The sequence below is a fragment of the Anguilla rostrata genome, chromosome 5 (genome assembly GCF_018555375.3).
Source record: "Anguilla rostrata isolate EN2019 chromosome 5, ASM1855537v3, whole genome shotgun sequence".
Classification (NCBI taxonomy): Eukaryota; Metazoa; Chordata; class Actinopteri; order Anguilliformes; family Anguillidae; genus Anguilla; species Anguilla rostrata.
Window position 1 is genome coordinate 27,192,519 of NC_057937.1, and position 72,089 is coordinate 27,264,607.

General features: G+C 39.0%; 1 protein-coding gene across 1 annotated transcript; it reads left to right on the forward strand.

Annotated features, from left to right (window-relative positions):
* The first annotated feature begins 424 nt into the window (after window positions 1–424).
* Window positions 425–38,568, forward strand: slc17a6a (solute carrier family 17 member 6a). Its single transcript, XM_064335697.1, has 12 exons — window positions 425–1,097; window positions 3,187–3,442; window positions 4,383–4,501; window positions 7,183–7,297; window positions 11,170–11,257; window positions 11,917–12,003; window positions 13,290–13,432; window positions 15,328–15,477; window positions 18,485–18,617; window positions 26,759–26,869; window positions 34,846–34,973; window positions 36,520–38,568. The coding sequence occupies exons 1-12, from the start codon at window positions 1,012–1,014 to the stop codon at window positions 36,859–36,861; spliced, it is 1,758 nt and encodes a 585-aa protein (XP_064191767.1). The 5' UTR covers window positions 425–1,011; the 3' UTR covers window positions 36,862–38,568.
* The last annotated feature ends 33,521 nt before the right edge of the window (window positions 38,569–72,089 follow it).

Here is a 72,089-nt window from a genome sequence, read left to right on the forward strand (position 1 = left end):
CCTCAGTGAGTGTGGAGCGTGGATGCCTGAAAGAGACGGCGAAATAAATGACTGAAAATAAATTCCTGCTCCAGGCTTGGCTGTTTCCACTTTGAAAGCCTGGAGAGACATGATCCCATCCTGCATCTGGTTTCCATAGTACCGCCCCGAGAGGTTTGGAAGGCCCTTTGATATACGGTGATACCCAGCAAAGAAATAAATAATTGCATGGCAAAAAAGTTGAGAACCTGCATTAATCTCGAGATCCGGATTCATTGACAATAGTGCTGGTTCAATGATTAATGGGCGGGTTATGAAACCAAATATGCTCAGTGAGTAGCAGAAAAAATTAATAACACTGAATACCATCCTCATCTTGCACGTGCCCCCTCACCCCTCCCTAAAAAAGGAGTCAGGTGGTGGCAGAGAGGAGATGCGCTGCCTGCATATTGAATGTGCGCCGTGGAAAAGAGCTGACGGCGAACATCACGCACAGCTGGGCAGGACTTGGAGTTTCGCTGTCCTTGGTGCTGAATGGTCTGCCGTTATCGTCGTTGAACCAAAGGTGTTCCTGACGTCAGATAAACCGTGGCGCTTCTCGGAGTCGAATTTCGTCTTTGCTTTAGTGAACAAACTTACAAATCCCTTCTTCTTTTTGGGTGTCAAGTTGTTTCCTTTTTTGCTCCAATAAGGGGCAACTGATTTAATTGTTTTTTTTTTAAATTGCACATTTTCTTTTTTTCTGCTCAGATAATCAGTTCAATCTCAATAGGATGGCACTGTACTCGTTTACTGCGCGCGAGGTGAAGGGAGACTTTATAATTCTGAATGTGCAGTCAGACCACATCTGATTTCTCGCATATGTAGGCGTTTTTACAGCTCGCTCCGTACATTCTAGCAGTAACTCGTTGATCATTATCTTTCGACTAAAATATTTACCGAGTCTCTATTTCAGCAGTATGTTCTGTAATCTTAAACCATAATATGATACTTTAACATTAGTAAAAATCGACTGGAGCATCGTCTTTGGAAATGGATACCGTGAAGGACCGAGTTTTTGCCCCCAGCAAGGAAGGGCTGAAGAATTTTGCTGGGAAGGCGTTGGGGCAAGTGTACAGGTACAAGTTGATGCATTATTTCATTAACTGAAACCCAAATCGAAGTGACTGTTTTTTTTTTTGTTTGTTTTTTTAACCATTTGTCAATACATTTAGATAATATAAATAAGGATAGAAAATAAATAATTTATTTAGAAAGATATCAGAAATATCCTTTTTATTAAACATTTATTGTACATCTATCAAGTGGGAAATGCTTTCTGAATGATTTTCTACATACATAAGTAGGTACCTTGTAGCCTATGTGTTCGTCACGCCTGTCTTAGGCACGACTTGAAAAGGACATTTTCCAACTCATAATGCAACCTGAGAAGTATTTGTTCGGTTTATTAGAACGCAATTTTTAATTGCATAACTGAGGTTCTGCCAAACTACAGCGGAATAGTAAGCGTTCGATTGAGCATTCCCAAGAGTATAATCCCTATTGGAACTGTCGTGGATGACATTAATAATTAATGTAGAAATAAGGCTGATCCTGGCATCAGGTCTGAGAATATCTCTTACATTATTTATTCCCCTGTATGAATACATATCGATCTATTTTGCTATTAAATTTCGCAATTTTTTTGTATTCAGTGGGAAAGACTTAATTTGAATATGTACAAAATAATGGCTGCTGTGGTTTTGTCTCCTTTGACGAATTCCTGAACATTCGCAGGTTTCCCCATTTTTGAAATATTAAATCTGTGTAATGATTGATTTTCCAACAAATTGATATTATTATATTATATTATTTTAGAGTCAAATCCTTCACTATTTTGTTCTACATCGTTTATTTATGGTAAATGTAATTTCTGCCTATTATATGCGGATATTAGTTGGCCTCTCTTTTGAAGTAGTGTCAGTAGAGTAGAAAAAATATTTTTGTATATTAAATATATATTTCGATAAATAACTAAGAAGGGTGATGGATATATTTTTCAAATAAAAATGCCAAAAACTGCAGTCCTTGACTCATTGTCTTGTATTTCGATTGAAAGAATAATATTACATAATGTAGCCCTCCCCTTCCAGACTAAATACTCATACTTTATATGCGTATCGAATAATGGCTTTTCATATAGGTCAGCATTTAGCATCATTTTGAGATTTCCTTTAATTTGGACTTCAATCTGTTTAATGTTTACTTACAATATATCCTAAATACCAGTTTAGTCAAATGTAGAGATTGTGTGTGTGCGCGTGTGTGTGTGTTTGTGTGTGCATATATGGTTTTATGTCTGAAAAATGCGACTAAGGTAAGAATACCTAAAAAATAAAAATGTATTTCCATTACGATTCTCTTTTCCTACACATGTGAAATACAACGTTCAAATTGATGCTTTGACTAGTGTATGGCGGTAAATCGTGAGCCTAAGACCATGTAAATGTAAATTAAGATGAAGGCGACTTGGCTATCTTGCTGCAATGCGGTATGGAGTTCATTTTTATTGGCTTGTTGCACCGACGTAAATTGTCCCATAGATTGACATTTTGCTCGTTTTTCAAAGATATATTTATGACAGATAATACGGGATTACAGGATATTTTTCAGGTATAACTGTCTCCATAAAATCTGACTACTGTATAAGGGTCCTTATTTTTATTCCATATATTGGCCTGAATTTGTTCCGGTGCATGTCCATTTTATAGCGCCCCCTATAATTAAATTTGTACTTGAGGATAAGTATTTTCTTACGCAAGATATGCATTTTGAATACAAAATTATAAATTCTAAACACAACGCAAAAAAACAAAAAAAAAAATCATCATATGTCATATGTCCAACATTGCATTTATCGGCCAAAATCATACATTTAGAGAACCCTGCATTGAACGAAAACGAATGTTTTTCGACCCGCATAATTTACAAGGTTGATACGTAAAACAATGCTGTTAATAGAGTTATTCATCCTTTATGTTAAATCATGTTGTACCATTTCGTATAGAAATGTTAAAATTGAAACATTTTGCCATTTAAAAAAATAAAATCTCCTCAGCACTAAAATGAGGTTTTAATTGGGCGTCTCCAATTTGCATCAGCACGAAGCTGACTATTCCAAATAAATATGTGAGAAATGAACTTGGGCGTTGAACTTGGCTGGTGCAGGGTTATGGAGAAGAAACAGAAAACTGGAGAGGTGATCGAGTTGACCGAAGATGGGCGACCTTCGGAGACCAAAGAGAAGAAAGCCCCGCTGTGCGATTGCACGTGCTTTGGGCTGCCCCGCCGCTACATCATCGCCATCATGAGTGGCCTCGGGTTCTGCATCTCCTTCGGAATTCGCTGCAACCTGGGCGTGGCCATAGTGGGCATGGTCAACAACAGCACTTACCACCAAGGCGGCAAAATAATCATCAAAGAGGTGTGGGACGCGCGTACCTTTGTGCTCAAGCGGCACGCCCCTCCCCCTTACACAACTACCGACTCTTCAGGCCTAAATTAACTGCACTAGAAAATGCGTCATTCAATTATAGATCGACGTAGGCTACTACATACACCATATTGGAAATGATGGAATTTAACACGGTTTCAGTTACCATTACAAAATCAGCTTTGTTTATTATGAAGTCATTCCTCTTGTTTTCGTATTAAAAGCGATGCGTATTATGAATTTGGAGTAGGCCTACAATTACTGACATGCAACTGTGCCCTTCATGACATTGAATACAGTTAGATAATTGACTGTAGCCTATTTCGTGGTAGAAAAAGAAAACACCATAAACGAATAGTAACAATGTAAAGCTAAAATTAGCCTACATAGTTACATAATATTATGTAGCTTTAAAGACATTTTCAATTTAAAAAAAATTGTTGCGCTGTATATCTGGAGTAGCATAGTTGTCGGAAATATTGTAGCCTACATAAACTGAAAATATTATGGCAGTTTATTTGGTATTAATTTGCATGATTTGATTCGTTGAGCCAACTATTTAGTTTTATTTTGAATGTTTAAAATTCCTGACAGAATAGAATTAGATGAGAAAACTGGTACCTTTCGATGTATAGACTATTAAAATTGACGTATTTCAATGTTCGTTTTGTGTGAAGTATGACCCTTTAAATTAAATAATTGTTTCCCCATCCATACAAAAATACAACACCCAATACCACCGTCTCACAAATTAGTAAATAATAATAATGTTTTGTTGTGCCAGATTCCTCTGTAGATTAAGGAATTATGTGTGTCTGAAATCAAACATGTGTATCAGAAATCGTTGCATTTAGTTAAATATAGCATAAATATGTGAGTGACAGATTAAAACGAAATAAGCTATTGATTATGCATTTATTTTTTCTCTAAGAAAGCAAAGTTTAACTGGGACCCGGAAACAGTGGGAATGATCCATGGCTCGTTTTTCTGGGGATACATCGTCACACAGATCCCGGGAGGTTATATATCCTCGAGGCTGGCTGCCAACAGGTAAAAACGTATAATGAAATTTATTTGTAAGCGTTCACAGTTGGTTGAAAGGCTGAAGTGTAAATGCATGTTGAATCTTACTACCAGATGAAGCGGGGTGTTTCCTCTTAGTTTTGTTGAGGAAATAAACCGTAAACATTTTATCGTTATAGGGGAATCTCTGGGATAATTATAATGTTTAATTAACTAGGCCTAGTCTTACTTTCCTGGATTACCGCTATGAAGATAATGTTCTATGTCATTTATGTGGAACTGAAGATGGCGTAACGTTGAAAGTATCTTCATATATTAATTGCGTTATTTAAATAAAATGTGTGTGTAATCACCGAATTGTAGGCCAAGACCTAACAGACACCACTCACAATAACACGCTGACATGACAGACCGGTTGGTGCTAATGGGGAAGAAAATGCAGATTGAGCGACTGACCCTTGCAGGGATAGGGAAATCTGGCAGCAGCTCTTGTCCACAGGGCTTTCCTCCACCTGTTAATGAGGTCCCATAGGACAGCCGTGTCTAATCGCTTACGTTTAGAGGCGTGGCGACCAGACTGAATCTTAACGTCATAAGTGTCCACATGCACGCAGTCAGCATATATTTATTATATAATTACATGATGCAGGCCTAAATAGGCTACAGCGCAACACACTATTTATGTCTACAATGTTTATATGCTTATATAATATAAAAGACCGAAAAAATCCAATAGAAATCAATCTATGATCGGAAATTGATATTGTACAGACTTGGCTTCATATGATTTTGTGATGCTGAAACATTTTCACATGTGGCATGTGTCCGTGTTATTAAGTTTTAATGTCAATATCGATGTCGGCGGAAGTAGGCCATCTTTCATTGTCTTTAACAATTTCATATTTGGAAATAGTTATAATATGGTAGGCCTAATTTAACATTAAAATATTATTTAACATTCATTCATATAGCCTATTTACGACAATATTCAGAATGAAAATGATTCGAATCATTAACGATTTTGTGAGCCTTTCACAAAATGTATGATTTTACAAGGAATTGTATTGTCTGTTCATTCGCTGGTTCTAATCGACATAAGAGACTAAGAGTTAATCGAATCAACCAGTCTCATATATGAGACCTCTCTCAATCGGATTACAGTTGTTCCCCTGCACGTCCCGAGGGGAGGGGTTGGCAGGGCGTTCCGGGTGTACTGTGACAGGACTTGTATGGAAAAATAAATTGCTGCGAGTATGGCAGGCCCACGTAATTCATTAGGGATCGCTTCTATTCCCACTCAGCTGAATAAACAAAGCATTGCGGCCTGCCGTCAACACCCACTGTCCTATTTTTTTATTCATCCTTTAATAATTACCATTTACAAATTTAAATTCACTGGGCTTTGCTTTTTGCATCAATATTATATGTAGTTGTAATACATATCTTACCACCATGAGCCATCTTATGTATTATTATTATTATTATTATTATTATTATTATTATTATTATTATTATTGACAACAACAAAAACAATAATCACATAATGTGATTTGGATAACGTACAATTGTAACTCATACAACTGTACAGAGGATATAAAATATTAGAGCCTGTATCATGTGACTCCTACCAATGCTCACGATTAAAATGAGCTTTTCTGAATTATTCATATAATTCTATGAATTCTACTTGTGTTTCAGGGGTAATTTGTTCCCCAGAAAGTTTAAATAATTAATATTTTCCCCATATAATTCTGGCTGCATATATGGCTTCATGTTAAAATTTAATTTTTTTGCAGTCATAGGCCTAGATAATATTATATTATTATATTATATATGAATATTATTATTATTATTATTATTATTATTATTATTATTATTATTATTATTATTATTATATTGTTGTTGATGTTGTTGTATTGTCGAATAAGCAAACTGGTTAATTTAGAAGATGCTTGCAAATGCCATGAAAGGTAATGATATGTACATTATAAAATCCATATCCTTCGCTTTGTAGTTATATATCAAGGACAATCGCAGGTAGAAATTATAACTGTTAGCAAATTGTTATAGCAAATTTCCATAGGGTTAAAAAAAACAGCATTTAATGACTTTTATAGCACGTACGTGCTTCTTTGATTATTATAATTTACGGTCGCCATATTTTACTGCACGTTTTTCTCAATTTCTAAAGATTCTCCATCCAACCTGGTTTTGCAAACTTCATGTAAGCCTAAAAATAAACTAGGTTCCATACATCTGTTTAATTCCACGACCTCCTTCGACATGGACCCTAGGTGTGGTAAAGTCAATTTAATAGGCTACGTGAAGACCCGTGCTTTTTTGTTTTTCAAAACGATTATTTAATTTAATTCCATAAAAGGCGAGGCTGATCATACGATTGATGAAAACTAAATCAGTAGCCAGGCAACACCCTTCACGACTTTTTATATTGAAAGCGAAGCTACAAATGGTACATTTTTGGTGCATTTCACCCATATCAATGTAAGAAACAAATGACAAAAAGTGTGGAAGTTGTGTAGGCTATACGCTTGTGGGTGAATAGGTTGGTTAAACGAATTTTTAAGCACAAACAGCGATGAATTCCATAGGTTACTGCGTATTTTATGAGACAAAGCCGTGCTAACACTAAAATCCTGATTCCTATCTTTGAGTTCCCGTTAAAATGAGCATATTTCTTATGATTCCAGGGTTTTCGGCGCAGCTATTCTTCTCACCTCAACGCTCAATATGCTCATCCCCTCGGCTGCACGTGTGCACTACGGTTGTGTGATGTTTGTAAGAATATTGCAAGGTCTTGTGGAGGTAAGAGCATGCGCGAAAGATGCAGCTAGCCTTTAAATAGTAACAATCGATGTTTTAAAAGTGAGGTCGACAAAAGCAGATAATGCGTGCGCTGATTTAATAAAATTTTCATTAGCGTTTTGTTTGATATGTTGGTGGATGCAGATGCTCCTTGCTGGAATGTATGATAAAAATAAACTTCCAATGGAGGAGTTAAACTGGGTACTATCGATACATTCATTTTAATAATAAACGAAATTGAACACATCATTAAAATGACACAACAGAGGGATTTAGTACTGCTAAACAAATTGTCTTTCGTGTTGCATGGAATTATTATATGAACCTCCATTAAATAATAGTCTATCATGCAGTGAGGCTCATACGACTGGTGAGGATCATACACCATGCCATAGGACGGCTAGTTAGAACTCATATTGCAGTAACTGAGGCAAGTCTTCATACGTGAATTGTTTCACACTATGGAAAATGTATGAAAATGGCTGATATTGGGAGCATTGTCCCACAAAAGCTGTCTAGACTCTATTATAGCGTTAGTATGATGCATTGAAGGAGCTGCAATTCCCCCAGTAGGCTGAAAGAAGCTGCAAGGTTCTTGAGGCTCTTGATCACTGCATATCTAGAGGGAATGTGAAACGGCCCTTGCCCTAACTTGGTCGTTTACACCAGTGACCAGGAAAATGGACCATGGGCCAGGTACAGCCCATTTCATGAACCATATTTTAATGTGCATACCATGTGATATACTGTAGCCTACATATCGAAAAACACAAAGGCACAACTGAGAATTATTTTAGACAGTAGAACAGCTTGCTGGATTTTATACTTGTTAGCATGTTAATGGTTTTTAATTGTTCACATATGTGACTTAATGTAAAGGTAATACTTCACAATTAAAAGATGAGAATATTTCCATCACATACTGTATTCTTTTACATGTAACCATTTTTTAAAAGCTGTATAACACAAAATGTTGGTAAGCTATTGTTAGATTCTGTTGCTTTAGCCCACACAGCCTTCTGTGGGCCAGTGGTGGCCCTGGGGTCATGTTTGGGTTCCTTACTCCTGTTCAGCATTACCTTGCTGATCACTTTTGAGATTGACTATGGGATGTAAGATTATTTTTCCAAGATAATCATCAAAGGTTTCTCCTCTATAGTATGTCTACTTCTACAGAATATAATCATGCAGAATTCAGGTCTCCAGACAAAAGACTTCACCCAAACTGAAACAAATGAACAATTTGTTTGCAAATTGTAAAACAGAAAAATATCACTGAAATGATATTCAGCAGCTACAGAATAGTCTGTAATTTTACGTTCACAACCATGTAACCATGTAAATTCAGCAGTGGTGTGATGCTTTAGTTAGATACCTGCCTGGGAGCGTGAAGCCAGTCCTTGTTAGGAATACAGTGTGCACACCTGAAGCGATGCAGCTGCTAGCACATTTGATCAGCTTGACTATTTTGAACCGCCATTCACCAAAATCACCTGTTCAAACAAATCTTCCAGGGGTCTTTTTTCTAACAAGGAAATTAAGGTAGCTGTTCCCAACTGGCAAAATATTATCAAGGTGTAAAATTCAATCCAAACACTTTGCTGTAGCTTGTTGGTTCTGTAGTTGGTTCTAAGTCACTCTGAAAAGAGATTGTGTATCTTGTGTGTGCTTTTAAACATGTTTTGCTATGATGTTAATGCATTAATGGAGCAAACTTGAAATTATGTGGCAGATTGGAAAGAATTGATATTGCCAAAGATCTTATTAGTTGCTATTTTATACATTGTATTCTTTCCATTTACTTGTTAAAAAAGAACACTGTAGTAAACTGCAGGCATGTCCTAACACAATTAAATATAAAGACTTGCACTTCATAGCCTCATTGGACTAACAAAGGATAGATTACTGTGTACCTTGCAATCATCATATTAAGATCTATTGTAAATAAAGTGGTCGATTGTCTGAACATGGAACCTATGGGCTACCTTGATAGATCCAAACTGAATCCCTGAGAGATGGAAGAATACACTTTTGCTTTCACTATTCTTTTTTGCCATATGATGATTTATAGTAGGTGAGATTTTAAGGGAAAGGCTTGCTTAGGTTTTTTCTGGGAGATGCGCTGGCAGGTTTCTCATTCGGAGTCCCTGGCTCTGTGGGCGTTTGGTCTAGAACAGGTGGCGGTGGCTTCACTGTTGCCAAGACTACATCCTGGGGTAGATTCAGTTGGAGAGGCAGGCTTCTCGGTTGGAAAAGGTGACACCGCACTGTCCTCAAGGTGGTGTTCATAATTTTAATTAGAGCATAAGACATTACTTCATCATATGCTCAAAAGAAAAATTGTGGTTTCACGCTTTTCAGAGAACCCCCCTCAACCCACCACACCCAACATATAAATTTTTTCCATCCCCCTCATCCTACCCCCTTCCCCCACCTGACTCACTCCCAGAACACTTACACACCTGGGATCCAGCAAAGTGCCCTGGCTAATACTGAAGCATTGGCGCGATTGCCTTAATGCGGCTCTTTTAAGTTCTCTGTAAACACCATTAAAAGCCTGTTTTGTGTGACAGCTGTCAGAATCCGGTTCCTCTGAGCAGACAATGCAGGAGAGAGAGGTGGTGTGGATGGAGCAAACATGCAGGGGAGCTGCTGAATTGAATGTCTGTCTACTCTCACCCAAACAAATAGAGGTGAACTATCGTGGCCAAATGGAAAACTGGAAGCATCTGTTTTAGTTTGTGGTGGTAGGTTTAGTCTCATATTCAGAAGCAACTGAATTGCTCATAAAATGGTGCACTCCATGTCTGTGTTTTGTACTCAGGTATAGAGAGATGGATGAGTGTAATGACCCTGTGATAGGGTTGTGTCCAGTCTGGAGGGTATACTTGTACGTCCAACCACTTCATTCTCCAGAAATCAGGATTTGCTCTGACTAAATGGGCTGTACAGGTTTGGACAAGGCTTCCATCATCCTCTTATGCTTTTTATTCCAATATGAGGAATTCTATAGGTGAAATTGCACTGTACGTATCAGTAGAGGCTCATGTGTTCCATCTGCATTGGCTGATTACCACAAATCAAACATTATATTTCAGATCTCTCCCCTCAGCAAGCCCCAGCAATTTGTGTCTACCAGTGGCTGATTGTGTGCCAATTAGTGAGTAATGAAGATTTAATAGAAAAAGAATCAGTTGGTGTAATAAGTAGCTCACCAGGTTGGATTTTCCCTTAGTCGTGCATTAGTCATTAATTTATATTAAAAAGTTGATTAGAGAAGAATGTTGGTTTTTGTTAGTGGTTAGATTCAATTTGTCACTGTGGCCAGGCAGTGGTGTTTGGGGAATTATTACTCTGTCATGGTACTCTGTCACACTGAATTAATTTCCCTTTACTGTCTCAGTGGGCATCTCATATGCCCTACTTGCTTGGTGTACACTGCAGTAACGGTGTGATTTACAGAATGGACACTTTTTGATCCTCAAATGAAACAATGTAAGCAATGATACCATTGCAAAGTGCGGAGCATGCAGTGCTTAGTGTCGCTCAGTGCTTTCTGTTGCATCATCCATTTGAAACAGTGGGGCAACAGTTCCGCAGCAGAAGACAGCCTTGCATAAACACACTACGCTCACATTACATCAATGGGTTTGAATGCCTTGTCTGTAAAAGAGGACGATGAGAATACTTATAAGCTTTGATTGTATTAGCTGCCTGTAAAATCTGTAAACTGCTGCAGAGAAATTCTGACCCTCATCTGACGCACAAATAATAATTCATTAAGTATTTTATGGGCAAGGAGTATTTGCTAAACATCAATTCCTTTACCAACCTTGTATTATTTATGAGCTAATGCCTGCTTTTGTGCCCAGGGAGTGACCTACCCAGCATGCCATGGGATCTGGAGCAAATGGGCCCCTCCTCTGGAGAGGAGTCGCCTAGCCACCACCTCCTTCTGTGGTAATTATTACACTGGGTAGCAGCATTACTGGCTGGACAGTACTGATGGTGTTTAAATTTAGGTGTGGTGGTAATTATCTAGTACCTTTCTTTTTGGGTCAAGCTAATGTCTCTTGTCTATTCCCCTTGATTCAAGTATATTCACCAGAGAAATGCCCAGTCAGTAAAAATCAAAGACCATTTTTGTATTTAAAAAATCACCCTTAAATTGAAGCCACTGGCAAAATGCTTGACATCACACAAATAAACTAAATTCTCAACAAAACAAACCTTTTTTGAAAGTTTATTTATTTGAACGTGTATTAAAAAAACCTTAAAATGCCTCCTTTAAGTTTTTCTCTCTCATTTTCTTGTCATCTTTCATCAATAATGTATGTATAATTCTCCACTAGAAAGTACACAAAAAGCCAATTAATTTGAACACTATTATCAATTGGTTAATTTGTCCCTGAAAGATGCCCAAGAAGCATTGAAACAAGAAGCAATTTGACTTAAATTTAAGTATAATACAATACTAATTATAAAGTGTAAGGGATTATTATTGAATAGAATAATCTGTTGCAGGCCTTCTAGGACATAACTACATCTTAATGGCCACCAAAACAAATTGACATCATGGTGCCTGACTGGTCCATTCTCTTCCTCTCTTTCTCTGGAAGGTTCCTATGCTGGTGCGGTAATTGCCATGCCTCTGGCTGGGATTTTGGTGCAATATTCTGGATGGTCCTCTGTCTTCTATTTGTATGGTATGTTGGCTGTCGGCAAGGCCTTTATTTTACTTTTGGTCATTTGCTTTTGCTCATTAACTTTTGCTCATTTGCTCATTTCTCCTGATAGTGACTTAATTAGGTGGAATGTCTTCCACCTTTATCATGCTTTAGGGCTAGTGTTATATTTTGAGGGGTTTTGGGGGATATTGCTTGAAGGCAGTATTTAATGCTGTTTGGCTGTCTTTGACCTAAATAGGAGCCTTTTAAATAATGTATGGTGTATACTGTTATGATGCTTGCATGCAAAAAAATTGTGGATCTTCTTGTTACTGTTTCTTTAGGTGGCAGGATGCTCTGGCGCTATTCTTCTTTCAGGGGGTAACATAGGTAACCCTTTGAATTAGTGTAACAGCATAGCTCAATTAAAAGGAGTAAATTAAAAGGAGTCATTTTGATTTCCAACTGTGGTGCTGCCCCATTTTATGAGCAAGTTACATAACCTCAATATGTGGAATAACTAGCTGTATACATAAGAGTACATGCAAAAATGTAATGTGTATAAGTTGGTCTGGATAAGAAAATGCAATGTAATGATTTTTTGTAAAATAATTTCAGATAAAAATGCTTGCTCTACGGTACATTGCTAAGGCCCTGCTGGGATTTGAACACACAGCCGCCCAATAATGAGAGCAAATCTCAAACCCATTTTGCACATTACCGTTCACTGTATCAAAGCTGCCTCCCCACATTCCCCTATCTGGGCTGAAACATGCAGTGCAGCCTGTTTGTCATGGCTTTCAGTATGACTCACTCTGGAGAAAGACTTTCTCTCACTTTACTTTTTGTCTGGTTCTTTTTGACAGATACCACTCTGTAAATCTCATGCTGTCTCCTTATCTTTATTTCTTTATCTTTATTTGCGATTGACTGGTTCACTTTATCAAGTGGTGGTGTGTGACCAGGCCATCATGTTTTAAAATTAATTTTAAATACCTTTGCAAGCAATGACATCTTCCTTGACACAATTTAACTAGTATTTTCTACAATATCTGTACATTTTTATGACCTTGTCAAATTTATTTAATATTTTGCATGAAAATAAACAAATCGTATTGTAATGCAGTCATCCAATTATTTCACTGAAAACGTTCACTTGTGTATGCCTTTTAATATTATCAAGAAAGGGAGAAAAACAGCTATTTAGACTTTGAAATCACTATGTGCTATCTCCTGCTTGGAACATTACAGCTCAGCTTTCAGCATTGACACACCCATGGTGTGCGTGTTTGAATTTGAGCTTCATGCCTGATTTCTCTTTGCAGGGTCTTTTGGAATGATCTGGTATATGTTTTGGATCCTGGTTTCATATGAGAGTCCCGCTGTGCACCCCACTATCACTGATGAGGAGCGTACCTACATCGAGGAGAGTATTGGGGAGAGTGCCAAGCTACTGGGCCCTGCAGAAGTGAGTGTTCTCCCCTTTACCCACATGTCATAAACATAATCCCCCCTTAACACTTCTCATTCCAAATTCCATGTAATCAGTTTAGGTAGTAAGTAAAAAAGATAATGTGCTAATATTATTGATTTGACCCAGAATGATAAGATGTCCAGAGGGCATTAAAAGAAGATGTTAATAGGTGGATCAATGGGCATATGTGTTCACAATTCCATAGCATTCCATAACAATTTAATCTGATAGACATCAGTGCCATGCTGGTCCTAACTGTTTAGCAATGTAAGAATGCCATTATTTTTCACACTTTCAAAAACACACATCAGAATTCATCATACATTTACTCAAACACACATACTCAGCCCTTGGTGATGTTTATGGGTCACAGATTTCAAGCAGTCATTGCATGCAAAGGATATGATGGAGCACTAAACATGACTACATTCATATATATAACATTAATAGATCCCAAACATTATGGTGCTCTGGGGGGACTATGTTTAAAAAGTGCTGTAATTTCTACATGGTGAAAATGTGTACACACCCTTTACTATATGCTGAGAGTCTGTACTCTAACCACTTGTGCAGTGTTTGATTACAGATTTAAAATTGTAACCAAACTGTAATGTGCACAGAGCCAAATCAAGAAAAAATATGTACCTGTATTGCAGAGGGAGGGAAAGAGAAGAAGAGTTGTGTATCATAGGCATCAGTTTGTGTATAACAGTGATAAGAGAAGCCATGTAAATTAATGACTGAACCAAGAGATTTGGTGTAAATGGAGAACAGCAGAGGCCCCTGTACAGATTCCTGTGGGACTCCTTTAACAAGGGGATAAGGTGCTGGAATAGGAAGATAGGAAGCAAACCAAGGTCCCAGAAATACCCATATCAGCCAAAGTGGAGATGAGTAGTTGGTGGTTGACCGTGTTGAATGCTGCAGACAGGTCTAAGGTTAGGGTTAGGGTCTGGACAGAGGAGAGGGATGTGGGAGTAAGGGGCATCATTGGATCATTGGAAGCCACCTTCCCCTCAAAGTAGGCCAGAAAGAGAAAAAGAAGAGGAAGAGGGGGGTTGAGGGGGAATGAGGAGGGAAGAGAAGGTGGAGAAGAGTTCACGTGAATTAGGGACACATGCACTGAACTTAGATTGAAAAAGTGAAGTCTCAGCCAATGTGACAGCAAATGTAAAAGGCTGCCAGCAAAGTGTAGTATGAGGTCAGGTTGTCAGAGGATCTGGATTTTCTCCACATCCTTCCTCTCAGCAGCCTACAGCGAGGTTCTGCTAGAGCGTAGAGATTCTGTTAGCCACGGGCAGGGGGTTGATAATCTTGCTGGTTTGGAGACAAGAGGACAAATTGAGTCAAGAGATAGGGAGAGGCATGAGTTGAAGGTGGAGGTAGCAAGGTCAACAGGCAGGTCATGTATGGCAATATTCATTGTTTCATTTAAAATACAATGTGCTGGAATGCAGAATCAAAACAACAAAATTTCTGTCATTGTCCATGTAGTTATATATTTATTTATTTATTTTTAATGTGTATATATATATATTTTTTTTTTGTTGATTAAGACCTCTTGTGGAACTAAACACGATTACAGTAATTATTACTCTTTTATGTCATTGTAATTTTTATCTTCAATGTATTGCATATGAGTGTTATACTGTAGGGTGCAACCTGATATAACAAGGGAATATATGATATTTAGGGGAATGACAAGCATAGCTGTGCAAGCATAAGAAATAGCATAAAACATTATTGTCTTTATGCCATTAACCTTGACTATTCTTAAAGTATTCCTTATTTTTATTTGACCCATGTAGACATACAAGAGGGTCATGTTAGAACTCACTGGTTCATGGCTTCCCTACCTACTGAAATAAACTGCACTGTTTGCTCTGCAGAAATATAAGACCCCATGGAAGAAGTTCTTCACTTCTATGCCTGTCTATGCAATCATCGTGGCCAACTTCTGCAGGAGCTGGACCTTCTATCTTCTGCTCATCAGCCAGCCCGCCTACTTTGAGGAGGTCTTTGGGTTTGAGATTAGCAAGGTAAGAGCCTTTGTGAGAAAGAGCGAGTGTTCCTGTGAGGTCAAGTGACTCGTCACTACTTCACTCCACCCTTCACATGTTCCTGTGACCTGTGTTCTCAGTCATGCTCGGATCTGTGGTTTTTATTCTTCATTATTATTTAGATAGTTATTTCAATTTATTTGCCGTACTTTTTACCTTTACCGTATGAATGTGATTATGATGCTTCTGAACTGTAATATGTTCATCCTCTATGAAACTCATGCTTCAGAAATGGCCTTATAACACACTGGAGGGTGTTATGCATATTGGACATTGAGATCACGCAAATGGCTCTCCCCGATATTAATCTCCTGACTGCATTGACACTCCATGCAGGAAACTGCAGTGTCCCTCTAGGCAAGGTGACCCCCAGATGGATAATCGCACATCAGCCTACGAAATGCCAATAGTTTTCATTGGGGTCTTCTGTTATCTGATCATTACTGACATAATTACTGACAGCATTGCAGAAGCATGGTAGAAGTGTGGTATAAAAATTCAAAGAACTGCACTTCTTAAACTGAACGTTTTCACATGAAAGCTAAGTATGCATCTCAGACTCAATTATGTCTTAATTGTTTTTTATTTCTTCTTTGTTGATGATATAATCTCCTTTTAACAGTATCCTGGACTTATGCAGTTCTTTTGTAAACATGTGGCTGTTTTCAGTTAACCACTGTACTGCTGGTACTGTGGTACAAAGCTGCATGTGCAGCCATTTTGTGATTTCTAGGCTTTGGTTGTATGCATTGGAGACGTGGTAAATTCTTGTGCAGAAGAATTGGTCCTCAACATTACATATTAGTGTCAGTGGGGTCATGAGTAAATGTGTGCTGTGCATTGGTCTCCTGCCACACTATGATTAAAACTACCAATACCAGGGAGGAAAAGAAAAACATATCCCAACAGTACAGTTGATTTATGTCTCACAGGGAAAGTAAGCAATATGAATCGTTCTTGGCTGACTGCTGCTGTTCGGTAGCAGGATTGATTGTCACCGTGGGTGATTACTGCAAGCAACTTACTGCAAGCAAATCAGGTTGGATATGAAACTGGAGGTTCAGCTTGCAGAGTGCACAACAAAGGTCAATGAAAATCAGGGTGTTTCATATCAGACTCTGTGTGCATTGGGTCGTCATTCTCCATTTGTCATGGAGAGAAGATCCAATGACGTGTGTTTCCTAACTATGGAATTTCCAGCTATAGCTAGTGCTGTGAAAAAGTATTTGGCCCTTCCTGATTCCCTCTATTATTGTATATTTGTCACACTGAGTGGTTTCAGATCTTTAGACAAAATGTAATATTCGAGGGAAACTGAGTAAACACAAAGAATATTCTTTAAATTATTTTAAAATTTATTTTATGAAAAATAATTATCAAACACTCACATCACGTTTGTGAAAATCCAATTGCCCCCTCAGTTACTCAATCAACAAATTAACCAAATTTTATTGATAATTAAATTTAGCTGATTAAACACAGCCAGGCTTGATTGCAGCCAGCCCTGTTCAATATAAATCTCACTAATATTGAACCTTACCTTCAGAGGGAAATAGTCACCACAAAGTTTCTAGAAGCACACTATGCCACGATCAAAGGGCATTCCTTTGATGAGAAAAAATTTGTTGAAATATATCAGTCTAGAAAGGGTTACAACGCAATTTCTCTAAGGCTCTGTGACTTTACTGAACCATAGTGAAAGCCATTATCTCCAAATGGAGAACACTTGGAACAGTGGTGAATCTTCCCAGAAGTGGCCAGCCAGTCAAAATTTCTCCAAGGGTGCAGCGACAGCTCATGCACAAAGTCCCAAATCAGGAAGGGTGCAAATATTCATGGCACTGTACATGTTTTCCTTTTGGCAAAAACTTCTCGATTGCATTGGATTTTTAAAATATATATTGTTTTACAGTTTAGGATATAATAATAATGAATAGGAGCATTTGCTTCCATGGGACATTGTAAATAAAAAATCTTTCATAACTTTTAGTAATATAACTAATGTCATATTTGTTTTCTTGATGCAAGAGCAAATTCCTTCAGAAAAGATTCCAGTTTGACAGTTATAAACATACTATAGTGATTGATCTCATTAACATTGAATAAAAAACCCTTTTTTCCTGCCAGTTAGGTCTGAACAAACATATTTCATAGAACATTTTTCTCAGTCTTGCCCCTTGCCTTCCAGGCACCAACAAATATTACCGGTTAGAACATGAAACAAGAAGTAATATTCAACATGTGTATTTTTGTTGAATATGTTTGTATCGCTAGTTGGCTGACAAGTTTAGAATATTCAGAAGGGCATCAGGATTAGCAATGGCTAGTCCACATACTTTTGGACATAAAGTATTTTATGTTTGTAATTCATATATAAATTACTTAAAATAGCTATTAGAGATATTATCATAATACGAGATACATTTTGGATGCTTTTTCTAGTTCATAATCAAGGATAACATTGAGGTTGTTAACATTTTACTGGGATAGCTGATAGAATTGATTGATTCGAAATACTTCACACTGGCAAAGGTTCTCTCTGTCTGTCAAGATTAATAAGGATTTCCCATTGATCTTGACCACATGCCAGTGCAAGGCTATTTCTTTGTGCACTCCATTAAGATCCAGGAATAGTAACCTAAACAAATTAAACTAAACTATTTAAGTTTTAAATAACTAATACTAATTTTAGACAGTATTTTTTCCAGAACATTGAAAATACAGATGTGCAGTCTGGCAAATGGTCAGAGTGAACTACTCCGCCTACAATCCACACTCTATAAAGGCCTTCACAAACTGGCACATTTCAGAGCCTGTAATTGTGGTTGTGAGGCATCCAATACATGTTGTTGTCTTTGCTAACAGACATTTATGAAACAGAACAATTGGTGAAGAATTGTTTGTGAATGGACATATGTTTAAGTACACCTTTAATTGATCAAGTGTCCAGTAAACTGACATGATGTTCACTCAACTTTGCGTCCAGGTCGGCATGCTGTCTGCCCTACCCCATCTGGTCATGACCATCATTGTCCCCATCGGAGGCCAGATTGCTGACTTCCTGCGGACCAAGAACATCATGTCAACCACCATGGTCAGGAAGATCATGAATTGTGGAGGTGATTTGGCCTTTATCTGAATTACTCTTAAAAATGTCTGTACTGAGTCGATCATTCTTCAGTTCTTTTTGATACTTTATTGAAGTGCAAGTAAGGAGATGATGTAATGGAGTCATAAGAGTAAAGAGAAACTTGTTTTTAAAATGGACAAAGGGAAAAGAATGGTCAGCACATTGAAACATATTAATGCTATTTAACTAATTTAAACGAACTACTTAAATCATTTGGTAAGTCAGTAAAGCAGTTTTCTTGATAAAATGAGCTTTCCATATTTGACAGAACCGGAAACAAGCACGGCCATTCACAAATTTATAATAATTTAACCATGAATTTGTGTGGGAGCACAAATTGATATCTAAAGTCAGGCACTCTTATGGGGAGGTGTCCATTTTAAAAACAGACTTTCTGAATCCTGGTTAGGGGAAATTAAATTGATGAACAGCAGTTAAAAAATGGCTACAGGAGGCAGTGGATCAAAGAATCGATTCTGCTTTTATTCTACAAATGTATTTGCATTTCTTTGAAATAGAATACATCGGTATCACTGCAAGATATCAAACTTTAATAAGACTTTATCTACCTGGAGACTTCCAGAACATACTGTTCAAACTCTATACTGCTATAATGGCAACTTGTTTGCTACTGGTTTGACAAATAAGATGAATAAGGACAAACTTATTGCAAACGTGGGAGTGGGGAGATTGCAAACTGGAGGAAATACCTAATAGCTACATTTAGTTAGCATGTACCATTAAGCCATAGAAACCACTATTGTGATAAAAAAAGGATCACTTTGTACACTTCAAAATAAGGAGTCAAATTTTAAAAAGTAAGCCCAAAAACAGAAGCTTATAAAAAGTAATCACATCATTTTCTGGAATCTGGAATTTTCCAGACTGTTTAAAGAAACGGTCAACTAGGTGTATGTAAAATTTTCACCTACTGGAATTCTGATATAGTGAATTAAAGCTGAAATACATCTGTCTTTAATCGATTGTTAAAATGACCTCTGATGGGAACAAAGTAGATGCTCTAATTGACTTGCCAAAATAAATGTATGGTAACATGAAATGTGCGGAGATGTGAAAAACTGAGATTGAATATCTTTAACCTAGGTGTATGTAAACTTTTGGCATTAACTGTACGTGTGAGTAACTTTCCATTTTTGCATGTTGAAGTCATGTATTTCATCAGATGCAATTAGCATCTTTGCAAGTCAGGAGACTGAGTGTTGGCCATCTCAGTTTAAAAAACCCTGAATGACAACAGCTGAGCAAGGAAGGTTATTGATATACCCATGGTAAGAAAGACTTTTTGTAAATTGGTAGAGAATAGGGCTAGCTAACATCAATTTAAAAATTTGGTGTTTGCAGGTACCGTTAGCTACAGTAGCCTAGTAAAAATGTAGTTTAACAGTAGAAACGCCACAGCAGTCAGCTGTTGTCACTTTTTAAGAAAATCAATAGATCTGCCATCATGAAATGTATATGGCTCCCTGCTTGTGACCTTTTCTAAACATATGGATTGAACATTCTGATATAATTTGAATTTCAATATTGCATAAGGGAATAAAGTCATAAACACCTACTTAGTTAAATGGCCATGAACGGCTTTGCAATAAAAAGTGGTTCTTTAATGCCACCATTTTCTTGCGAAGAAGGTAGCCCAGGAAGCCCAAGCATGGATATAGCTGGAATCTAGATGTCTTAAGGGGTGGAGATTTTGGCTGACATGTTTTGACATAAGTAGGTTGGCTCAATTCACCCCTAATTCAGCAGAGATTTTGCTTCCATATGGCCTGGCTATATCCTAGCCAGCAAGAACACTGACACTACAACCAAATATAGCTGGTTAACTGAACATTTAGATGGTCTAACATAATACAGTCTATACTTTCGGTTAATGACCAACTAGATTTGGTTGAAGTGTGATAGTTTTCTAGCTGGCTAGGACATAGGCAGCCTATATCAGGGTAAAAACTGAGCAAATTAGTGGTAAATATAGTTAACCTAGTGCATTTATGTCAAAACATGTCAACCTAGATTTCCATCCCTTCAGATATTTAGATACTGTCTGTATTCGGTGCTCACTAGGAATTAACTCATTTGTAGGCATGAAACGATACTATGTTGATTTTGCATGTGAAATGATAGAGAATGAATTTCAGGAAAATAAATGAGTTCCCACAATGATTATACAGTTGTAAAAGCAATAATTTTAAAGTAATACGCAATTGTTATTTGCCTGAGCCTTAAGTGGGATTTGATCCCTTGCCTCTCTGTTGTTTGAAGGTCCCATAAGCAAGCACATTACCAGCGAGCCACCAGCAAATTAGCCGCAGTGGCCATATTTTTAGTAAAAATATATACAGTGAGCACCATAATTCATTGGACAGTTACACATTTTTTGTTATTTTGGTTCTGTACTCTAGCACTTTGAGTTTGAAAGGATACAATGACAATGAGGTTGAAGTGCAGACTGTCAGCTTTAATTTGAGGGTATTTTCATCCATATCGGATGGACCGTTTAGAAATGGCAGCACCTTTTGTACATGGTCCCCCATTTTAAGGTACTACAAATTTGTTGAATGGGCTTCACAGATGTGTTTCGTTATGCAGGTGTATTCATTTGTGTCGTTAGTGAATGCACAAGAGAGCTGTTGATGTCTAGTCTTGATTCTAGACTTTGCAATTGCCTTTGAAGATTGTTGTTGGGGTGTGACAACATGAGGAAGACCGCAGTGTCGATGCAAATTAAGCTGGCTGTCATAAGGCTCAGAAATGAGAATCAATCAATCGGGAACATTGCAAAAACCCTGGGCATGCCCAAGTCAACAGTTAGGTTCATCATTAACAAGAAAAAAACAACTGGTGAACTCAATTATGTCAAAAGACCCGGTAGACAGAGGAAGACCACTGTAGTGGATGACCGGAGAATACTTTCTTTGGTGAAGAAAACCCTTCTGACAACAGCAGGACTACAGAGGGTACACTACAAGATGCAAATCACTGATAAGCCTGAAGAACAGAAAGGCGAGATTACAGTTTGCTAAAATGCCCCAAGAGTTCTGGAACAAAGTCTTGTGGACAGATGAGACAAAGATTAACATGTACCAGAGTGATGGAAAGAGGAAAGTGTGGAGAAAAAAAGGAAATGCCCATGATCCAAAGCATACCACCTCATCCGTGAAACATGGTGGAGGGGGTGTTATGGCTTGGGCCTGTATGGCTGCCAGTGGAACGGGCTCACTTGTCTTCTTCGATCATGTGACTGCAGACAGAAGTAGAACAATGAATTCTGAAGTCTACAGAAATATTTTATCTGCTCAGATAAAACAAAATGCCTCCAAACTCATTGGACGTTACTTCATCATGCAACAAGACAATGACCCAAAACATACTGCTAGAGCAACGAATTAGTTTTTGACGGCCAAAAAGTGGAAAATCCTTGACTGGCCGAGTCAATCACCGGATCTGAATCCAATTGAATGTGCATTTTACATGCTGAAGAGGAGACTGAAGGCAAAAATCCCCGAAACAAGCAGGAACTGAAGATGGCTGCAGTACAGGCCTGGCAGAGCATCACCAGGGAAGATACCCAGCGTCTGGTGATGTCTATGCATAGCAGACTTCAAGCAGTCATTGCATGCAAACGATACGTGACCAAATATTAGAAATGATTACTTTATTCTACATTATGTTAAACTGTACAATATTTTTCGATGCCCGAAAATGTGGGGGGGGGGGGGGGCTATGTACAAAAGGTTCTATAATTTCTAAACGGTTCATCCGATATGTATGAAAATACCCTCAAATTAAAGCTGACAGTCTGCACTTCAACCTCATTGCATCCTTTCAAACTCAAAGTGCTAGAGTACAGAACCAAAATAACAAAAAATGTGTAACTGTCCAATGATTTATGGTGCTCACTGTATGTGCATTGGGTGTGTATACGCTTTGATTGGCTGGTGTACCTAAAATGTCAAATGGGGAGACGTATTGGGCCTGGAACATTTGTGATTATGTAATAGACAGGAAAAAGAAGAAGTAGAAGAAGAAGTAGCAAAGGAAAAGTTTGGGGCTTTAATGTGCGGATGTGTGAAGTTGTTTGTTCCTTCTGTCTGTTGACATGATATCAGAAGGTACAGAGTGAATGTTTTTAAGGGCTGAGAGTCTGTGCTCATTGGTTATTTCTGTAGGAAACCCCGAAAAGTTGCAAACTCTCTGTGCTGTATAGGTATGGGGCATGCCGCCCTGCCAAGGCGTAACTTCACGGGATGGCATACCTGACATTCCAGTTAAAAATGAAAGAATTCTGAAGAAAGTCCCGATAGCCTAGTCCATTTTCTGTGGAATGACTTATGTGCAAAGATGTGCAATATATCATTTTGACTGGAATCGTACATCCAGTTGTCTCTTTGCTGGAGGCATTCATATGCTTTGGACAATGCATTTGTTTGCTCCATAATACATTTGTCTGCAAATTCCAGTCCGGTGACTATGGATTCTCATTGGAAGTCTTTCATGGCAGAGGAATTCAATAGATCTAAAAAGCAGCTCTAAAACTTTCCTGGCAATTTACTGACCTTTCTCCATCTGATCAGAGAATAAGGCGGTAATCAGTTTGTTGTTGAGAGATGACAGCAGTCCAACTGATTCGCGATGCATGTCAGATAGACTGTGCAGGCCAAATTTTATGGTGGCTTTACGCCAACTGGAAAATCCTCCTATTGTGAACAAACTGATCTTTTCATCAATGTGCCAGAACCCCTTCTCTTGCACACTGCAGCAAAAAACACAGTCTTTATCAGAGATATACTTTGAAAACTAGCTTGCCTTAAATGAAATTTGTTCCAAATCTCTTTCTGGGAAATATTATGTTTTGTTGACATGGCTCTTCAGTTCCACCCGCCAAAGTTGCTGTCTCCGGCACTGCTGGCTGAGACTCCTCAACTGCTCTTGCTGTGAGGGTGGCTGGTTTTGGGGAGAAAGATGCCACAGAGATGTTACATTCTCTTTAGACCCATGTCCTATGGTTTGGGTTGTAAAAGATGCCATGTGCCTTTGTATTTGTTACTTCTAAACTGCTTGAAGATAAGAAATTCTTTTTTGTGCAATTTTGAATGCGCTACGTTGTTCTCATTGACCTGATGTTATGCAGGACTGCAACATGATTGTGAACCAAGGCACACGTTTCTTTTCATACTTGCACCAAATAGTATAAAGACATCCCCACACGCACCCTTAGCTACACTAATTCCAATAGTTTATCAGTGAATATTTCATTTACTTGTTAAAACATCTGTAAAAATATTATTTTCACTTTGTTCCACTCTTGGCCTGCAGGGGATGAGTGTACCCTCAGCACCCCCCCTTCTCACGCCCCTGTATGGTAGGATTCAGGGTCCAAGTTCACCACTATCTAGTAACCCATGCTGGTCGATTGAGTGTATGTTGACTGCATGCTAAAGCCGTATATGAAAGCTCTTCCTCATCTATGCAAGCAAGCTTAACTGTAGTCTGCAGTGTGAAAAGAAACATCTGGCACACAATGGGTTTCAGAAGAGAACCATGGATGCCTACACACTTGCAATTTGGTAGAGGAGTTTGAACGTAGCTATGGTTGCAGATGATTAATCATTTCAATTTGGACATGATCAGCCCCACAATGGTACCCATATATATATATATATATATATAGGGGTTAAATTGGGATTTGGGAGGTGGGTGGAAGCTGAGATCCGGTAGGAGGTGGGCGAAAAAAGGTACAATGAATGTCTCAGCTCAAAATAGTTGTACCTTTAATGTATTGTGCACAAAATTGTAATTAAGGAAAACAATGTTTTAAAAAGAATGTATACTATTGATGCAAGCTTTTACATAAAATATTTCAAGTTTGTTGAGTGTCATTAATGCTAAGAATTGTTTTACCCCCGAAAATAATCTGTCGTCATTCTCTTTTGTCCTCCCTTTCTTCCTCCTTTATCCATCTTTCTTAAACTGTCGAATTGAAACAAAATAAAACCAGCGGCGACTGGTGAGCTGAAAATTGGTGGGGCGCAAAACTTTCCTTTAAACTAATCATTGATCTCAAACTGTTTTAATTAATTTTCAGTGATAAACAAGCGTGCAAACATCTGACTAATCAATTGGAAAGGGACACACAGCTTCTTCACATTGTGTTAGGGAGATTAAATGATAAATGTGATTTAGAAAAATCAGTTTTAATCACTAAGCAGTAAGTATCAATACAATTAATCCACAAAATAGGCTACTCAATACTATCATGTATATAACCAGCTCTCCCCAAATAGGCAGTTTTATCGAGTGGCCTAGGCCTTATATCAAATGTATTTTCATTTGCAGTACAAAATTGTGCACATTTTTAATTATTATTATATCATTATTTGCGGATACATTCCACACTTCTTTCTCCGCACTCGTATTCATGGCAAATATCTGCAATGCGTAGATTGTAAACAAAATTGAATTGCAGGTTTTGTTTTTGCTGGTTATTCGGAAAGCTAACACGGTAGATAACGGACGGGTGTATCTTGTTTGTTAAGTGTAGACTACTTGGTGATGAAAACTGATTTTTAACGGATAAATTGAATTTATGATTTAATCCCCCTAACACGGTATGAAGACGCTGTGTGTTAGACTACTCGCCATTTGATTAATCTGATCATTGGCACGCTTGATTATAAAGGAAAATTACTAATGAAAACAGGTTGAGATCAATGATTAGCTTAAAAGAAAGTTTTGCGCCCCACCAATTTTCAGCTCACCAGCCACCAGTCGCTGCTGAATAAAACGTTATCTGGGAAATAGCTATTCAATCCTAGTTTAGCTGCTGACCAGCAACCTGATGATTTTTCTCAAGCAATCAAAGTTGCTGTTAATAATAGCCGACGTTCGTGGGTGCTGTTTATTCATCTCTCTTTAAAATGTTGCATAGATTAAATTACATGTTAATGAAATTACCTACCGCGTCCGCTTCCAAACAATCAAGACAATCAACGATATTTTTCTTTCTGTGCCTGTCTATATAAACGACTGTTCCTCCTGAGTTTTTTTTCTTCGGATTTTTGATTGGTTGAGCGAGTAACTGGCTAGAGGTTACACATGGAGCATACGAAAAATGGATTGTCATAGTTATTTGTAAAACTGCCAGTCAAAATTATTTTTTTATTTACCAAAGGTGGGTGGACGCCGTCCACCCCCAATTTAACCCCTGTATATATATATATATGTATATATATATATATATATATATATATATATATATAATATCATGATTCATCAAAAAATGTCTCTAACCATTGGCTTCAAGCAGCAAAGCACATCCCTGAAGTTAATTGGACTTACTTCACATTTAACCTGGGTCAAATGTTTTTAGCTGCGACCGCAGCTCTATAGCTCTGTCTGTTGGTCTGTCGGTCTGTTGGTCGGTCGGTTGGTCCACAAAAGTGTCCCACCCCGTAGTGGCCACAGTTTTCGCCCTAGGAGGCTGAAATTTGGCATGGATGTTGGTCATGACCGAAGGTAGAGTAACTTTCAGCCCGACTGACCAAGAGGGGGCGTGGTGATGGGCGTGGTCTATCACAAAAAGGCGCATAACTCCCGAATGGATTCACAGATTTGCACAAGATTTTGTGGAAAGGTTGGTCATGAGCCAAAGAAGAGGTCACGTGTTTGTGTGAGGGTGTGTGCGTGGATGCATGCACACATGGATGCATGCGCGTGTATGGTCGCAGCTATTGTGGATTTGCTTGTTAAATTCCTTTAACTTTTTAGATTCTGGTCAAATTTGAAAATACTTTTGAAAATCCAGGAGAATTTCTGAAAGGCACATTACTATCCAAAAATTGCAATATATTGAAAGATTTATTTATTTATTTATTATTATTTTTTAAAATAGAAATTTCTTTTTAAATTGTCAGTGATAAGCAGGAATTGACTGATGTCTAAAAGATGAAATTATTTTAAATAAAGTATTTGACACATGTCCGGTGTTTATTGTAAGGCTATGAGCCTGACAGGTGAGGTCCGTGTGGTGATGGAAGAGTGACAACAGATATGTATTTATGATATGTACATTATGCAGTGAGCCTCTGTGATGCTGTGTGCCTGTTCCTGCAGGGTTTGGGATGGAGGCCACGCTGCTCCTGGTGGTAGGGTACTCCCACAGTAAAGGCATGGCCATCTCGTTTCTCGTCCTCGCTGTGGGCTTCAGTGGTTTTGCCATATCAGGTAAGCTTCCATCTTCACACTGCTGGTGTGAGTTCACACTCTGCGTCACTTCCTGGTGATGTTCAGGGAAAATAAAAGAGGAATAAGACAGATGTGTCTTCACATTTCCCAAAAACCAGAGAGGTGCTCTACCAATTAATTCAGTAAATAATACATGGGTCATACTATATTTTCTACTAGTAGAGAATGTTTTGATGACACCTTTTCATCTTGTGAAACCTAGGTGAAAAAAAACTAATAGATACAGTAGTCACTTTATATGCCTACACTATAGTTTGGGTGGCATGGTGTTGCGTTGGATAACCTCACAGAAAGCAGGTCCTGGGTTTGAATCCTGGCTGGGTCTGCATGTTCTCCACATGTGCGTGTAGGGGTTTCCTCATGGCATTTCAAATTCCTCCCACAGTCTAAAGACAAGAAGGTTAGACTAACTGGAAAGTCTGAATTGCCCACAGGTATGAGTATGTGAGTGAATGGTGTGTGTGCCCTGCAATGATTGGTGACATGTCCAAGGAGTATTCCTGCCTCTTGCCCAACGCATGCTGGGATAGACTCCAACACCCCCACGGCCCTGACCTGGAATGAGCAGGATAGATAATGGATGTATGGATGGATGGATACTATATTTATAAACTGAATTTTCAAATGCATTAGTTTTACAGTCTAATGATATTTGACTTAAGGGAATATTAATGTTAAAAAAACGTTAAAACAGGGGCCGTCTGGGTAGTGTAAGCACTCGCCTACCACCGCAGAGACCCGGGTTCAATCCCCGGCAGCGGTGCTTCTGGCTTGGTCAGACGTTCCTACGAACACAATTGGCAGTGTTCGCGGGTGGGAAGCTGGTGAGGGTATGAATCCTGATCGTTGCATTAGCAACTCCTACTAGTTGGTCGGGGCGCCTGTTCAGCAGGGAGGGGATCTGGGGGAGATAGCGTGAACCTCTGCACGTGTTATGCTCTCCCAGTGAAACTCCTCACTGTCAGGTGAAAAGAAGCGGCTGACGACTCCACATGTATCGGAGGAGGCATGTGGTAGTCTACACCCTCCCCAGACAGACAGAGGATAGCGCATTGACCAGGAATGTGATACACAAGGGGAATTGGTATAATGACTAAATTAGGGAGAAAATGGCCAAAAAAAAAAAGTAAAAATCACAATCATGTCTCCTGTCATATGTTTATCATACCTGTAATATAGTGGCAGCAGAGCATACACTGTGTTTAGTTTGCCTGTGCCGCATCCATTCAATGCATAGCTATGATTGTGGTGGACACAGAAAGCACCCCACCAAGAAAATGTGGAATATAGGGAAGGCTTCCTTTCCAGGCAAATGTGATGAATCCTCTTCAGGATTCAGAATAAAAATGCTGTTTTAGGCCCAGGATCTGGGTGAGCACTGGCATCTGCTTCCTCTGTTACCAATTAAAGACCCGCTGTGGGGCAGAGCAGCCTGGGACAGCTCCAGATCGAATGGTGATATTCTATAACAGCAAGTCTTGTCCTTCATTGCTTTTCAACCAGAGCACCCCGTTCGATCTTTCACACCCCTGAGAGAGGATTCCATTCCGGTCAATGCATTCAGCTACAGGCGCAAGAGGCTTTTCTTTTTTCGTGTTTTTTTTTTTGCTCACTGCTCTCTTGGAGCCTTTAATAATTCAGTAGCACTCCCAGGAGGCCGAGCATACAAGCAGGAGCTGAGGAGAGGTGTAACGGGGTGAGGGGAAACGCCATTTCCCTCACAATATGGCTGGACAAAATAGAACAGTTGGGCTGAATTTCCTTTTATGTCTGAAATATAGAACTTACATGATTCTAAATGTCTTTCTGTGAGAACCATTAACCCCTTAGATTAAAAAAAAACAACAACAAAAAAACGCTAACCCCTCAGATAAAAAAATAAAAACATTTTTTTCCAATATTATGCAAGTATATTAAACAAGTTAAACATTGCAAAATGAAGATAAAGGCTGTGTACTGTCGTACATACTTATATTGTAGTTAGAGTGCAACACAAGTTTCCATGTTGTTTGTCCTAAGTACATTCCAAACTGCAGGTATTCAAACAGCAAGTACATACTGTAATCCCTAGCTTTGTTCTTTTGATATTCACAGTATATTTATCATAAATACCATGAAAAATGTTAAAGGTTTAATAGCACTTTAAGCAACAGTAGCTGTAACAACTGTAAGAAAATAGCCACAGTCTAATTATAACTTACTAGCCATCATAGCTAGCTAAGGTTTGCTAATGGCATTGATGTAGACATAAATACAGTGGCTTATCTCCTGTAATTAGATAGCTAGTTCTAACTAATTAGCTAATTCACTTGGTAGTTGGAAGGACATGGTTAATAAGCAGTTTTTCCCCCATGTCTGGAATCAAATCTGCACCATGCATGTGACAGCTGTGGCCGCCAGCCTCACAGGGCAAGCATAATGTGCACTAGCATCATCTAGGGAGGGAGAGCTTCAGACAGCTGATATAATGACATAGATAGAGGTGATCTCATAACAGGCTAGCAGCCCCCAGTGGTTGGGTTGCCTGTCAAGCTGCACATTAAGTGTCTTCCTTCATCTCATGTCTGTGTGACCCTGACTTATTGACTGCAGTCATGCTTGTTTTTCGCACTCCCAAACCAAAGGTTGTGATGGGCATTTCGTTTCTACTGTTAGGTCAAAGGTCAAAGATATTTTGATAGAACAACAGGTGGAAAATCCCTACCAAAATGAAAAATGTGTGGGGTGGAAGGAATAAACACAGATGAACTTGTGATGGGAGAAAGCCACATAATGTCTGAAGGTATAACTATAGTTTATTAAATTCATTATGAACCTTGATGAATACATACGCAGATCAATTGTTTAAATTTTAAAAAATCAGATCTGCATTTTTAAACTAACTGCTAGCCGATGACTTAAACAGAAGTCCTGTGTCCTTTCAGTAAGACAAATAAAATGTCATTTTATCTGAAAATAAATTAGAAGTGAAATGAAGTAGAAATGTGTAAAACATATTTTAAATCCCACCTCCTTTCCAGAGTGTTATGCATCAGAGGATGCATTCATTCATTTCCACTCCATGTAGCCCACAAGGGAAACTAATTCTACTGTGGAGGGTGTGTGTACCGCCTGACAGCCTATGAACTATAGGCTATAGGCTATATCTACGCAAATTACCACCTGCATTCAGAAGTTCTAAAACTTTTCTCTCAAAGAGGGGAGTTGCAATTAATGCATGCTTTAAGTAATTGGACCATTAGCATCTCCACCCTCTTTTAGCATGTTCACTCCAGGTGATATATGCATGAAACCATTTAACTATGCGTCAAAATGAAAGTCACAGAGTGACGTCATTCTTGTAAAATACATCCTAATAGCAATTTTGACCATTGAAACCATTTAGTAAATACAACATAGATATTGCAACCTTGTAGCATCTGCTTTTGTATCAGAAAAGTAGTCACAATCCTTAAGTAAATCTGAGCCTTTATGTAGTGTGCAAATGTACACTCACCGGCCACTACCTTAGGTGACAAGAGTGGCACCCGGTGTGGTCTTCTGCTGCTGTAGCCCAGGTTTCACGTGGTGTGCATTCAGAGATGCCCTTCTGCATACCTAGTTGTAACGAGTGGTTATTTGAGTTACTGCTGCCTCTCTATCAGCTCGAACAAGTCTGGCCATTCTCCTCTGACCTCTGCCATCAACAAGGCATTTTCGCCCAGAGAACTGCCGCTCACTGGATATTTTCTCTTTTTCGGACCATTCTCTGTAAACCCTAGAGATGGTTGTGCGTGAAAATCCCAGTAGATCAGCAGTTTCTGAGATACTCAAACCAGCCCGTCTGGCACCAACAACCATGCCACGTTCAAAGTCACTTAAATCACCTTTCTTTCCCATTCTGATGCTTGGTTTGAACTTCGGCACATCGTCTTGACCATGTCTACCTGCCTAAATGCATTGAGTTGCTGCCACGTGATTGTCTGATTAGATATTTGCGTTAACGGGTGCAGTTTGCAGTTGAACAGGTGTACCTAATGAAGTGGCCGGTGAGTGTATGTTGTAACCTTGAATTCCCATATTCCCACAATAAGCCTTCAATTAAATAAAAAGGTTGTTTTGCTGGTTTGACTTGAATAAAGCCATATAACCTTGTGGCAACACACAGGATGATGTGAATGACATGGATGACGGCAGTATTTGAAGGGCACAAGTGTACCATCACAACCTTTTGAAGTATAAAAACCTATGTGAGGAATTAATCATGGTACACAATATAAATGTAAAAAAAAAACATGAAGCACCTTATAAATTACCTGCTCTACTGTTTATTTCTCAAAATGGATATCAGCCAGTGGCAAAATTATGGTACACAGTTTATCTCTAGCGGTTTCCCACCGCTGGAGAAAGAAATTGTGCATATATCGTAAAAACTGTGAAATTCAACAAGGGTTTCTGAAAATTCACTTTGGTCCAGTTCTTCAATAACCTGGCCATTGTGAAAAACAAATTTATTTGAATATGCACCACTATTAGGTTATAGACTGTTATAAAGTGCACTACCTCTTTAAGAAAGCCATTTAAATGGCCTCAGCTGTAAACACAGAAACTCCTCTGAGTGCTTGTTTTTAGGCTAAGAGTACTCTAATTTGCTGAGTTGCTCGATTGACTTGTAAGGACACCAATTGTTATTCAGACAACTGAAACCAGTTGATCACCAACAGTTCAAATTGAGTTCAAAATGGCGTTGGAGCTCAGAATTAGCTACAGCTTATAAAAAGGTCTGTTTTGGATTACAAATACATTTATATGGACAAACTAACTGTAAAGATCCAACAGGAAATACCGAAAGTGAACTGGAAATTTAAAACTTTTTCTGAATGATTTATTTATTTGATTTATTTCGCGTGCTGTATTGAAAGATGAATGGATTATAAGATTTTCACAGAACTGGATTTATTATTTATTTTTGTTAAAATATGTACATTGACTACAAGGTAGCATGTATACCTAAGACCTTACAACTTAAACTGTGTGTCTTCCGCTTGATTTTTCTATTTATACTTTTAAAATTATTGTTAATTGTTAAACTCTGTGAACGCCTGCGCTGACAAACAACATTTATGGAACCGTCTGCACATTAAGTGTACTAAAGTGCATATACTGTATGAATTTAGTAATGTCAATGTTAAATATAGGCAATGCTGAAGTGCTACAAATGCATTTTTATTTATTTACTTTTAGTTAATTTTTAAATTGTAATTACAAAATACAAAATACAAAATACAAAAGTGATTGGAGGCAACTTAAATCATTTCTAACATGATTTTTGAAAAAAAAAAAATTGATAACAGAATATGGCAGAATTTTAAAAATCCACCTTGGATTTTTTAAACTGCTGTAATGTAATGTAATGTGCAAGGGCTGAATATTGCCAGACTTATCTAACAAAATTCCCAGAATATTGTGTAAAATAAGTCACGAGTAATGCAGCTGTACAAGTTAACTATGGTAACCAAGAACCAAAGTACAAATACTAAATACATATATACATAACATATTGATAATAACTATGTAGTTTGTATTGGAGGATAGGCATAGAAGTGACACTACTGGTTTGGTGCTTTTATAATTTAACAAAGTAACATATAAAAAAACTGCTTCACTGTGGCTACTGCATTAGCCAAGATAACCACTTGTTCAGTTTTCTAATTCACCTAATACAAATGGAACCCGCTGCTGCGACCTGCTGCTTACGATTATGCTGGTGTTTACGTTTTTGCCAGAGAAATGCTCAAATTAAAAATTCTCGAGTTATGCAATTGAAACGTTTTATTGTCTTGGTTATACCCAAAGCTAAGCTACACATACAATACCCAAGGACATTCTGCATTTAAAAACTGCATTCAGCTAATGTACTAACGAGGCAACTATAAATGTTTGGGAACTGATATGTTAATCTATAACAGCTTCAATCTGGAAGCAAACAGTACTTCTTGATTCTGTACACCAGGGTGTTTATGATATAACTACACTACATTTCCAAAAGTATGTGGACAACACTTCTAATTAGTGATTTTCGCTATTGCAGCCACACCCATTGCTAACAGGTGCATAAAATCAAGAATACAGCCATGCAATCTCCATTGACAAACATTGACAGTAGAATGGGTCATACTGAAGAGCTCAGTGACTTTCAATGTGGCAATGTTATAGGATGCCACCTTTCCAACAAGTCAGTCTGTCAAACTTCTTCCCTGCTAGAGCTGCCCCAGCCAACTATAAGTGCTGTTATTGTGAAGTGGAAATGTATTTGAGCAACAACAGCTCAGCCGCAAAGCAACAGGGCACGCAAGCTCACAGAATGGGACCGTCGAATGCTGAAGCATGTCATGCGTAAAGATCATTTGTCCTTCATTGCAACACTCACTACAGAGTTCCAAACTACCTCTGGAAACTATGTCAGCACAAGTAATGTTTGTCAAGAGCTTCATGAAATGGGTTTCCATGGTCGCGCAGCCATACACAAGCCTAAAATCAGCGTGCACACTGCCAGGCATTGGCTGGAGTGGTGTAAAACACACCGTCATTGGAATCTGGAGCAGCGGAGGACTCCATGAATTGGATGAATTGGAATGGCAACAGTGAGCCAGGCCTTACGCCTAACATCAGTGCCCAACCTCACTAAGGCTCTTGTGGCTGAATGGAAGCAAATCCCCGCAGCCATGAGCCAAAATCTACTGGAAAGCCTTCCTAGAAGAGTGAAGACTCTTACAGCAGCCTCTATATTATTGCACATGGTTTTGGAAAGAGATGTTCAACAAGTATATATGGGTGTGATATTCAGGTGTCCACATACTTTTGGAAATGTGATGTATGCTCTTAGGTATGTAATCACTAGAATAATTAAGATTGTTAGTTATTTACTGTTCAAACATTACGATTTGTAAGCTAGTGATGTAGCCCACAAGAACAATGTAGCTATGTCTCTTCTGGACTGGCGCATCATAGCCCAGCTATTTCATGATGCCTCAATAAAAATGTAAAAAGAATAAAAAAATTACTTACTTTCTACATGTGTAACCAACACTCAGCAGTGAAAACAGAAACTCCTCAATTTGTGTCTTGCTGAGACTGAGCTAACTTGTTGTGTAATGGACACTTCTAGGATATAATGGGTTCGTGACCACCTTGTGGTGGACACATGATAAATACTACAGTGTGACAAACAAACAAATGAACGAATGAACTGATGAAGACTGATGCATATACACCAGCCCATTAATATGTGTATGATGTGGTTTAGGGTGTGATGAGCAATCAGGGAACAGGGAGGCTCCTTTTGTTTTATTGCCCTGAGCTAAAGGAAGAACAGATAAGGGAACAAATGGCCTGGTTAGCTTCCGAAGAATCTCTGGACGGCTCTGAATGCAAATTTTTTGCATGTTTGATCAATTTATTTGAGTAATTTGTGTATATGTGATAAGTCAAAATTCTGCGGGTGCCGGCGCCCATATCACTAGGGGGTGGGAAAGAACACCCCCTAGTGTGAATATTATATGCTAATTGGACCCACTTGACTTAATTGGAATAGATTGGATGATTTGGCCTTCCATTTGTAAACAAAAATGTGAATCTAACTGTGTCTATACTCAACAATGCCTTCCCACTAATAAATTAACAAATTATTTTTAAAAATTAAAATATAAAATGAGGCTTCATGGGAACTTCCTCTTAGTTCTTTTTTGTTTCGTGAATGTAATGTAAACATAAACTCAAAACAGTCCTATTGGTCCTATTGGTCCCTCTACAGGGCTGCAATGTTCTTCTCTATTCTGAGCATACTGTTAACCACCTGGATGTATGATCTTCTCCTTTCTGTATGTTTAAATATTAGCCACCTGGTCATATGATTTTATCCTTTCTGCAGGCTTTAAAGTTAACCAACTGGACATATTATCTTCTCCTTTCTGTAGGTTTCAATGTTAACCACCTGGACATAGCACCTCGGTATGCCAGCATCCTCATGGGCATCTCCAATGGTGTGGGCACCCTCTCTGGCATGGTGTGCCCACTAATTGTTGGCGCCATGACAAAACATAAGGTGGGCAAACTACTTGTAAAACCTATTTAGATGATTGAGCATATTTTTCATTGTTTAGATGACTATGTCCCTTTCAAATAATATCTGGTTTTGATAATTGAACACTCTTTTAAAGCAAACTTGGTTTAGGGGGCTAAACACCCATTTCTAGCAAAACATGTTTTGCTCTCCTGCCTTGGTTCTGTGGTACTATAGGTTCTAAGTAATTTATTGATTCTTATTTCTTAATTTGACAGTGAACCATGTCATACCTCATACACTGTCTTGATTCTGTTAACATTCTTGGTTTTATGCCATACTTATGTCATGGTGATTTCATACAACCACTATTTATTTTCATTGAACTGTTCTGGAATCCTTGCCGTGATCCTAATTTTAACAGTTTAAGCTTCATTTGATAAGATACTCAGTTCTATAGGCACTGGATAGGCAGTCCCCAGCTAGCAGCTCGCTCCCAGACCAATAACAAACAACAGTTTTTCAGCACAGCTGTTGGATCCCCAAGTAGACGGAGCTGTTTTGTACCAAAGGGAGGGTCCATATACCATCAGATCATGTGGTATTTGACTTAAAGGTACAGAGAAACATGCTGTGACCAGTAGCTCTGCAGCACACAACTCAATTTAGGTTGCAAAGGGAGAGGTGGTATGGTCTGCAGGGTATTCACCTACCTCATTGTGCAACAGCAGCTCATCTGTTTGACTGGCTACCTGCAGTCGGCATACACCATCTGTGCATTTCTCAGCTATGTCACTCAGCTGGTGGACTGTAGAGGGAAAAGAACAGGCTACATATGCTTTAGAGGAAACATGCCGGTTTGTAGTCTGCAGTTGTTGTTGTGACTGGCTGTGTTCACACTCCTTCCAAGTGACCGTCATCGCCCATTCCTTTGTCCTCTGACTTACTGATATGTCCCGTACTTGTGTCTGCTGACTTACGGATATCTCCCATACTTATGTACTTTGACTTACTGATGTCTCCCATACCTGTGTCCTCTGACTTACTGAAAATTCCCATGTCTGTGTCCTTTCACTTACTGATAATTCCCATACCTGTGTCCTCTCATTTACTGATATCTCCCATGCCTGTGCCCTCTAATTTATTGATATCTCCCATACCTGTGTCCTCTTACTTACTGATGACTCCCATACCCGTGTCCTCTGACTTACGAAGATCTCTCATACCTTTGTTCGCTGACTTACTGATATCTCCCATACCTGTGTCCTCTGACTTACTGATATTTCCCATACCTGTGTCCTCTGACTTACTGATAATTCCAATGCCTGTGTTCCCTGACTTACTGCTAATTCCCATACCCGTGTCCCCTGACTTACTGAGATCTCCCATACCTGTGTCCTCCCACTTTCTGATATCTCCCATACCCGTGTCCTCTGACTTACTGATCCATACCTGTGTCGTATTACATACTAATGTCTCCTATAACTGTGTCCTCTGACTTACTGTCTCCTATGCCTGTTTCTCCTGTGTCTCCCATACGTGTGTCCTTTGTTGTACTGACTGACATCTCCCATACTTGTACCTTCAGACTCGGGAGGAATGGCAGTATGTGTTCCTGATCGCCGCCCTGGTGCATTATGGGGGCGTGATCTTCTACGGGATCTTTGCCTCAGGGGAGAAACAGCCATGGGCGGATCCTGAGGTGACCAGTGAGGAGAAGTGTGGCTTCATTGATGAGGACGAGCTGGCTGAAGAAACAGGTGACATCACCCAGAGCTATGGGGCCCTTGGTGGTCCCGCCAAGACCTATGGGGCCACCACCCAGCTTAATGGAGGCTGGCCCAATGGCTGGGAGAAGAAGGAGGAATACGTACAGGAGGGAGCAGAGCAAAGCAGCTACAGCTACAAGCAGGAGGAGGACTACTCATAGACCAGTTACATATACATAGTAGATCTATTTTGTAGTGTTTGTGAGTTCAGAAAAAAAGGAAAAAAAATCCATTGTGGTATGTTTGCACAAATTGAATCTTAAGTCAAAAAATTATAACCTTCAAAAAGTAATGTATAACTTTAAATAGAACAGAGGTAACATATCAGACTGGCAAGTTGTACATGTAAAAATGGAATATTCATTTGGAGTGCAATCTTATATATGACATTGTGACATATTTCTCATCTCACCAATCCAGCTTCTTCACCTGTAGATTATTGTAGGCTAGGTTTAAAGTTCATTAGTTCTCTAACCCCCTGAGATGGTATTGGGACTAAAGCCTCCACATGAGCCAGATACTGTGGTATAAAAGAATATATGGTTTAGTCGACTATCATAGTTTCATACCTGAACCAAAACATTTGACTTGTTATTTCATGCATAGATGGAGAGGTATTCCCATCATTTTTAATGCAGTGAGCAAGTTAATTTCTTATTCATGTGTTTTTACAAATTCATATGATATATATATATGCGTATATATATACTGTTTCTGTGAGACTATCATGGACTTTAGGTCATTGATCTATAAGAGCACATTGATTTTTTAAAAGGCCATATTCTTCAGACAGGGCTGTTTCAGGGTTCTGTCTGCTGAAGCACATCTAGCGCTCAGGCAGAGCTGTGGTCAAGGGGGACATCGGAGTAACATTCGGGAGAGCGGTTTGTTGACAAAACCGTCTGCGACCCAGAATGGACCATTCCTTTCTTTCTTTACTGATATTCGTGATGCTGAACATTTGCGTGTCTTTGGAGGCCTCAAGTAATGTCATTCAATTTTGACTTTCCGTGAATGATAATAATGCATGGTCGGACATTTGTTATTCTTCTCTTTGTTTGGAGCTGTTACTAGTGTCTATTTCAGTGCACAGTTAACCAAAGGCAACATCAAGAGCCGGATTTGTAGGGGGACCACACAAGGAATCAAGTAAGCTTTGGCCCAGGAGCCCCAAGGGCCTTCCTGACCGAGCAAATGCATTCGGTGTACAAAGCAATAAATCCATGGTAACAGTTGCCGTCATTCCATTGAAAAAAAAATGTATGTAATACTAATGTATCTGTAGGTGTTTTTTGAGTCGTGTTATGATTGAAACAAAAATACAAAAGAAAACGTTTAAAAAAACATTTAAAAATCGCTAGGGCCAGACATAAGCCTATTTGACAAGCTGATGACGCAGGGAACACAGGGGAATCGTTTCCAGACCAGAATTTCTGAACTACGTGGTTTTTGTTTTATTTTTCCTTGATGTCCAATCATCTGTTAGTATTCTGTATTTTCCCAGTGGTCCTTCTGGAGGATGTACTACTGTTCTGTTTTGATACCCTCCTTTGTTTGGGATTTGACTGAAATGTGTCGTGTTTGTGGTTGGAGTGTCTATTCCCCTCCCTTCCATCCTACCCTGCACTGACCCCCCCCTCCACTGTTGCAATATATACTGACGTAAGGATTGTCTACAAAGGTGTTTAAATGTACAAAAAATTGACAGATGTATAACATGACTTAAAGGTACCATTCCTGCTTTGTGCCTCAGAGTAAAGTAAAAGTGTGGTTTTATGGCTTCTTTTGCTGTGTTCAGTGGAGAGGTTTGTTGATGTCAAAAAGTGTTAATAAAATACTCCATATATCCTTTTATAAAAAAGATAAAATGAGATGTGTCTGTTATTTCTGTCTAAAATCCTTCTGGAGAAAAACTGATCATAACAGTCCTTACGATATTAAAGATAAATCATTTTCTGAAATTAATATTTGGTATAGATTTTATGACCATTAGCAGTAGTTTATAATTTTACAGATTATGTTCATCATGTTTAGACAATTTCTGCAGTTCCTTGATACCAGCACTAGCAATCCAGCACCAGAGTATCTTGGTGTGCCTTAATAAGCAATTCCAGATTCTTTTCTGTAGACATGACGCAGCTGATTTTTTAAAAACTGAAAATAGGTTTTCCATGTAACTCATAGCATGTTTCTCAGGAGATGCTTACCAAGCCAAGACTCCATAGGTGAAACCCTACATTGAAAATGCAGAGACATACATGCTGATGACTCTGCCTAACTGGACCCTATTTACCCCAAATGTTGTTCCAGCCTCTTCATTGGAAAATCAATGGCCAGTTCTCTTGAGCCCTGTGTCCTGCTAATTGATGTAAGGAGGGGTGGATAGCAATCTTGCGGCTATTTAGAGAATACACACTAACTCCAATCATTCAAGCAAGCTTAGACCCCTTCTGAATGAGTCTGGTGTGTTCTGCCAGAGATAAATGTCCAAATCCTGTAAAGAGAAAAATAAAATACTTAATATTAAGTTTATATTGGTGTGCGATAACAGAAGCTAATATATCTCAACACCTAATCAGAGCATTTTGTTTCAGGAAGATCCAGATAGAATCATTAGATATATTTTGTACATTATATCTCTATTGATGTGCAAATGTGAAAAAAAAAATGAAAGCTGTGTTACCGTGAATGAAGGAAAATGCTTAATCTATAATATAATATGTAAGGCCACAACTCCTCCAGACAAATATTAATGTGGATTTCAAATCAAAACAAAATTAATTAGATAAAAAAACACACCATGGTGGCATCAAAAATAATGTTATACACAAACGATTGCATTGTGATAGGCTAACAACTTGAGGGGCTTGCTCAAATCTCTGCGTATCACTCTTGCAGACAATAGCCACTTGGAAACACCTTTGTCAATTTTGTTCATTACATACTACAGAATATATTAACACATGTATAGAACAGATATATTTGTGGAAAAAATATTGTCAGGAAAAGCTGCTGTAAAGGCACACAACTTCTCTGTCTTTTTGGGCATATCCTACCCAGTGTCTTCCAAACCATGTACCTCACTGCATATTACCCATATTTAGATTATTACTACAATGTTTGCACTGCGCAGAAAAGCATCTGAGAATTTGAAATGATTTCTTGCTGGAGCTGGGAACCCTGGTCTCCCATTCCATACCTTAGCAACACTACTACATTGCTAAGATACTGGGTCTGGATGGAATGCACCACTATGATGTTATTCCTAGCAATCTCCCTGGCTAGTAAATGTGAACGCCACCTTATCACTATCATGCCTACAGTTTTAAACATCTGAAGATGAAGAGATGGTACTAATTATTAGCGATTGCACAAACCGTCGATATATTCAACATATCAGTGAACTTACACCTGCTATCGTTCAATCAAAAAAAAGTTGAAAAAATTGTGGGATCATGTTAGCACATCACCTCAACCCCACTCCACCACAAGAATCCAGGCCATCACACCATCAATACCCTGACGTGTCACCCCTCTATGTCAGACACTGGTTATTGACCCAGCCTTCAGACAGAACACAAATTACGGCTCGCAAATCAAATTTAAACGAATTGCAGATCAATTGTGCTTAACACATAATAAAGGGCTGGCAACAGTGTGTAGAACAGTCCTCTCCTCTCTGTAGGTCACAAGGTGATGTGACCAACACCCCAGGAACCCCAAAAGATGAAATGACAATCAGTGACAATTTATTAACTTATGTGCACACACAGGGAGAGCACCTCCTGCGCAGTTCAAGAGAACTCTGAAGAAATTTCCTGATACATTCAACCTTTATTGACAACAGTCAGAAATCCCATATGTGGGTCACACCCATAGAATTCATCCACTAATTATTTTCACCATGTTGGCAATCACCCAATCACCATCACCCATCCAACACAACTCTCTGCTGATTACCTCATCTGGCCTTGAAGTGGCTGTGCCTGTCTGCACAATTGATCATAGGATAGTAGTGAAAGAATAATAGCAAGGGATCGAGAATGAGTCTCCTGGCCATTTGACCAGATGAAATGAATACACAGGAGAATACATATGATTATACGATATTTATGTGCATGTTTACCACTCAGAGATTCACAAAGCATTCCAGTTCTCTCTTCAGCATCAACCAAGTCTAGTCTCCTTCCCTCTCTCAGGAATACTAGGCCCCACTCCCACTCACCCTGGAAGGCCTAAACAACCCCACTAGTGTGACCATGAGTCTCAGTTATGCCACATCACAGTGGATATTAAGAGAGAAGTACTCTTTGAGCTCCATGCATATGCTCTCATATGTTTGTGTTGACAAACACATTACTATATCCTGTGAAACAATTTGCGGCTGCTGCAGCATTTGTTTTCCCAATTTCTGTCATCTTTTGGTTGTACATTTTGATACATAAGCGATACAACACCATGGCTCATCCATACCAAAAATAGTTTTCAATATATGATCATACAGATTTCTTTACGTAACCGTATATATTCTATACATTTCTGCAAAAGTATTACTTGAATGTGTTTTAATATATTAAGTATACTAAACATTTTGAATGTATTTATCATCTATTTCCCCCAACCCTGCTGTATCAAATACAGACACCAGATATTGCGTATTATCAAAATAAATTTTAAAAAGTTTTTCCTAATATAAAATTCCTCATAAAGAATATTTCAGATATTGTGCATGCCTTATTGTATGCCTCGCCATACATTAGATTAGGTTAGTTAATTAATAATAAAGTGTATTTATTATTACTATTTTTCATCATTATTATTATTATTATTATTATTATTATTATTATCAGAATCACAATTATGGTGCCATTGGTAAAGGTAACATACTGTATAAACTCTCAGAGTCTAAATACATTTGAACAAAGTATTTCTTAAACTCTCTCAACAAAACGATTATTTTTCATCATCATCATCATCATCATCATCATTCATGAATTATATTTATATAGCGGTTTTGACAGAGAACTGTCACAAAGATGCTTTAAAAATTAACAGAAGGAGAACTGTCAAAAACCAGGCCTGAAACCCCAATAAGTGAACAGTGAGGTAAAAAATCACCAGTGGGAAGAAATCTTGGAAGGAACCTGGCTATAGAGGGGGAGCCCATCCTCCGCTAGCTGGCCTGGTGTAGAGGTAGAATGGATGTAACAGAAATGTAATAACGGATCTATCACAGCAAATAGTCAAATGGTTTGAGCAGGTTACAGTAGAGGTATTAAACTAGCAGGTTAAGTAGAAAGTACTAATGAAAGGATCTGTAATATGCAGTTTAGAGGGGCATGGTGATACATCGGAGGGGAAATTAAGGTGATTCTAGACAAATCAGTCAGGGGTGGCCAAGTCTGAAGTCAGATCATCACAACGAAAAATATCAGCATAATAGCGCAGTAATGGGTCGGAGGCTGTACTGTAAGAGGGTCCATACAACATTGTAAATCACATCTTGACAGCCCCATGTCAGCCAAACAGCATGACAATATGAAAACGGCATAGTGAAGAATGTACTTTAATAATCAGGATGAATACACTGGCATAGCATCGAGTTGTCTCCCATGACAATGCACACACAACGTCGCTGTAGACCGCACAATAACAGCCATATCACGGGCACCAGTGCATGTCACTGTCAGTGCAGCTACTGTGTCAACCATGTGCAATATTATTACAGGTCTAAAATATGACTAAATAGAAACAACTCAAAGCCAAGGAATAATAAAACATCCAAGCAAGCAAAATAATAAATCAACCTTAGCCCTACCTTTACATGGTAAACTGGAGCTTCCTTCTTGGTTGCTGCATACTTTTGAATTACTTTTGATGTTGATCAAATTCAAAACATTGGTCCTAGCATACCAGGCAGTCAAGGGATCAGCCCCAGCATACCTCCACAAGATATTCAAACCCTACATGCCAGCCAGATCCTTCCGTTCTGCTACCTCAGGACGCCTGGCACCTCCCCCTCTTCGCACCTGCACTTCCAGAACACGTCTCTTGTCTGTTCTGGCCCCACAATGGTGGAATGACCTCCCCGTGGAGGTCAGAACAGCTGAGACACTGACCCATTTCAAACGACGACTGAAGACTCACCTCTTCAGGCTGCACCTCTCCCCATCCCTCCCTACCCCCCTGTAAATGATTGTAAGCTTAGGGTTGTAACTAGGCAGCTGTTTCGTAGGTGACTTAGGTGCATTAACTGTCTTAACTACTGCTTGTATTTTTTCCATAGACTGCATTGTTGCCGTTCTCGTTGTGTTAGTGTTAATCAGTTTAACCTTCAGGGTCCAAGTTGAACTATGCAGTTGTTCCCTGCACTTGGACTGGTACTTCTCTCTAGGGTTTTCGTCATACTTGTTCCTGGTTATGGTTATACACTTTGTTGTACGTCGCTCTGGATAAGAGCGTCTGCCAAATGCCTGTAATGTAATGTAATGTAATGATCGTATATGGGCCTTTTCAATCTGAAGGATTTCCAAGTTTGAGACGCGTGTCTGTCATTGTAGTCTGCAGAATCATTGCAGCTAATGTTGGCTGTGCTGCTATCCTCTGTGTTTGAAGTAGCATCAACGATGGCATTGTATTGTTGCTAATTCTTTGGACCGAAGTAGTAACATTACTCACAACAACTGACTGCATCACCGGCAGGGGGTCCCGGTTTCACCTTTTTTGTTCTGTGGATTTTGGCCATTTTGCTATCATGTATAAGAGTAACTAACGTTAGCTAAACTGCCTGCGTAGCACCCATGGATGTATTATTGAAGGTAGCACCATGGATGAATTACAAAAGCTTAGCACAGGTCCACTGTAACAGCAGAAAGCTTGCGTGAGTTTTATTGTGAGCACCTTGATGCTACCCATAGCCAATGACCGGAAACAGTCATGCTCACGATAATAATGAAAATAAAAAAAGATTTCTCAGTTATACAGTTTAAAATAAATTTATTTATTTATCTTAAACATGCAATATGCAATGTGTTATTTTTACTCCCACATCACACCCTGGCACCTGGGGGCTGGGGGGGGGGTGCTGAACCTGAGGGCAGGGGTGCTGCAGCACCCTCAGCACCCCTACTTGCCTATGATTAATAGTCAATTGACAACAGTTGACTAGTAATTAAAACTTTGAAACTGCAAAGAGAAAAGGTATACACAATTTTATATTCGGCACTGTTCACCTTCTCCCACAGAGGAGAAGCGAGAGTGAGAGGGTGAAGCACATGGCCCAGCGCAGTGTCCACACAATGGTCATGCGAGTTGTAGTATCATGTAGTATCATCAGAAATAGACTGAACTATTTTAGATTCTTTTTGTAAACTAAAATACTTACTTTTCATTGAAAATGCTGCCGAAAGGTCACCAGCTAAAAGGAAGAGTAAGGGAAAAGTAGTTACATGCCACTGCCAAATTCTATTCACATTTGGAGTACAGGAGTACCCAGTCCATGTGATCAGCCTGTCCATGATCATGTGATCATGACATCATTCTGACCTGTTGATCCAAAATAACAGTCCTTACACTGAAAAAGGAGGATTTACAGGCATACTATGTAATGGCCCAGACACAGCAAAGCAAAAGGACAAGCCGACAGGGTTCATTCAAGAAGTAGAGTTAACCTTGGATTTGCTTTGCCTTGGTTTCAGCTGACGTTCACCAAGGGAATGAAACACAACACGGAGTTGGCTTGTTTTCTATTGAACCTGTAATTAATGCTACCTCTAGCTATCCTGCTAGGGTTGCCAGATGTCTCGTTTTTGACCAGAATGTTTGGGTTGTGGTCCTGAGCAATTGATGGGAGAAATTTACTGGTAGTTTTTAATGAATTTGTATGTAAGAGACTTGGTCTGGTAGCCTACTCGACGTGAGTGGGCAGGGTTGAAGACATAGTATGTCTTTAAATACAGTCAGCACTTAAAGCTTTTTCACACGTGCAGTTGTGTGCACAATAATTTCTATTTATTTTGTAATTATTGTTATGTACTCTTTCAGTTTGTATTGAGCGTTATGCTTGCTTTCAATTCTACACTTGAAAAAACTAAACATGCCTGGGATTCTCTTGTAAAATATATTATTTTATCGCAAAGGGATGAACAGATTAAATGAAAAAATAAGTACAACTGGCAGATAATGGGCTTGGTATAAAAGCCATGGTTCGAGCACCAGTGTGGAGGAGCTGAATGCAGAGTTCTAGGTGAAAGCCTTTACATGTGGATAGAGTTCTGGCAGAGATGGAGGACACTTCCTGTTTATACAACAATGGCAAGTTTAAAGGAAGTACAGGGGGAAAGACTCTAGGCAGGCTTATACAGACTACAAAAGAGGTGTTTCTTGTGAAATTAAATGTCTAGTCATGCCACCCGTAGAGCAAACAGCAGTAGAACAGCAGTGCCACATCTGTTCCTCACAATGAATCACGATTCTTGCCCTCCCTTACCAGCAATACTCCCTTGCTTTCACTGAGCTAGAGAAGCAGGAGTTACTGTAACTGTGTGTGCATATATGGATCAGTATGTGTGTGAAGGGATAGTAATTTATTACTGTGTTTGAGCTAGATAGTGTGTGTCTCATATGTGGTTTCAGATGTATTTGTGTGTATTATATAATACAAGCTAAAGTGTGCTGTATGGGAATGTGAGTATGTGTATGTCTGAGGGCATTTCAGCAAGGTTATGCAACATCAACAGTGATGCATTATGAAAGTGTAAGTGTGTCTGATACTAAGTATAAAAGCAAGTGCATGATGTGTGTGTGTCCACATATGTATGAGTATGCATGCAATATGTACTGCACAGTTTGCATGGCATACCGACGGTGTATAAGCAGGGGTGGTGATGCACATCCAGACTTGCTTGTTAATGACGAAGGCTGCTCAGGGCCCATGGGAGGCGTCCGGGGTATAAATAGCCTCCAGATCCTCAGAAGGAGGCTGTGAGCTCCTCCCAAGCACATACCCATCTGCAGAGGAGTGGCACGTCCTTCAGCCCGCCGCATACCTACTGCAAAACGCCAGGGAACACAGCAAACACCTCAGAGCAACAAAATTAGCATTCGATAAATAAGGTGGTGGAAGGGGGACAGCGCCATTATCCCGCCTCCCGCAAACGACACCATGCATCATCTGTGCAATTTGCTGGGTGTTTTATTGTACTGGGGGAAGAATGCTGGGCTGTGACCCAGGAAATGTAATTTCATTTGTGGTTTTTAATTCCAGTTGGATCACAGAGGAATTGTAGGTGTAATTAGTGCTCAAACCAACCTCTCCCCAGGCAGAAAATTTAATATCCCAGTCATTTTTTTTTTTTTTCCTGCATATGTTTAGTTGATAGAAAATGACAGGGCACTGTATTGAACCACATGATAGCATAGCTGTTTTCAGAGAGTAACCAATGAGAAAGGATGCCTGCTTGCTGGATGAATTAAGACGGATAGCCTTTAGAATCCCCCTGACCACCTGATCATGGGGAACTCTGAAGGTATTGCCTATGCCCCTCCCCCACCTTCTCCTCCTTCTCTCCGAGATGGTCCCCACATTCTCTCTATCTCCTGCTTGAGATTCATGTCACACCCAAGCACAGGAGGAGCCTTGCTGATGCAGTATGCTAATGATCCCTGATACAGCTCTCTTACTGTTGCTGTGCTGTTACCCATGGCCAAGTCTACCAATTGTCTAAAATGCAAGCATAACTTTCTTCAGGAGAAAGATCTTGTGAACATTCCCACGTACTCGCTCTTTCCCGTTTCGCATATGCTGCCTGTTTCACTGCTCACCCACTGCCATGACGGAGTTGGGAATTGCGTCGTTCAGTCGTGAATGTAGGGGGTCTGGTCAAGATGTATCGTGTTTGGTACTTGACAAATTTTGAATTTAAGCCTATAGGAATGACTGTTATCTGATCCCCCCGCATCTTTTTAGCATTGTCTGAACATCTGCGGAGTATCCTTAAGTTGCTCTTGTCCAGTTCTGCCAAAGATAATGAGGTACCTCTAGCTGGAATGTCTGTTCCTTCAGTTGCTTTTCGCTGATAATGGTGTGTGTGTGTATGTGTGTATGCGTGCCTGCATGTGTGTCTGTGTATGTGTGTGTCTGTGTCTGTGCATGTATAGTATTTTCGCTCAATGGCCACATTATTAGGTATGCCTATCTAGCACCGGTAGTACCTGCCTTTGCTTCTTGCTTTGTGGAATTGCACATTATCCTGCTGGAAGTATCTATGAAAAAAAAGATGCTCTTCTGCACACCACTGTTGTAAACAGTTGTTATTTGAGTATTTGTGGCCTTTCTGTTAGTTTGAATGAGTCTGCCCATTCTGCTTTGACCTCTGTCTGTGTCTCACTGTGCTTTGTTTATTACACTATTCTCTGTAAAATCTAGAGACTGTATTGTGTGAAAATACCAGGAGGACAGCTGTTTCTGTGTGTGTTTGTGTGTGTGTGTGCATGTGTGTACACACACACACACATATATATATATGTGAGTGTGCATGCACACAGATACACACACACACACACACACACACACACATATATATATATATACTGTAAAAGCTGTTTAAAGCATGGGTTATTTTATATCTTGGGAAGCCATTCTTGATTCCCATTAAGAAAGCAAGTAGGTTCAAATGAGAATTTAGTGAATGTGGAGAAATAGGATGGGGGATGCCTGCTCTTTACTGTAAGGAAATGGAGAACTATGAACTCTGGTGTGAGCATTGCAAGTGGAAGACCAGGTGAGGCACACAGGTGTGTGGCGGTGGCCTCTTGCAAGAGCTGATAGAGATCTAAAGATGGACAGGCACAGGGAGAGAATGGGGAGGGAGACAGAATGAGTAATAGAAAAAGAAAGCAGGGTCTTTACAAATAGCTTAGCCACGTGCAGAGGGAGGGCTGTGGGCTGGGACTGCGTGCTCCCTGTGGAGGGTCCCCTATTCAAACCTGTCCCTCAATACCCATCCACCAGATGGGGACTGTACGGGGGGATGGGGGGGATTGCTAATTTGTTTTTTAAAAAAATACCAAGCCCACCCCAAGGCATCTCAACCCTCTTTTTTGTTTCCTCAATATTCACCAAGAGATGCACAGCAGGGTAACATCACAGATTGGAAATCTCATTAAAAATGAGAGGGGGAACGAAGTATGCTTGAGTAATAATTAAGATCAGAGGTGCACAAAAAGGGCAGGAAGCATGCCCATCAGTAAAAATGAAACTACCCCTGCATTACTAATAAATCCCTAAAAGGAAATATTGATATGTCTACCAATAATGAAATGCAGAATATACTATAAATATTTCTCTTTTAGTTTGTCCTTCTTTTCTTGATGAAAAAGACATGCTTTAAGCTCTCTGTATTATTGAAATTGTTGCTTTCTCCCTGGTCATTTCTTCCAGTGCAAACAAGGGTACCAAGGACAAAAAGCATTCCAACCACATTTATTTGTCCAATATCAAAGAGGGTGTGTGGTCAAGCATGAGATATGCCTTTGAAGAAGGCCCCACCCAAACCTCAGCCAGTTCCAGAATATCCTACTACATGAAAGGGATTTAAAGAAAGATGACTCTTCAAGGTATAATATTTTTAGAAGGAGTCTGATGAGAATGATCATTTTTGATACGCTTCTGGTCCAGAAACAAACAGAATGACCATTTGTGGTCCATGCATGTGGAATATGTAATCCCCCACCATGCAAAATAAAAAGTTACGCAAATAGTAGCAACTGTTTGGGCCAAATGACTGTGTGATTAGATCACTGCAGCAGAATGGTGATGGGTAATATCCTCAGAGAATAATCTGCTTCTCAATACTTCTGACACAACATCCTCACACTGTACAGTTCGCACTGTAATTCATTTCATTGTGTAATTACACTTATTTTTCATTGGCCCACATCACCACCACAGCCCTTTCCATGTTTTTGTCACAGTAACTAGCACATTTGTCTGCAACTGCAGCACATTTTGGCACTGTTACTAGGAGGGGCTGTTATTATTACTACTGCAAAGAACTAATAAGTAATAATTATTTTACAGAGGCCAACATTTGCTGAATGTTTACAGGTGATTTCATCTAGAGTGCATTGTAGTATTATTAAGTGGAATTATCAAACGTGAAGTATTTAACATGAAATGTGTCACAGAAGTATTCTCTCACAGAAAAATTTATGGCATGTCACATACTTATTTGCAAAAGTGTCTGATGATTGTCAGATAGTCACAAAAAAACATTATGTTGATAACAGTTCAAAAATGTTTAAACATCAAAAAGTATAGAAATTCTTTTGTTGAACTTTTGCTTTCTCAGTAAAATGTACACGAATGGCCATTCACATCAAATAGTTTTTTAACTGGAATAACAACAATGGCAAAGGTTAAATGGACATTTACCACAATTTTCTGGTAATCAAAAGAATGTCCAGAGTGATGTTCAGCTACCTTGGATCCAGACATGGTTATTCAGTTATCAGCAACAGATACTTATAGGTGAAGATTTGTAAGAACAGCGACAAAACTACTGTGCTCCATTAAATCCAATATCTTCTCCACAAAACAATGAACCACTGAGGACACTCCTGTACCAGGCACATACTGTGAATGAAAGTTTTTCTTTCTATATAAAAAATCCAAATAGGTTTTACAGTAAATGTGTAACATGGGACCGTTTTGCACTCATATTTTGAGGTATTTTGAGGAATAGAAATATTCAGTTAAGACAAGACTAAAAAAAGTGCAAACATGTTCATGCAAATTAGTCAGAAGCTCATTTTAACCCAAAGGGCTGAAGTGAGAGCACGATTGATTTCTATTAAAAATTTATATTGCCCTCCAATTTGCTGCCACAAGATGAATAATTGTTAATAGCTATCTGAAAACAGAGGCTTTGATTGATTGTTTACTCTGTAATTGGCTTTTACGCCTGTAGTAATGCTGTTGAGTTAGGTATTTAAGACTGCCATCTGAAAACAACACCATTCCAGTGATTAAAGTAATATGCTTAAACGTTTGAAACTTTCAGCCTCAACAGTATCTGGATCTTTCCTGAAGTCATGGTAGTCAAGGTGGCATATGAAACAATTAATGGCGTGGGCTTTTGAGATTAAGTGCTTTTTTGGTCAAAGGGAAATCTCTTTGCGTATCCTAATGGCAGCAAGCTTCTTTTAGGGTTCAGGGTGTAATAGAAACACCAAACTCCTGAAAGTAAGAATGAAAGTGCAGTAAAGAGGCAATTCTGGTGACTGGAACTCTCCATCCTTTTGCAACACAATGGTCAGTATGGTGCCTGGTGTCAGCTAAGACACTGTCCATCAATTAATCATTACTGAATCAACATACTTTAATTGGAATAGTAAGCATAGTAAAACACAGTGCATCAACATTAATGCCTAGCTGTGTTTTTTGAGTTACCCTTTAGGTCTCTGTTGAGAACGCGTGTAGCTCCAAAGCACATAAATAGCATGCAATTATACAGGGATGTTCCGTGGCCCATGAGGGCCCGTTTCAAAATTTTATCATGAGGCCTTCTCCGCTTCTTTCACGGCTGCTTCCCCAGCCACTTGCCTATAGAACCCTACAGGACACTGGAATTTGTACACCATCAAAAGCTTAAAGGGATATTTCAATTCGGTGTATCAAAAGTCATTTTGCGGGGCCTAACCCATTGTATTTGTATAGAGTGAATACTAGCAATTAGAAATTAGGTGTTCCTGCTGACCGTTAACAGCATGAGTGTGCCTCCTGGTAGTCAGACCCCCAGTTTGCTCCCACTCAGATTCATTTTCAGGACCTTGTTAGAATGAATAGTTTTAAAGCACAAACTAAATATGGAGGATAATAGATCAATAAAATGGAGCACTAATGGCAAACAGTCTCCGTTTTCATAACTGAAGTATTTTTGACGTTTTATTGTCTTATAAAAAAAGAAGATCCGGCAAAAGGTTTTGTTATTTTAAACAAGTGATGTAACCTTGTGCACAATAACAAAATAAATCAAACTATTGCTTGTTGTATTTCCATGCAGTAGTAAAAATAGTTCCTCTGAAAATAGTTCCTCTATTTATAGCTAACCTAAACCTGAAAACAGATATTTTTGATTTAGAAAAAAAAAACCATTGATGTATTATCCTGCTTGGTTTATGTTTTTAAATTAGGAGCCATTCATTTCAGAGTCTAGCCTATTTAGCTAATTTAGCCTGTTTAATTTGGGTGTCTGACAACTGGAAGGAAGAGTAATGCCGTTAACGGTCCACAGGGGCAGCTGGGGTTGCTAGTAGGCCTTTTCACGCCAGAAAATACTATGAATACAAAAACTAAATAGTTTATGTTATACCAAAGTGAAATATGCTTTTAAGAAGTAAACACTAAGCCTTATTCACAAAACCTAAAAGCTTTGTCCTTGTTCTTTCATTCATAACTGTAATTTAGAAAATCTGTGTTTAATAAAACAAACATTAAACGTCACTACCTCTGACTAAACGTTTGTTATTCATTTAAAAATTAGCTATAAGAAATTTAACATGCTTCTAGAAATAAATTTTAAAAACTGTAGTGCAAATAAATAAAAACTGGTGCAAATGTAATTTAGGAATTTAAATAAGAAAAGCCAAACATAGGCTATAGGCTAACACATCTATAACATAGGCCAAAAAATTACAATCTAACACATTAAAAAAATTTAAACAACATGTGGTTGAAACTGTCCTTGGAAATAAAAACTAAAGATGCAGTTGAGTGATTTTATGAAATAGTGAGGGGATTTATGTTGCTGTGAAAACTTGTTTCATGGCAGAAACTAGAGTAGACTGGTGTCTTTCTACTACCTAAATGCAACCCCTGCCTTTTAAAAAGGTAGACACATCAGTTGAAGATCACCAGTGAGCTTCAAATTGGACCCGTCTGTAACATAAACTAGCTTACCTGCCTCTGGCAAGCAGCTAGCTTAATTTCCAGTCCTTACTATTAAAATTTTTCAAAAATTGTTGCGGATGTTGGGGGCCCCTCTGCTGTTTCGGGGACATTTTCATTTGAAACTGTTGAAACTCATGTGACACACCTCTGCAAGCATATTTGTGTATATGTTGCTCAGCGAATCCAAATAAAAATAGAACACTATTATTAGGGATGTGGATTAGAAGTCACTTTGTCCCACAGGTTTTATCACCGATTCATTTTAGCAATGATAGTGTTACAGAGCTCTTAACCATTCTAAGGCAGATGTACTGTGCTTATATTCTTTCTGTCTCTTTTTACACACACACACACACACACACTTGAATTAAATTTGTCACTTTTACTGAGTGTGAAATTGTCCGTTTTAATGAGTGTGAAATTTGCTCCATCAGAACTCACTGAAAGGAGTGTGAAAAGTGCCACGCCTTTAAGAGCAGAGAGTGAGAAACCTGTCTATAAAGCATCAAGGCAAACACGTATGAGTGATGTGATTCACTGCTTTTGCCCTCCAGGGAGTGACCCTCACATTTACAGCTGCAAGATAGCACCGTTGCTTTACTGGTTGAAATGCCGGAACCGTACACTGTGGGGCACAGAATCAGTTGTGGCAGAAGCAGTGTTCTCCCAGCCCCTGCTGGAAGACACCCCCCTCTGATAATACATGGGAGGTCCATGATATAGCAGGCTGACTGTCCCTCTGTGGTGACTCAGAAATTGCAGTGTTTCATCAGCGGGTCCTGATGCAGGCAGTGAGTCATGCACAACATCTCACGTACCGGAAAGTGAAACGTCCCCTCCCCCCATCCACTGCGTTGTTTTTCTGGGCCAACAACTGAGTCACTTTTCACTCTGGCAACTTAGCTGGCAAAATAGCAATATTCAAAATCAGTTTAGGCTTAAAATCCAGGCATTAAAAGAACCCTCTAAATTTCATTTCTTCGTTTTTTTAACCAGGGTCATCACATTGAGATTGCCATCCCTTTTGCAAGTGAGCAGTGGAGCCTATATGACTTTGGACAGTGGGAAGAAACCCAGACATACACAGGAGAACTTGTAAACGCCACACAGAGAAAATCTTGCCAGCCAGCAAGACTGTCACCTAAATTGCATTGGTAATGCAACATGCATTCATCACTGAATACTGTACATCCAATGCTCATATTGGAACAAGCTGTGTTTCAAATGGACCACTAGTTCCCTATGCAAGGGACTGACAAGGGCATCAGCCATTTCCTAGAAATTATGAGTACCCCAGATAATGTAGCCACTGTTCCTCAGCCCTGGTCTTAGGGTAGGGTCACCAACTTCTCTCTGTGTATTCTCACATTGCACTTCTGTCCACTGCCAGCCGGAGGCCATGGTAGCCTCTTTGTCAAGCCCTTCTCAGAAAATTATCCCATTTACACCACCTCAATAATCTAGGTTGCTAAAGTAATTGCCACTAATTAAGCACAGATAATGATTGACAGCAGTGTTTGTGAGCAACATTTGTGTGCTAAATTCAGTTCAGTTACTTACTACCTAGGACATGCTGCAGTATTTAAAACAGGGGCATGGTTTTGTTAGAAGCAGCGGGAAATTCCCACATTAAAAATGAGAGCAGTTATATAACATTTAACTTGCACAAAATAGTAAAAAATAATCATAAATTCATGATCCAGCTAATTAACTAATCATTTTCTTGAATCAAGACTTTAAGTAGAATGAACAATTAAGTAGAAGCCTTGCTGGGCTAAGTCAAATATTTGCGGCCACATTCGCCCTATTTGGATAAGACTGGACAACCCTGCTTTATATGGATTCATTTTTATTTTTACTGATGTGATGCTCAGTCTTGGTCCAGGAGCACCACATAGTCAGCTGTTTTTTGCTTTTGTCCTTAAAGTAATAATCTCGAAGATTTTCATTAAAATAAATGTCTTTTAAGTCACTATCTATCACTGCATTGGGTAACACAATGGTGATTGAGCCTATTTTTGTATTAATTTATACTATTATTATTATCATAATTCATTATTAAAAAACTTGGTGTCAGTGGCGACATTCCCGGGAAAAATCACAAGCGGCGCACAGTTAGTGACGCGTTTTTTATCACCCATCAGTGGTTGGTCCGCCAGAGAGGGTAGGCGGAACTAACGCAACAGGCTCGCTCTTCAACTCACTTGTGTGTGAGCAGCGTACTGTTTTTTCCGGTGTCTGCATGCGTTACAATAACAGAGAAAGGGGGGGTTGGGGGAGTTATGGAACCCTAAAAAGTTTTCGTGTAACATGAAAGATCATATTATTTGTTGATGTAGATTTTGTATTACATTTAATGACAATGTAACTTTACTAAATTACATAGCTATTTGCACAGCTAACGCTAGCTACCGGACCATGTCAAGAAAGACAACATTAGTTTAGACAACGTTGCGCACAGTATCCATCTCTCATATCAGGTAACGTTGCGTTAGCTAGCTAGCTAATGTAATTAACACAATCTAATGTCGGCTAACAATTAGAAAAAAACGCTAGCTAACGCTACCGACCGGTACCGACCTCGCAAACCGTCTCTCGAATGCAATGCTACCTTGTTGCAACGTTGCGGTGTAGCTAACTGAAGGCCAGTTCAGATCAATAATTCGCAACGAGACTGGGTGCAACTTGAAAAATTCCAAGACGTCTCATTGTAAAATTCTAAAACTGCACTTGGCGATTTGACAAGGACGGTCTTTTAAAACCTCAGGGCAGGCAACGGCTCTGCTACTAGCCAGTTCACACCGCTGCAATTTTCTCTGCAACATTCTAAAACCGTTTCGCCTCGTTGCAAATCATTAATCTGAACTGGCTTTAATGTTACCGTTATTTACATTGCTATCGAGTTCATCAATATAATTATTATAATGATCGGAATAAAGCCGGGGTATGTGGAGCAGAGCCGGGTCTGATTTCTGAAGACGTCATGCAGGAGAAAACTAAATAAAAGAATACGGCAGTATGGATTAGCATTGTTATTATTTTATTACGCTTCCTCATATGTTCCTTCAGCCTTTATGCCCTTTTTGATGAAATCTACTTTGTTTTTGTTTTATTCTTCTTGTTCTGATTGCTAATTTAACACCCAGCTCAGCTTTATTCTCGTATAGTTCAGCTAGCAAAACCAGAAACACCAGGGGTAGCATTTTGCAAGGCAGTTGTTTCAAAAATACCACACATTACATTACATTACATTACAGGCATTTAGCAGACGCTCTTATCCAGAGCGACTTACACACAACAATCATTCACGAAAAAGACTTATTATGCATGAGATAAATAATTGCACGAGCCACAGCGAATCCCGCAAATTCTTCTCTGCAGTGTAAAGATGTTCATACCCGGCAAAAGGTGGATAAAGAACGTTTGCAGAAATTGATCATCACTAATTCTACCCCAGGTTTGCTACAGCATTTTAACCCGGCTTGGCAGTGTAAAGACATCTTGAGTTAGCCTAATGTTAGACAACGAATGAGTATGTACATAACGTTACTTTTATAACAACCGTTTTTTATTCAGTAAATAGTAAGTGTTATAGTTGTCGTGCCAACTGACTGATGTCACACAGGCGACACTGGTTGGATCTGGTTGGATCTATGGGAAGTGAGGTCCAAAAACACACCTGCAATTACCGCTTTTCGCCATTGGCACCGCCATAGAGAACGAAACTGAAATCTTCAAGATTGTCACATTAAGACCAGTGTCTGATTCAGACAGAGGACACCAGGTGACCTGATTTAACTGTGTAATCAACTGCTTTAATTTATCAATTACTGTGCAACTCAAAATCAGAGTAACAACAAAAGCTAACAGACCCTGCGGCTCTCCATGACCAGGAGTGAAACCATAGGCTGAAATACAAGAAGATTTTTGTAGCATTTAAAATTCCATTCATGTTGGCTTTCCTTCATAACTCTCCCCACATTTGATCAACAAATTGTTTTTTTATGTTTTTTAATTTTTTTTATTCGCAATTAGAAACTCAGTTGTCCAATTAATCACTTGACTGTGCTGTTGGAGTGCCTATGGGGACCCCTCGAGGATAAACATTGAAATAGTAGTATAAATCCCTACAGGTCACATGGTGGAGACAAACTGGTGGCTCTATCCTGGGGACCCACTGTGGATGCTGTTTTTTGTCAAAGCCTAATAAACTCCCAAACTTAGGGGATTTCTTCTTCTTCTTCATCTTCTTCTTCCTGCCTGATTACATCATCACAAATGCTCCAAGCCCACAAACAATGTGTTTCCCCATTGGACATTTAGTTTTGCAAGCCAATGTAATTTTTCAGAACGAAAATTCACAGCCAATACGATTACTTTGTTGGTGGCTCACTGTAGAATTGAAGAAAACACAATAGCCAATTATTTTGCACAAACATGTCAGCACTCAAATGTGCGTAAGTGTGCGTAGATTCTGTTCTTACCTAAGAACAAATCTCAAATAAGAAAACATTGGTGAATGTCAGAATCTTTGTGAAAACTGCGTAAGTGGGTTTTAAGAGGAAAATTATTCTGAAGAACGGTTGGTGAATGAGCCCCATTGTTTGTCGGGTTGGAGCATTTGTGATGACATAATCACGCAGGAAAAAGAAGGATAAAACAGAACATACCCTAAGTTAGGGACTTCATTGTGTGGACGATTTGAAGTTGTTTGTGAATTATATCTGTTGAAATGGGGTCAGAAGGTACAGAAATGAATGGGCCTCATTCACCAACCGTTCTTAAGAAGAATTTTCTTCATAAAACCCACTCACGCAGTTTTCACGAAGATTCTGACATTCACCAATGTTTTTTATTTGGGATTTGTTCTTAGGTAAGAACAGAATCTACGCACACTCAAGAGCACACTTACGCACATTTGAGTGCTGACATGTTTGTGCCAAATAATTGGTAATCGCATGTTCTTCAATTCTACAGTTGTATAATATTATAGTATTTAAATAATATAATATTTAAATTACAATAATATTTTTATCATTTATAATATTTTTTAAATAATTATTTTCATTATTTTAAGGTGCATTAGCATTAAGGTGCCAGGTTCCGCCTCAGAGGGTGGTTGCCTCAGCGGGAGTTCATCTGTAAATAAATGATAAAAATAAAACCATTGCAGTGACCTTTTATTTTTTGGGGGTTTCAATTATGCAATGTTTGGTCTATACTGCAAAAGAAAATGTTTAAATTTTGAATACAAACTAAGCACTTAGGTAACACTTTTTAAACACATGGACATGTTGAAGAAGGGAACACTTATTCAGAGGCGTCACTAGGGGGGTCACCGGGTGACACTATCAGAGGCGGGTGACACCGAAATGACTGGCAATACATTTTTTGTGCAGTGTTTTGTGAAGCGACGGGTTGAAACAGCTAATTTCTCCGATGCAGTTTACTGCCGGTTGATTTAATTAGTGGTATAGAAGTGCTTTTTTTGCCTCAGATTTGACATCAAACAATTTTATTTTTGCTTAATCAGTTGTGCGCCCTTCTCCGGATACAGCGGTCACTGAATGAGTAATAGTATCCTATTACTGTTACTATGATAGTAACATCATTTTTTGTGTGTGTTATTTCATATCCACTACTGACACTACTAAATATGACAGGTCATTTACTGTTCACTTCCTGCAGCAGTACCTCCACTTCAGAACTACTGAAGTTTTTTTCACGTTTGGAGTCCGATGCTCCACTGTCTTTAGATTTTCGTATGGGCATTCTTGACTTCTCTCTCAACTTTTATTTTCAATTTCTGGGGATTGGCGGGGCGTTTACCTATGCTACAGAGGAGGCTGGTCCATAGAGGCAGAGAAGGTTGCTCCTCCTCTATTTTTGAGAAGCAAGTATTGTCATGTTCCGGTGTTCCTGTCTGTGTTTTCTCTGTTGGGCCGCCAGATGGCGGCACTTCTGTTTTGTGTCCTGTTCCCCACTGTTAATTGTATTATTGTTTGTCTTGTTATCCCCTCCTTCTGGTTTGATTGTTTTTTGAGTTCACCTGTGTCTTGTTATCCCCTCCTTTTTTGGTTTGATTGTTTTTTGAGTTCACCTGTGTCTTGTTACCCCTGTCTATTTAAGTTCTCTGTTCCCTTGACTCGGGTGCTGGTTCCTTGTGTTTGTTCCTGACTCCTGACTTGTGTTTGTTCAGACTTGTGTTTGCTCCTGAGATCTGTTTTGTTCCTGACCTGTGTTTGTTCCTGACTCCTGACTAGTGTTTGTTCCTGACTCCTGACTAGTGTTTGTTCCTGACTCCTGACTAGTGTTTGTTCCTGACTCCTGACTTGTGTTTGTTCCTGACTCCTGACTTGTGTTTGTTCCTGACTCCTGACTTGTGTTTGTTCCTGACTTATGTTTGTTGCTTACCGTATGTACCTGCCTGTGTTTTTGACCTGTTTGTGTTTGTTTGCCGTTGTACTCTGCTTGCCTGTGTTTTTGAGTTCCTGTTGTTTTCTGTTTTATTAGATTTTTTGAGTTTGTGTTTTTGCCCATCGTGGCCTTGTCTGTTCCCTGCTTGTTTGCCTGTCGTCCGTAAAGTCTTTGTTAATTTTCCCTTTTATAGTTTGCGTTTTTTTTCCCTCTGCATTTGGGTCTCCCCTACCTGTACCGTGACAAGTATAAAAATATAAAAAAGGGTAAATGGTTGAAATAAACATTACCAAATCTCAGTATCATTTATTAAATATTTTTTCGCTCTTTGGAAAAAATCCATTTTTGAAATTCTGATTAAACTGCTTCAACAGCCTCACCTGCAGGGCAGGCAAGAGGGGAAAGGGCAGTCTGTGTGAAGTGGTGGTGGGGGGCAGAGGAGGACGGGCTCCTGCTGTCCTCCTTAGGGCGGGATCTCTTATATCAATTTAATGTACTTCATTATTTTTCATGCTAATCTATTATTGGCCAAAACACGTAAAATGATGCTCCAAGCGAGGATGTCCTCCCTAACCAATCAAAAACCAGAATACAATATTGACATCGCGTTGGTCCAATGATAATTTCCAAATTTCATCTTCAATTCTCTACCACTGTATTGTATTATAACGTGCAAATTGCGAACTACTTTTGAAACACATCACTAAAAAATGACATTTTATTTAAGTCTTTTCAACCAGAAGAGGCTGGTCCATAGAGACAGAGGAGGTTGCTGCTATTGCTAAGGAGGCAATTAACGGCAGCGTGAGTGAGGGGGTCACAGAGAGGCATGGACGCAGACGGCGAGAATGGGATGGGGAAGAATTTCTTGTGGATTACTTGTTGTCACAGCCATTCCACAGTTTGGATTACACAGCAGGTGAGGATCAAGACTGCTGGACGACCAGCTCCACAGATAACCATGATCAAAAATGCTAATTCTAGTGACTCATTATGCACACACGAGGTTCATTCCCATCCAGAGCCCTCAGTGATTAGATGTGTCTTTCCCTCTCGTTCACCTGGCCCCTTTTTTATATTCATCCTTTGTGTTGTAATATGATATGTAAGGAATAAACCACAACGGCTTTCCCGTTATCAGAAAATAATGTAGGGTTGCTTAACCAGCCCCGAAGTAGGCTACATTATTTTCCAATAATGGGACAGCCCGGAGGGGTTTATTCCACTTATACAGCGAGTTACCAACAATGACTGTATATGGTTACTTTTATATTTATTGATTTATAATCGATTTAATCAGCTGAAAGTGAAATATTCTTCCGCAGGCATTTGGGCATATTATTTTACCGTTGTCAAGCAAAACTCTGCTTGGTAGTTCCATTTGCACCATTGTTAAGCAAAAACCTCTGGTCGTTAATTCTATGAAAACAATGATTATATCAAGAAAAAATAGTTCCTTCTCGTTTTATACCATGCAGTTATACAGTTAGCACCAATTTTGGTCATTTTTGGCATTACATTATTTAATAAAACTGAATGAAACCATAAGTCAGTCAAATTAATCTCCCTAACATTGTCTTGCTTTTTAAATGGTGTGGTCGTGCAATGTAGACATAATGTCGTTCTAAGACCCTCTGAAACGGGTTTTGAATGCCAGCTAGCTTTATGACAGGTTCGCCGTCACTTGTCACCTAGCCAATATTAAAATTTGTGGTTTTAGGTCAGAATGGTCTCATGGCATGCTTGTTATCCCGGCTAGCTAGCTAGCTAACTATTGACTATTTAAAACAGCGGTTACTGTAAACACAATCGTTCACAAACATACGGATGAAATTGCGTCCCGTAGCCATGAGTTAAATGCGGAACACCTATTCTACTGTCCAAATAAGGGACAATTCTGATTTGCGTGATGGCTGGCAACCGTAAATAAAGCTAGCAACAGTAACTAGAAATGTGATTCAACTTTGCCATCAGTTGTGAAATTGGACATTTAAAAAGGAAGGGGATGTAACAACAATTCAAAAGCGAAAGAATGATGTTGCTGTTTAAACTGCTTTAGAATGCTGGATTTTGTAGCACATTGATTTTAGAACTGTTTAAAGGCCGAGGTGTCGCTTTACTGAGAAATAATGCCCACCCTTGGACCAATCAGAATCGAGTATTCAGCCAAGCCGTTGTATAAATGATAATATATTTGTTCCTTATGGAAGATGGGGATAAACCTCAGGTGCATTATGTACCTTAGTTGTATAGTAAGTTTGCATTAGGTTGCTAGTTGGATTATTGCTACGTTTGAACATAATAACATAACATAACTTGAACATAAGAAAGTAGAGATAAGTAGCCAACTAGTATAAAATAACGCCGTCGGTTGGTTTTCTTCCTGTCCTCCCCAATTTTTTGAGTCACCAGCTGCCACTGCTATGCTAATTAGGAACAACTAGCACGTGCTTTCAACTTAAGAAGACAATGGGATTCATCATTATAAGAACATGGAACAATTCTGCAGTTTAAGAACACGTCATGAATCTGACGTAGACTATTCTTAGGGCCTTTCTCAAGAACAAATTTAAGAAAAAACATAGGAAGATATTGGTGAATGAGGCCCAATGTTTTTAAGGGCTGAGACTCTGTGGTCATTGTGGTTATTTCTTCCCTGAAGTGCCAAACTCTCGGTGCTGTATAGGTATGGGGCATGCTGCCATACCTGCCATCCCAATCCAATTAGCTGGAACCTTCTCCTTCACAGAGAATAAGCCACGCGGTTTCACATTGCATGATTCTTGATTGGCCAGACAAAAAAGACCAGCACTGCAGCTGAAGCATGCTCACTATTGCTAGGCACTCACTAGCAAGCCAGTGACACATCACTAGTCATACAGCTAATTATGTCAGTATATTGTGGGCATATTGTTTGATACTGCAAATATATTTTAAAACCCATAATTTGCATGTTGGTTATGCGATAGCTTCACAATGAGATGTCTAAATCGTTTTTTTCCAAAATACAAGATGGCCGATAATCTAAATGGCCAACACAAAGGACACATGACACCCAGTTTGGATCACTGACTGCAATAGTCCAGAAAATGTTTTGTTGAAATATTTGCTTTCTTTGAGTAATCAGCATATAAAGATTTTTCCTGTTGCCTCCAAGTCATCAAATTTCTTGTCTACCCCTTGTCTACCCCCCTTTGCAAATAAGGGTATCAAATTTACTATAAATACAACAAAGTGTTGCAGAGATATGGCTCACTTCCTCTTTGGCACTTTTGCCTTTGAATTTGTTTGTATACAATGGCCATATTGTTTGATCTAGCAACTATTTGTAATCATTTTTGGTCACTGTCAAATTTGAGGTGATCCATCAAATGCTTTAAGAGGAGATGTATTTTAAAGGTTTTTCAAAAAATTCAACTTGTACAGACATGAACTACACAGTGCACAGGTTTCTTGACTATTTGCCACACAGGCTGGCTAAGGACACGAGAAGGCTCATGGTAAATCTGTAGCCCACGTCAAACTCTTTGTGACAGTCCAACATCATTATACTCATATGACCTCAATGTGTTAGGGAAAAGATCCAAGATCACTCCAAGCTTGATGGTCCAGACAGGCAGGATAATGATCAGACTGGCATTTTAACAAAAGAGGGAGTGTCCACAGCTTGACCTTGGGCGTTTCAAACACCCGACCAGAACCCGCAGCCTCCTGGAGACCTCACACCCTCACTCCACCCCTCTGACACTCCGCTTGAAACCAGTGCAACAAGCACAAATTCCCATGGACCCTTGTTCAGGTGGAGGGTGTGACCTTCAGTGGTGCTTAACAGTCAGACCCTTACAGCCCCTGGACCCAAACCACAGCTAACACAAACCACAGCTGGGTGACACCAGACACGCCTAAGGTGCAAACACAACATGAGGACCCAGCCATAACACACTGGCACACACACACACACACACACAAACACACACGCACGCATTCACAGCACCACTCACATAACACCCTAGAGAGACAGAGATTAAATTGGTATGCCACTGGTAGCATCAAATGTTCTCTATGGGAGAACAATGTGGGTGTAAGTGCTTAGCAACTACCATGTTTTAGTGAATGGCCTTTGCATGCCTAGCTTGTCACTAACTTGAAATGCCATCAAGAGGGTGTGTTGGGAAATTGATGAATTTATTTAAAGTATGCATGTTTTTTCCCCAAAAATGTTTTTATTTTGATATTCCCATATTCACTTTTTTTACTCTGTGTCTTTTTCACTTTTGTCCTCTCTCTTAAGGTAATAAATCCTCACCTTATAATGTAGAAAACCATATACAAAAGTCCCCAACTCTTCTAAACACAGACTGTCCTGCTTTAGGGTCTCCATGAGTCTCGACCCCCGCTATCATTTCCAATATGATCAAACACAAAATAGGGATATGTGTTCTAGCATCTCCTTCCCATACATCTGTCCCCACCATGAAAATCATCTCATTCAAAAGCAAGCCCAGACACATAGTGATACTCACTGGCCCAAATTACTTTTATTGTTAACCCAACATGAACAGTTCACATTCCAATTAGGTACTACAGGCCAAGATTGGTATATTTTGCATGGTGAAAGAATGACACTGACCACAATGACATGGCTAAAGTTTAGTTTTTGAAAGATATATTGGCACCATGTTTATTATTGTTGGCAAATAGTGTTTGTGAGCATATAACTGGTTTAAATTATCTTGTTAAATAAAAAAAAATGTTTTGACCCTTTTTTTATAAAAGAAAAAAACTACCATTAACTGGTAGTGACAGGTTTTAACTTCCATCTGAAAATCTGTATCGTTTGCTGGCTCAAATTTTCCAATGGTGTGGCTATAATGTATAGGAGAAGAGCAATTTGCACAACCAATAGAATAATATACTACACCTGCAACCAGGAAAGTATAAAACTGACTCAGGCTTTTGCCTTAGTGTTTTTTTTTTTTTGTTTTTTTGTTTCTTTTAATTATTTATTTAATTCTGCCATTTTTTTCTTAGTGGTTTGCCACTTTTCAGTGTTTGCCGTGTCTTTTAAATGATCACTGTCCAGCCTGATTTTTTGCATAATGGAATTTCTGTACAACGACTGTGGACTGAACAAGTGCACCTCCTGATAGTTAACTAAGCGTATTGCTCAGTTATTTTCCTCTTATATTTTTTTGTAACCTATTATTCATTGTGATTGTTTGTATTGTTATCATTACTTATTATTCCTGTGTTAAACTAAGCTGTGTTTTTAATTTGTTATATGGTGGTTTCTGGGTGTTAAGTTTAATGTATTTTCATTCTTTGATCAACCTTAAATATTAAAGTTCCTAAACCTAACATTCATTTTCATAATACATTTAATATTATGCTCAAAAAGGATGGCATCGTTCACATTGAATGAGTGCTATAACATATACTGAAAACAAATTTGGTGATTTCATTGATGATTGTCATTTTCAATAATAATTATTAAATCAGATAACATATTTTAAATGTTGGTGAAGTTAGAAGTTCTAGCACACAATACTACCTGTGTTGTGTACTCAACATTGCTGAACATTGTACAAGCATACTGAATGTCGGAACTGCTGGATTCAGAAAATAAACATTTTACTTTATCCTTACTTGTCCAACTTAGAGAACCAGTTACTCGTCTTAACAGCCAACCATTAAAATGCAATTTTACTTTCTTTACTGTTTTTTTATTGTCTAAGATAAACTTTGTTTAATTATTCACTGTCTGAAAAATTGTCATTGCTTTTGTATGCCACACAAAACAGATGCCTGGCTCTCTCACCTTGCCTGGCCCACAATGTCAGTCGTGTGCAGACCTGTGAAGGCAGAGGTGGTGTGAGAATGAGTGTTCTGCCAGTGTCAGACACATCACCCAGCGCTAATTAAATTGAGGGCTATTTTCAGTGGCACAAGGACACTCAGCACATTGTGGAAGAAAATGAGTTTTTCATCTTCCTCTGGTTCTGGTACTTAAGGAAAACTGCCATTTCATTGTCCCAAAACACAACGCAATGATGTAAATGTACAGAGCTGAATTACCCTCTTGCAGTACAAAAGCATTTACATAAGTGTGACTCCATACCTGAGGTTTATGATGAATGTAAATATATATTTTTCATTGAACAAATTTGGCTTTACAGATGAAAGCAACAATCATAAATATATATAAAACTGGTAAAGTGTCTTAAATTCACAAAGAATTTGTGGAGGTAGGATACAAATTATTTTTCAAAACATTACTGTATTTGATATACAGTTAGAGGATCACGTAGGCCTACTTATTATACATTTCAATGTAATTATGGGTATGAGTATGTACAAATGTTGAATTCATTTTTTATATTTTTCTAAAAGGTATTTTAAATTAGTACAGTCCAAGTCCAAGTCCTGTAATTCAAGAGCTGTGTTGCTTATTTGTCGTTATTTTTAGGGTCTTCTACCCTAAAAAAGGGTTACCCAATATCTAACCATTTCAGATTCATTGCAGGCTGAACACTGTATGTGCTTGTCAAAGCTGACTCTTGGCTTGTCTCAATACAAACTCCCTCTTTGGAAATGAGAGTTGCTAGCTAGAGGCAGGAATGTGATTTAACGATGGTAGAAGGTCAGGTCTCTTCACACTGTGTCAAACGCAGTTCAGAATCCTCTTCATGCAGCACAGATCACATAACATTGTCAATTCACACATTTCCATCTGATAAGAAGACATTTTGTTCTCTCCCCCACACTGGCAGTCACAGCATCTTCGACCAGCGTGCTCACAGAGAAATAGCAAGCTTTTTTGCCTCAATGTGCATTCTAAATATAAAATGTAACAAGGAGCCAATTATAATGTTTAGGAGCCAACATAAGTTTTGTTTGTTGTTTGTCTTTCATTCAAAGATTATTTGTATACCTAGTTTTTAATGACTGATTATAACAATTGCAGTTAATATAAACTGGATGCCAGTCTAAAAACTAGCTGATCAATGTTCTTGTCAGCTTACAACATACAAATGTAAAATGAGGTTGCAGTTTTTTTTCAGCTCAATGGGATGTTCTCTGCAGTGATGCTTAATAAATTGCTTGCATAATGCCTGCTTTGGGCTCACAAAGGCTCTGTGGCTGGTTGTGGTTGCATGTTAAATCAAGCCTGGCTGTGTGTGTTTTACACCCAGGTTGCTGGCTGGTGGTAATCCCCGGCCCAGATGGAGAAGCACGCACGCTGTTGGGGGTGGGGTGGGGGGTCCTCTAATTGATCCCTGAGCAGTAGTGGAGCCTCTGGTATGGCTGGGATTGAATGGAAGGTTTGGTGGAAGGCAAAGTAGGCAGATGTCCAGGATCTCTGATTGGGTGCTTGCCCAGCCAACCAGCTGACCAGGATACAGGAAGCTACTCAGACTGGGGAGGGCAGACAGTGTATTTCTGAGGAATCATTGGTGACAAAACGTGTATGTGTGTGCGTGTCTGTGTGGATATGTACATATGAGAAGAACTGTTGGGAACTGTAGTGAATGACAGTAAGCTTCTGAGAGGAAGCATAAATGGGCTGAAGAATATGAAGACGTGATGGGTGTGGCATTCCAGATATAGTGATGAAGACTGCAGGATCTTATTGGCTGCACATACAGATGGGACAAGTGATGTCATCAAAGATGCATAGGGTGTGTGTGTGTGTGCACCAAAATGAATCTTTGCCTGCTCTCCCTTAGGAATGCAGTTAACAAATGGCTCTGGACAAACAGGAGGAGGCAGAAAAAGAGAAAGTGAGAGTGTGAAAGAAAGAAGTGCAGGAGAATGCAGAAAGGGGAGGAGACATAGTGGGGAGAGCAGGATGGAGAGAAGGCGAGAATATAACAGCAGCAGAAGATCAATCTGCCCTTTACTTTCACAAAGCAGGGAGATTGTGTTGTTTGACACAGCCAGGTGACCAAGCAGAGCAGGTTTCGTCATAGCTCTGGGGACCTGCTCACACCAACCTGCCACAGCATGGGATACTGTGTCCCCTCCTTATATGGGCAACACAACGGATCTGAGGTGTGAAGGTCAGAGAAGGATTTCACATAAAATGCGCATGTATCGCCACACCCACAAACTGGAATGCAGGAAACAACGTCATATTGCGTGGGTGTGGAGTGGGTGGTTTTTGTGCCTTCCCTGTCTGTCTGCATGTCGAACCCCTCTGAGAGGACGCCCCTCCACCACCACCCCCACCATAGCACTCTCGAATCCCGCCCAGCTGCTCTCGCATTCCTCACACGCACAGCTCTGACGCATAAGCAATCACGTGGCCAGTGATCTCCTAATACACAGAAAAAGATCCCCCCAAAAAGATAAGAAAACTGGGCTTGTCACTCTGCAACATCAAAGCAGCACTGTTCAATCTCTCCTGAGGGTTCTGCTGTCAGAACCAGGGTTCTATCCACTAACTTACCGTGTAGTAATTAAATATATGATACGGTATGTTCCATAATGTTTGGGACAAAGACATATTTTTCTTGATTTGGCTCTGTACTCCACAATTTTAGATTTGTAATCAAGCAATTCACATGTGATTAAAGTGCATATTCTCAGCTTGTAACAAAGGGTATATGTGTACTTCTGGGTTTCGTCACCTATAAATTACAGGAATTTTTATACATTGGCCGCTCCATTTCAAAGCACCACAATGGCTTTACAAGTATTTTTTATCCGGTGTGTTCAATTGCTTCCTTATGTCATGCACAAGGGAGCTTGTAGTATCTAGTCTTGATTCTAGACTTTTGATTTCCTTTGGAGTCTGTTAATAGTGTTTTCAAGATGAGGACCAGAGTTGTGCCAATGAAGGAAGCCATATTGAGACTGATAAATAAGAAAAAACTGTTAGTGACATTGGCCAACCCTTAGGCCTACCAATATCAACTGTTTGGAACATCATTAAAAAGAAAGTGAGCACTGTAAACTCAGTAATTGAAAAGGGCCTGGTAGGCCAAGGAATATCTCCATAGTTGACAATTTAAGAATTCTCACAAAAATAAAGAAAAACCCCTAAACATCTGTCTGACAGATCAGAAACAGTGGTCAGTAGGCAGGCATGGATATATCAGTGACTGCCTGCAGAAGACTTTACACAAAAACTATGGAGGCTACACTGCAAGATGCAAACAGCTAGTTAGTCATAAAAACAGAACGACTAGGTTACAGTTTGCAAATAAGTACGTAAGAGAATGAAGTATACAGAAGCATCTTATCTGCTCAAGTTCAATGAAATGCCTACAAACTTGGTATTTTTATACATTTTGGCTTCACCGTGTAGAAATTGTACAAATGTACACATCACAAAAGGGGTGTTTCATAAAGATATTCACTCACACCCCCCCATGCTAGCCTATCTAGTCATTTTGATTACTTTTTGTACTGATGGGGGAAGACTGTTTATGTTTATGTTCTGTTTCATTGTTTTTTTGAGTGTTATTTCTGCAAAGGTACACCTGCTACAAGCAGAATAAACTACTTAGCTGTGTCATTAAATAAACATACACTACTTAAAGGTTTTCATCAGAGCTGTTTCACACAATCATGTTGCGGTTTATTTTCATACAAGTGAACAGTCTATTTCCTTCTATAATAGATCAAGGGAAAGGCTCTTCAGGAGGATCTAAAGCCAGCACTTTTGTAAATGATCTTGCTGCAGTGATAGATCTACATTGTCTCACTGCAGAGTTATATACTGTTACTGTGCACAAGATTCTCTCAGGTCCATGCAAACACATGGAGAGGCTGAGGTAACTTCAGGGAGACAATGAAAATGAACAGGCCAGCAAGTGAGAGGGATGGAAGAACTTGATTTTCTGTCTCAGCAGGAAACTGTGGCAGCTTGGTAGGATGAATTTGTGCAGTCAATGAGCTCTACATATAAACTAATTACTCAACGCATACATATGCATGTATTGGAAATCATTCTTGCAATCAGGCATTCCAGCAACAAATATGCCCCACACTGTCCTATGGAACCAATTGACCTTTGAGAGGTATAAAGGCAAGTGGGCTTGTGACAGGAACTCATCACAGAAGGGATATCAAACAAACTTGTATTTCTAGCTTTGGAAGGTTTTAGAAATTATATGTTTGGAGATTGGATTTTTTTCCAATAATTTCCATCATTACAATATATGCAGAAACCCAATTGTTGCAGTGCCCTTCCTCACAATAAACATTTTTCTGTGGAGACAGATAAGAGTTCATTTAAAAAAACATAATTCCAAGTGTGTGCTTGTGTGTTTTGGTCTGTCCTTGGTTCTCTCATCGCCTTTTGTGCATATCTCTTGAGTGGAGACAGGTTGCCATGGAGACTTCAACACTTATAAAGTAGGCAATAGGCAAAGCATAGAAATACCCTGCTTTCAAAGGGCTTTCAGCCAACAGAAATTCTCAGCAGTGAAGGAGGTATGTTGTGAATCCACCACAAATGTACAGCACAGGATATAACTACAGTTTTAGAAAGGAAAAAATCAAATGAGAAAGAATTGGGGAATCATGGAAAGATGCAAATATCTGTCTTCATACATTGGATAGGTAACGGATTGTTGAATCCAAAATCCTGCACAAAATATATTGTGAAAATACATTTTCTAAAAATAATTTTTCAAGGAATATTAATCTCTTTGCTCACATGTGTCAGGTGTGTTGTGAGCCATTTTTCTAGATGCATGAGCTCATTTACTACAGATAATATTACTCATGCATTTACTTACATTATGTGGTCTATGAAAAAAGAAAATTATCACAGAGAGAAAAATAACCGTATGATCACTTCATATATGGTCTAAATACACGATTATTCCCTCATATACCCATCCCATCTGTCAACATGCTTTGTTCTTCATTGGTTTATCAGATCAAACCTGACAATGGAGTCAAACTACTGGACGGTAATAACATAGCAATCTCAGGCACTTCATCATGTGCTAATTAGATTTCACCCAACTGCCGCTTCGTCCTCACAGTAATCTCATTAAACAGGCTCCAATGGAACTGCAGTGAAAAAAAAAAGATTCAGCCAAAACACTTGTACACTCAGTCACACAGACACATAAAGAGACTCACCCTCACACACTGATTTTCATTCAGAGACACACAATCACTCACTTACGCATATAGTTATACACACACTTGCTCAAACACACACACACACACACACACACACACGCAGACTCTTACACTGTTTCAAACACACTGGCCACCACACACTTGACTCACTCTTTCACTGACACACAATCACTTACTAAGCAAGCACACACTTGCATTCACACATTACTTAGTCTCCAAACCCAGATGACCGGTATTTTACACTCTGACTTTAAGGCCTGGGAACAACACTTACTGTAAACGGCCATGCCAGGGATGTGCCATCTTAGACATTTGTCAGATTCTCAGTCAGCAGTTCTAGGAATTGTGATGTATTTGACACATATCTCCTCTGGCTATGCAACTACTTCCCGGCATACCATAATTTATGCTTCAATCCATTTGAATCAGACACGCTTCTTCATCTTAGATCCATCTTCACTGAAGTGATTGGTTAGAAAATACTGATTATGTCCAAAAGAGTGGGCATGTTTGATGCACTGAACTTCACTGCTTTCACTAGGTTTATGTCAGAGCAGTTGCATTAAAGCACTTCCAAGCATCTGTGGACCCTGTGATTTTACCTCTACTCTTGGCACCTACGTCGTCTACCCAGGGTTGGAAAGTAAATGGAGCCTGGACTAGAGTCCAAATCAGTCCCTGATGAGGTCTGCCAAATTTTTACATTCACTTTTAACAATTATATTGAACAGTCCCAGAAGGTTCTAACACAGCTTTCAGTTCTGAGCCCACTTCTAATGGCGGTCTTCTCTATGTTTCCCTTTTGTGCACCTCAAATGGTAAAGCATCTCAGCTTGTCCTTGAAAAATACACAACTGCCTATTGTTTTAACAAAATCAGTGAGCTCATCTATGTACACTTATTTATAATGTGAGACCAAAGTTTGTCAGAGTGATTGCTGCAGACAAGTGACCAAACCATGGCTGCAAACCCCTCTGGGTTTGGGCTCTGTTTTGGCCTTGCAAAAGCTTCTGATGCAGTTGCACAAACAATACACCAGACCACTTGGAGTAAATTTTAATCAGAATGGTCTGAAAAGAGTTCTATTCAATGAGGAGAATTGTATGAATAGACTTATATTTACCCACATTCTGCCAGACAAGATGAGCATAGTATTATCAAAAGCATGATACAGATAAACCCACAATGTGACTGATTTACTATATGACCGATTCTTACACATTTAAAATATTTCAAAACAAGAATAAACTGAGTATACCAGGGGTCTGTAACCTTGGACCAGGAGAGGTCCCCTGGTTTATGTCACTACTCAAAGTGTAAATGATCAGTCAATCCAGTTGGTGACAGTTAACTGCATTAATCCACAACAATATTTTTTAAAGTGCAACAGTCTACCACACATTACAGAATTACACCAAAGAACAACTCACACAAATATGGCTGGAAATGCACATAGGTAACTGTTATCAATTAGTAATGTCCTACACTCAAATTGAACTACATGTTCAAATAGAAGCTTGCCATGTTGTGGTTCAAATAAGTGAAGTAGCCACATTCCTTTTATGTTATGTATTTAGTGTGATAAGTATTTAAAACATGAATGTGGCTGTTTCCTTGTTTTGAAAGCAGCTAAAGAGTGACCATATAACAAATGTCAGCAAAACATGAGACTGGAAAATGGGTGACAACTGTGTCTCCTGCTAATCAAATGAATTCATCATCCATAACTAATCCAGTGAAGAAATACCAGTGTAGAAAACATGCACAGACACATACACAGAGAGGAAGAGAGCGAGTGAGCGAGAGAGAGAGAGAGAGAGAGAGATTTGTGTATTTTGTATCCACTAGATGTATCTACCAAATGTTTCATAGCCCATAATAAATGTGCAGTTATCCATTTATGTGATGTTCTTTGAATTTCAAACCCAGTCCTGGGCAGGTCTCTCCATTCTGCCACCTTGAGGTAACTGGTCACTAAACGTTTCTGTACTGGCCCCTCCAGTGGTGGAACAAACTTCCCACAGGGGTCAGGACAGCAAGATTGTTGGTTGTTCTGACGCAGTCCAGCCTCTTCAGTCTACATCGAGCTAATTTGTATGTATTCAGAATTTCTATTTAGGTAATTGATTAACATTTACTGGCATTAGTACATTAGTAATGTTACACATATACTTGCTTGTCTGGGAATGTTGTAAACCAGGTCTTGCACTGTTGCTCACATACATCAGACACTTATGCTCTACATTGCAAGCCACTCTGGATGAGAACATCTTATGAATATAATGTAATATAATATGATATGTGGGTGAATGGTTATATTCTTTTTTTGTGGACTACAGGTAGGCATCCTTAATTCACAAAGGGCAAAAACATTCACCACAACATTAGACTCCTGACAACGATAGCTATGTAGGCTTTCATTTGATTCAAACTTACGTTTCATTTCTTGAAAATTATTATACTGGTTCCATGTGATGATTTTCATCACATGATGGGTACTGCAGCAGGGGTTTGGTCTGGTATTGGTAAATGTATCTGGTTTAGATGTGTTATGCAGCACATAATCAAATTAGAGGCTTCATTGCAATGGCCAGCAATTGACTAATGACAACAGAAGAAGATTTTGGCGACAGACAGTATAAAATATTCATTTGGCCCAGATCTGTGAATATACTTTAATACCATCTGTTGTAGCATTATTCTGAAAACAATGATATAACTATGGGGATACAGGAAAACAATGAGAGAGAAAAAATCAGCATTATTTTTTGATAATCTTATAGCCCGTTTTCCTGCACTGATGTTATTTTTTCATAGTACACAGGAAGTGTAGGCTACAATAGATTTTTCTCCCTTGTCAGAAAATATTTAGCCAGATTATTCCCAAGCAAAGATGAAGGAAATCCGATACTGTTGTGA

Excerpts from the sequence above, each read along its gene's own strand:
- slc17a6a (XM_064335697.1), top strand. The coding sequence starts at position 1,012 with ATGGATACCGTGAAGGACCGAGTTTTTGCCCCCAGCAAGGAAGGGCTG. Across the intron at positions 7,298-11,169 it reads TATTGCAAGGTCTTGTGGAG|GGAGTGACCTACCCAGCATG; the intron begins GTAAGAGCATGC and ends TTTTGTGCCCAG. Across the intron at positions 12,004-13,289 it reads CTCTGTCTTCTATTTGTATG|GGTCTTTTGGAATGATCTGG; the intron begins GTATGTTGGCTG and ends TTCTCTTTGCAG.